Raw genomic sequence first — 72,089 nt, 5'->3', positions numbered from 1 at the left:
GATGGGGCCAAAAACGATACATAGCAGGATATCTCAAAAAGTTATGGACGAGTTATGACTAAACTTGGTCGGTTAGGTGAGAAGAACAAGATGATTAGATTTTGGTTCAGGTCCGAATCCAGATCCGGCCTATCAGTGGATACAAAACATAGACTGTTCAGCCTGGCGGAGGTGTGCGCTCTTCCAAGTGCCCTTGTAGTTTGAAACTGTTGTTGAATAACTTTTTGGAGTAATTTTTTTGCCTCAATTTTTTTTTTACATTTTAAAAATATATGTATATGTTGTTTATAATCCCCAGCACTATTTATGGTAAACATTTCAAAATACCTTTTGCACATTTTCCTTGTGTGGCGTCCAGCTTTGATGTATTCAGCATATGCTTCAAATAAGCCCTTCAAAATGTTCTTCAAAATTCAACACATTCTTCAAATTATCCGTTGGCCAGTTCAGCATTCTCATCTGAACCAACGGCTCATGATGCTCAGATTATCTCAGGTTCAAATCCTAAGTAGATAAAACAGACTCGTCCGTCGTGAACTTATTTCACATGAAAATCTCTCAAAGTTTTTGTCCTGCTTCACCATGAGCCACTTCACCTTCACCAAAAACAAACTGCACGAGCCGCAATTTCTTCAGGTTCTGTGCTGCACTCATGAATATGCACCACACTCACAACTGCACATGTTTTTTGTGCAATCACATCCCTTTCGCACAAGGCCTACCCTTTTTTGTAGCTACTGTACTTTTTAAGGAAAGATAGCAATTTTCCTCAGCTGTCCCACTTCCATCCTCACCTGGGCCGAAAGAGATGCGCTTAACCTCCTGGGAGGACAGCGAGGCTCAAACTCAACATGTCCTTTTGAAAAGAGCCCGCGCTTTCATGGAGCCCTTTCAATGTGATGAATTAAACGCCATTCTCGGCAGTGAAATCACATCACTTTCCCTTGAACCAGCACTTTGCTGCTTTTGAGAGGCTATGTGGTTAGGGGCATTAAACAAGGCTTCTTATATTTTATTTAGCGGTTTCAACGTGTCCATGGGGTAACACACCAGCGCGTAACAGCACCGTGCTGCTGCTATGCCTGTCCTGACACTTGAAATCTCTTGTTGGTTCAAATCTGCTTTAAATTATAGGAGCTGATGTGTTGTGCTGGTGCTTGGAGATAACGAGGGTAGAACGTTGCGGCACTGCAGGGAAGTAGGAAAACAATTGTGGTGGAGTGTCGTGTTAAGCCGGCAGCACAATCTACTACCTTGTGGCAAAAAGTTAACCACACCTATAATCTAGGGCATTTCCAGTTTTCCTGACCAATTTCGAATCAACTTCTCAACCCCCCCCCCCCCTCCCCCTTCCGACGCCAACTCCCCCAAGCCCTCTCCCTCCCACAGATCTTCCAATGTCCCTGCTCTCTATCTTTTTCTCCCGCTCCCTTTATCATATGTTTTGTGTTTTATGTGTCAGTTTGTCTCTTTATGATCAATGTTAGCTCTTACACGAGCCTCGATCTTGTATACAAAAAAAGAAGAAGACATTCCTCGTGCCTAAACCTAACCCTAACCATAACCATAACCCTAACCCTAACCCTAACCCTAACCCTAACCCTAACCCTAACCATAACCCTAACCCTAACCATAACCCTAACCCTAACCCTAACCATAACCCTAACCCTAACCCTAACCATAACCCTAACCCTAACCATAACCCTAACCCTAACCCTAACCATAACCCTAACCCTAACCATAACCCTAACCCTAACCCTAACGACTAACCCTCACAACCCTAACCCTAACCCTAACCATAACGACTAACCCTCACAACCCTAACCCTAACCCTAACCCTAACCCTAACCATAACCCTAACTCTAACCCTAACCCTAACCATAACCCTAACCCTAACCATAACCCTAACCCTAACCATAACCCTAACCCTAACCATAACCATAACCCTAACCATAACCCTAACCCTAACCCTAACCATAACCCTAACCCTAACCATAACCCTAACAACCCTAACCCTAACCCAACCCTAACGATTAACCCTCACAACCCTAACCCTAACCCTAACCCTAACCCTAACCATAACCCTAACTCTAACCCTAACCCTAACCCTAACCCTAACCCTAACCATAACCCTAACCCTAACCCTAACCATAACCCTAACCCTAACCCTAACCATAACCCTAACTCTAACCCTAACCCTAACCATAACCCTAACCCTAACCCTAACCCTAACCATAACCCTAACCCTAACCATAACCCTAACCCTAACCCAACCCTAACGACTAACCCTCACAACCCTAACCCTAACCCTAACCCTAACTCTAACCCTAACCCTAACCATAACCCTAACCCTAACCATAACCCTAACCCTAACAAATGGATGTGATCGAGTTCTAAAATCATTATTTGAAGAACTGCCCTTTGTTCTGGTTCTTCTCTTCGTCTGATACAGGATACCTTGCGAAAGGATACTTTGATCCTCTGCAGGACCCTTTGATATGTCTTTAGAAAATGTAACGGCCATCTTCACGAAATTCCCAGCCTAATACTCAATGCCAGTGAAAGAATTCAAAATGAAAATGTCTGTATATCTGAAGAGACCTGGCAGGATGGCCTAAAGGTACGCACACTCACCTGTCTAAAGCTGTCTATTGCTTCGGCAGCAGCGATACTCTGTACCAGTGTATATTGCACACCAGAATCAAAATATCTGAAGATATTCAACCATTTGGTAACTTGTACCATCACCAGCTGCTGTGGTGTTCACTTGGGTTGATGTAAGTTGGAAATTCCACTTCCATTGCAAAACCATAAAACAAGGTTCTTAACAGAAAAAAAAAGAGGAAGGCATTAAAGCTGAGATGTTAAAGTTCCGAAAAATTATACTTCTCTCTGAACCTCTTTGACAGGGTCTTGCACCTGGCTGCACATGATCAAATTGGGTCTGTATATGCAGTCTTGACTTTCTCCGGATCCTTTACGTTCTGACGTTTCATTGCAAACGATTTCCGTATGCTGCAAAGTGTCTTAAGATTTCTGTGATCTGCACCTGGTGGAACTCTTGTCTGTGCAACTCCACAGCCGAACTCTGAAACAAATCTTCCTTCATCTTTAACTTGAACTCAAAATGGCAAAGCTTGACCAAGCATACTCTGCCAAGCCAAGATTTCCTTTTTTCTGGCCCAAAGCCTCTGCAGTTCAACTTGATGTGGTGCAGAAGTCTCGTCTCTGCCATCACTGAGATCAATCATTTCGATTCAAAGACAGAGGGTTCGCTGCCTTTTCACGACAAAGATTGATGGTTTCAGTCTTCTCTCATCTTTCCTCTGGTCCAGCCACACAGTCACGTGCTTTCACAGCCCATTGTACGTTTCCTAAGGATATGAGGGCCCATCTGTTAACTAACAACCAGACTCGGTGGTATAACGGTTATGGTGTCCACTCTTGAGTCTGGGAGGTTGTGGTTTGATTCCTGGCTGAATCATATCAAAAATAAAAAAGGCGAGAACACGGACAAAACAACCTTAGGTTGGCAACCATTGGGCAGGGTTGATGGGCCTCATGGCCCAAAACAAGGAAACCTTTATACCCTGTCCTCTAACCACCTCTAACCACTTCTAACCACCTCTAACCCCCTCTAACCTCCTTTAACCACCTCTAACCACCTCTACCCCCTCTAACCACCTCTAACCTCATTTAGCCACCTCTAACCCCCTCTAACCATCTCTAACCCCCTCTAACCCCCCTAACCACCTCTAATCCCCTCTAACCAACTCTAACCACCTCGAGCCCCCTCTAACCACCTCTAACCCCCTCTAAGCACCTCTAGCCCCCTCTAACCCCCTCTAACCACCTCTAGCCCCCTCTAACCACCTCTAGCCCCATCTAACCACCTCTAACCCCCTCTAACCACCTCTAGCCCCCTCTAACCACCTCTATCCCCATCTAACCACCTCTAACTCCTCTAACCACTTCTAACCACCTCTAACCTCCTTTAACCACCTCTAACCCCCTCTAACCCCCTCTAACCACCTCTAACCCCCTCTAACCCCCCTAACCACCTCTAATCCCCTCTAACCAACTCTAACCACCTCGAGCCCCCTCTAACCACCTCTAACCCCCTCTAAGCACCTCTAGCCCCCTCTAACCACCTCTAACCCCCTCTAACCACCTCTAGCCCCCTCTAACCACCTCTAGCCCCATCTAACCACCTCGAGCCCCCTATAACCACCTCTAACCCCCTCTAAGCACCTCTAGCCCCCTCTAACCCCCTCTAACCACCTATAGCCCCCTCTAACCACCTCTAGCCCCATCTAACCACCTCTAAACCCCCTCTAACCACCTCTATCCCCATCTAACCACCTCTAACTCCTCTAACCACCTCTAGCCCCCTCTAACCACCTCTAACCCCCTCTAGCCCCCTCTAACCACCTTTAACCCCCTCTAACCACCTTTAACCCCCTCTATCCCCATCTAACCACCTCTAACTACCTCTAGCCCCCTCTAACCACCTCTATCCCCATCTAACCACCTCGAACACCCTCTAACCCCCTCTAACCACCTCTAGCCCCCTCTAACCACCTCTAACCACCTCTAGCCCCATCTAACCACCTCTAACGCCCTCTAACCACCTCTATCCACCTCTAACCCCCAACATACACACACTTTCGGATCCATTTCCCTTCACTTCTCACCCTTTTCTTTTCCCTCTCTATTGTAAACATCACTGTCCTGGGTTGTTGTTAAAGTGAACGTGTAAAAAACCACATGACCATTACACATTGCCTCTTCATGTGATGGTCGACATGAATGTTCTGTGGATATCTCTCTCCATCCTTTTTACACTTCCTTGCATTCTCTTTCTCATTCTCTGCCACTTCCTGGTCTCAGTTTTTATTTTCCTCATTTTCGGCTTCCTAAATCCCACCTTGCCATTATGCTCACGTTATAAATGGATGTGGTTGTAAGCTCCGACCTTGAAGGGCTGATGGAAGGAGCGGTTCTAGATGGATACAGGGAGGTGATTCCACAGATTGGAGACATAGGATCGGAGATTGGACAGTTTGGATTTAAGAATTGCGACATGGAGATTAGCAGATTTAGGTGTCCAATCAACTGGGGCTTGGATGGGCCAGGTGTTTGACAGGATAGAGGTACATACTACGTAAAGAATGATAGATGACAGTATCAGGCTTTAAGCCTCAGACGTTTGATACGGTCCAAAGTTTTTGCCTCCACTTTTCTGTGTATAATAGGAGGAGAGACCAACATGGGAGTAGAAGAGACCAATATGGGAGTAGAAGAGATCAATATGGGAGTAGAAGAGATCAATATGGGATTAAAGGAGATCAACATGGGGGTAGAAGAGATGAACATGGGAGTAGAAGAGATCAATATGGGAGTGGATGAGATCAATATGGGAGTAGAAGAGATCAATATGGGATTAAAGGAGATCAACATGGGAGTAGAAGAGATCAATATGGGAGTAGAAGAGATCAATATGGGATTAAAGGAGATCAACATGGGAGTAGAAGAGATCAACATGGGAGTAGAAGAGATCAATATGGGAGTGGAAGAGATCAATATGGGAGTAGAAGAGACCAACATTGGAGTCGAAGAGATCAATATGGGAGTATAAGAGACCAACATGAGAGTAGAAAAGACCAACAGTAGCTACATTGGACACGCTTCTGCTCTCCCAACAATGGATGGAGGTCCTTCATGGTAGACATGAGATCAGGGCCATCTCTCTGGACATATCTCGAGTTTTTTTTTTAATACAGTTTGGCATCCCGCCTTACTCTCCAAACTCTGCCAATGGCATGCAGAGCTTACTCCACATATGGTTAACTGACTTCCACTACTCTCGTAGCCAATGTGTGATTCTCAACGGAATCCTTTCATCTTCTCTCCCTGTCAAGGGTGGGGTTCCCCAAGGCAGTGTTCTGGACCCAGTCCGATTTCTGATCCTCATAAATCATCTCTTTGACTCTGGAAAATCACCTTTATCTATTTGCTAACGACTCCATCCTCTCTCATGACAACCCTCATCCTTCAGACAGGCACACAGTAGTCTCTTCGCACACTTCAGACATCGATAGAATCACAAGCTGGTTGAACACTTGCAATATGTCTTTCAATCCTGACAAAACTCACACACACACTCTCTCTCTCTCTCTCTCTCTCTCTCCCTCTCTCCCTCTCTCCCTCTCTCCCTCTCTCTCTCTCTCCCCTTCTCTCTCTCCCCCCCCTCTCTTTCCCTTTCTCAATTTTTCACTTAATTTAATCAAACGCTTAATTTGCTCTTGATGTGTTCATAGCTCTTGCGTGAGCATTTCCTTTAAAATTGTTTGTGGTTTCTGTTTGTGTCCTCACCTTTGGTTGGTAAAATTTTTATACTTGCTGATTTCTTTTGAATATCCTTTGTTCTTTTTTGGTGTGTTTATGATCCTTATACAATGTTTCTTTGAACTCGTTGCTTGGTTTAACACTGCTTTGTGGAATGGTTTTATACTTTTATAATAAAAGGATACAAAAGTCTCTCTCTCTCTCTCTTTCTCTCTCTCTCTCTCTATCTCTCTATCTCTCTCTCTCTCTCTCTCTCTCTCCGAAAGGAGCATCTGGCAAACCCTCCTGTCTACTTTCTTAACAATCCTGTTGAGCATGTTCAGTCATTGAAAGTCCTGCGTCTTCACTATGAGCCATGATCTTTCTTGGGCAAATCAAATTTCAAAGTTGGCCTCCAAAGCCAGTCGCCAACTGGGCATCCTTCATCATACAACGTCGTTCTTTGACACACCTGAACTCCTATCCACCTATAAGGCGTTCATCCGCAGCTTGATGAAGTACTGCTCTCCCCTTGATGAAGTACTGGTCTTCCACGAGCTTTGATGTCATATGTAAAAAAAAAGAAAAAAGAGAAAACCTGCACCCTGCACACCAAGGGATGACAACTCAGTAATCACACATACCTGTTCAGGAAGGAAAAGGGGAATACAAGAAACAGACTGACTGAGAAAGCCAAAGTGCCATAATCGCAAAGTTATATAAAAAAGTGTTTGCATTAGTGTTCAGGGGGTCATTTGACTTCATTTGGGACAGGATTCATTCATTCATTCATTTTGTTCACATGCTGTCCTTGCAGGGGAATCCTGATCTTCATGAAGAGATCACAAAAGATGTCTCTCAACCACGAAGCTTCCTTTTTCTCATCATCCTTGAACCCATGCCCTTGCTGAAGTTCTGTCGCGCTATTCTGACATCCGGAACATCAAGATATCTACCTGGTCTCATCCATTCTCAGTTTTGAGATCTTTTCAACAATCTATATAGTTGCGTGACCTTTCCTGTTGGCACTAGTTATCTCTTATATCAACTTGTTGATTATACATATTTTATTCACCATTCTCGACCCCTTAATGGTTTGTGATGCACAAGCTCAAAGCTCATTTTATTTGAATGTCTCCACCAGGTGACTTAGTCAAAATGCAACTTCCGTAATTAGGTTGAGCAACGACCTCCATTTTAATGACATTCCACAAAGCGAGCCGATTTTCCTTGAAATTCCAATGTAATGTGCTTTTTAGCTCATTTTTATTTGTTAAAGGTGAGAAGGAAAACCACAGGGTGTGTGGTTTGCAGGAGAGAATCCGCTTGTTCATGAAGCCACGCAACAGCTCAGGGACTGCGGTAACCTGTGAAAAAGCGTTTTAATAACATACAGAACACGGACATCGATCTTTATTGTAGAAAGGACCCAGGCAGGGAAGAAAAAGAAAGAGAAAAAAAAGAGCTTTTCTTAAGGAGACAGGACGAAGGTGTGGGGGATTAACTTCCTCGAAGGACACTGCTATTTTGTTGAATTTGAAAAACAACCATACACACACTCCTTTGACCATGATAATTCATCTAAAAACATTGGAACACGTTTCCTTTGGAGGATTAATGTTTTTGTAGGCTTCGAAGGAATTTGTCCTTACAGTCTACCTGCATGTTGTATCGAAGGCCTAAAATTTAGATTGTGTCTAAAATTTTCAATGCCAGCATGTGAGTTTATACTCCTCCCAGGTATGCTCATGAGAGGGCATGTAGACATCAGAAGTGTTATTGTTTCTCAACCTTCATGATGATGATGTTTTATACAGAAATCTCAGGATTACGGTTACAATTTGGGTTGGAGATAAAAAAATAGATGACCACACATGATCTGCTTTCTTCCATGTATTTGAAATTATTTTTCTCTTTTGAAACTTTGTTTAAGCTTTTATTACCTCTGCCAACGAAGGTGGATGGAGGTTGTGTTTTCACCTTTGTACAGTCGTGGCCAAAAATATTGGCGCTCTTGCACTTTTTTCAAATTATGCACCATTTCTTCCAGAAAATTGTTGAAATTTAAAAAATATTTTGGTATCCACATATGTATTTCTTTGGTTTGCAGTGGAATAAAACAAAAAAGCTGAAAAAAATACGAAATCCTAGCTTATTCCACAAAGAAATCCTAAAATGACCAGGACAATATTATTGGCACTTTTTAGAAGTTGTTAGAAATAATTCGATTTCAAGTAGGTGATTCTCCTTTACTTTGGAATTGAACTCACCTGAGGTGAGTTGCAGGTGCCTGCAATATAAAAATCACTCATTCAACCAGTTTGAATAGAGAAAAGGAGTCATTCTGCTGTTTTGTGTCACTGTGTGTACCTCTATGAGAATGGAGAAAACAAAGTAAACCAGAGAATTGTCTGATGAGGTCAGACACAAAACTGTACCAAGCATGGACAATCTCAAGGCTACAGGTCCGTCTGCAGAGACCTTAATGTTCCTGTGTCCACCATACGCAATGTTATCAGGAACTTTAAGGCTCATGGCACTGCAACCAACCTCCCTGGACTTGGCCGCAAGAGAAAACTTGATCGAAGATTGCAGTGAAGGATTGTTCGAATGGTGGAGAAAGCACCTCGATCAACTGCCAAACAGATTGAAGCTGATCTTCAGACACAAGTTACGACAGTTTTAACTGGCACCATCCGTCGCCAACTCATTGATAAGGGGTTCTATGGTAGGAGACCCAGTAGGACCCACTGCTGAGAAAGCCCGACTGGAGTTTTCCAAAACACATCTGCCTGAGCAAGCCAAAATCCTTCTCGGAGAATGTCCTGTGGACAGATGAGACCAAATTAGAGCTTTTTGGTAAAGCACATCGTCTCTATGTTTACAGTTTGTGGAACTCGGTGAGGTTCACAAACGCTGTGAACGGGCGGGCTTCCAACAGGTAACGGAAGTGTCGGACAGCTAGGTAGAGGCCTAGGAGCTCACGATCGAAGGTACTGTACTTTCGTTCGTTAGGGCGGAGCTGTCAGCTAAAAAAAAGCAAGCGGCTGCCATGCCCCGTTGACCCACTGCTCGTGCATGGCGCCAACCGCGTAGTCCGAAGCGTCCATGGTGAGAGCAATCGGTGCATCGGGCGACGGATGCACCAGCATGGTTGCGCTGGCGAGGGCCAGTTTAGCATCCATGAAAGCCTTGGCCATCTCCTCGGTCCAGTCGATGGCGCGTTTGGTAGGCTTGCCCTTGAGGGCCTCATAAAGGGGCCGCATCAGCTGGGCCGCCCGGGGCACGAAACAATGGTAAAAGTTCACCATGCCCAAAAACTCCTGCAGGGCCTTGACGGTGAGGGGGTGCGGAAAACCCTTCACACCCTCCACTTTAGATGGCAGTGGGATGGCCCCCTCCCTTGTGATGCGGTGGCCGAGAAAGTTAATTGAAGCCACCCCGAACAAGCACTTGGCCGGGTTAATGATAAGGCCGTGCTGACTGAGGCGTTCAAAGAGCGCTCGGAGGTGAAGTATGTGCTCCATCCTGGAAGCGCTGGCGATGAGGATATCGTCCAGGTCGACGAAAAGAAACGGCAAATCCCGCAACACGCTGTCCATCAGGCGCTGGAAAGCCTGGGCTGCGTTCTTGAGCCCAAAAGGCATATGGAGGAATTCGAAAAGCCCGAACGGTGTAATCACCGCGGTCTTAGGAACGTCCTGTGGCCGGACGGGGACCTGGTGGTAACCACGAACGAGGTCCACCTTAGAAAAAAAAACTTTACCGGCCAAGCGGGCAGAAAAATCCTGGATGTGTGGGATTGGGTAGCGGTCAGGGGTAGTGGCGTCGTTAAGGTGGCGATAATCCCCGCACGGGCGCCATCCACCACCCAGCTTCGGCGCAATGTGGAGAGGCGAGGCCCACGGGCTGTCGGACCGTCACACGATGCCAAGACGCTCCAACGTGTCGAACTCCGCCTTTGCGATAGCGAGTTTCACCGGGTCGAGGCGTCGAGCCCGGGCATAGACAGGCGGGCCGGTGGTCGGAATGTAATGCTCAACCCCGTGCTTGACGGCAATGGCCGAAAAGGTGGGCTGTGTAAGGGCCGGGAACTCGGTGATGAGGCGGGCGAACTCATTGGAGGTCGAGAGCGTGCACGCCAGCCTCGTTGAAGCAGACCCGCTCAGCGAGCATGGAAGAGAACTGAATGTCTCCGCATTAATGAGCCGCGGATTTTTAACATCCACCAATAGGCCGTTGGTGCAGAGGAAATCAGTGCCCAGCAAGGGGGTGGACACCCTCGCCGTGACAAAATCCCATGTAAACCGCTGCCCGCCCAAGCACAGTGACACCGTCCGTTTTCCAAAAGTCTGATTAGCACTGCCGTTGGCGGCTTCCAGGGCGGGGCCGTGACTCCCGGCCTCCCGGTCCGATGCCAACGCAGGTAGAATGCTCACCTGGGCCCCTGTGTCGCAGAGGAAACGACGTCCGGAGTCAGTGTCCGAAATGAACAACAAACTGCCCGAACGGCCGACGCTCATGGCAGTTAACGAGCGCCGGCCATCCCATTTCCCGACTCGCTGAAGCTGCAGGATGGCCGGCATGCCTTGGCCTTGGGCCCAAACCTTGCATGGTAAAAGCACAAGCCTGGGACCTTCCGCCACTGGGCCGTAATGGCGGCTGCGACGGTGTCCGCCAGCGGCGCAGGCTCGACGGGGCCGGGGTCCCATGCAGCCGCACTACATTGCTGTCTGGCAGAGAAATACTTGTCTGCTTCCCTGGCCATGGTGCGGAAATCCTTAACAGACGAATTGGCCAGGGCTGTCTATACCTGACCTGGCAGCTGTTGCAGGAACAGTTCTTTGAAGAGGAAACATGGTCGGTGGCTGCCCAGGAGAGACAACATGTGGTCCATAAGCTCCGACGGCTTGGAGTCGCCCAGCCCGGGTAGAGAAAGTAGCTGGCGGGCGCGCTCGGCCTCAGTGAGCTCGAAGGTTACGAGCAGCAGCGCCTTTAGCGTCTCGTACTTGCGGCCCTTCGGAGGATCCTGGAGAAGGCTCACCACTCTGGTCGCAGTGGAGCCGCTGAGCGCAGACACGACATAATAATACTTCGTGTCGTCCGCAGAAATGCTCCGAATGGCGAATTGGGCCACAGCTTGTGCGAACCAAACGGCAGCTTGTCGTTCCCAAAACTCCGGCAGTTTAATCGAAACTGCGCTTGTCGCCATGTTCGATTGAAGCTCCGAAAACGTTTGAGAGCAAGACGGGGTCACCAATGTAGGAGTTGCGGAAAACGAGAGGGCGAGACATTTCGTAGCTTGATCAAAGCTCCTTTATTCCAACAGAACTCCACTCATCCCGGAACTCACGCATCTTTTATAACACAACTCACTCTTAAGGGGGCGTGGCTCCAACAACCGAGCGCACGCCACGCCCATACAATCAATAGCCCCGCTGGTCCCGTGCCTGTGGATTATGTCCCAATGGGGTAACCCCTACAGGCCAATATTTTTGGCCACGACTGTATGTCTGTCTTTTTGGCTGTGAGCAGGAGATCTCAAAAAGTTATGCACATATTTGTATGAAATTTGGTGGACAGCTTGGATGAGTGACAAGAACGAATTGATTCCATTTTGGGGATGAGATGGAGATGAAAATTTTTAAGTGATTCTTCACTATTGAGAGAAACGTCCAAAAACGATCATATATAACACAATATCTTGAGAAGTTATGGCCGGATATGGAAGAAACTTGGTGAATAGGTTGGGTGGACGACAAAGACGAATTCATTTGATTTTGGTGAAGATCCAGATTTGACAATTTTTAAGTAATTCTTCACCAAAGAGATACGTCTCGAAACGATCCCATACGAGTATAACACAATATCTCGCAAAGTTATTGCCGGATCCGGAAGAAACTTGGTGATTAGTTTTGATGGACGACAAGGAGGAATTGATTTGATTTTGGTGAAGATCTGAATCTGGATCCGGGTACAATATTTTTTTTAAACATTTTAAGTGATTCTTCATATGAAAGAGCCATAAACGATAAACGGTACAGCACAATATTTCAAAAAGTTGTGGACGGATTATAAAAAAATTGGTGGATGAGTTGGTTTGGTGACAAGAACAAGCCGGATAGATTTTGGTTCAGGTCTGGATCCAAATCCGGTCTATCAGTGAGATACAAAACAAAAACTGTTCAGGCTGGTGGAGGTACGCTCTCTTCCAAGTGCCATTCTCGTTCCATAATAAGACTCTCAATGTGTTATGCTTCAAAACATGCCATAAATATGTCTTTTGAGGAGAGGACATTTTATAATTGCAAAAAGCCTTTGTCCAGTTTTTAATGTCCACCAATTCTCGACATAAGGCAACACAAATTTTGTGTTTTTTTTTTTTTTTAACAAAAGTTATTGACGGCCTTTTAAACATAGTCAGTGTAAATAGTGGTGATCTGAATATACTCATCTTCAGAGTAAGAATGAGACAAAATTTCAAGTTCTCAATGCTGACAAAGCTCTATTGTTTGTTTCCATTACCAGACTTCTCTCTAAAGAACATTCTTCTTCAATGAATGTTTCCCTGCGAGCTAACCAGGTATTCTCTGAGATAACAGGTGCTTGCGTTGTGTTGGCATGAATCTTTTCACCCGTTGCTATACATCCGTGTCGGTGGTACAGAACGTATAACAGCTCTTGTGCCACTTTAATGTTGGCAGCAACAATTTTTTTTGTTGCAATTTTACTTTAGGAAACTCATCCTTTGTTCAAAGTCAGTGAACTCCCCCCACTTATTTACTGCTGCATCGAAGCATAAATTCTCACTTGTTGGTTTTTGACAAATTAAAGTGTGACGTCACTAAGCTGGCATCTCAGAGCAGGATTTAGGTGATTATTCAAAGAATGTGGGCTTGAAATATCCTTTTTGCATAAATAGTCAAGGTTCGTGGAAAAGCTAGTACCGGTACGCTGAACGGATCAGGACGTAACAGACAAAAACAGGACACAAACACGCACGCATGGGGTGGACAAGATGGACACAGAAGGAAACTCCAAGGAGGGAAAATTGGAAAATTCGAAGGAGGAAGTTCTTGTGTGGGGTTAACAAGAGTAGAAAAGATCATGGTTTTGGATTGGGGACCATCTGATCGATGGTGGTGAACAGCTGTCTTTTTTTTCTTTTCTTTTTTTGTATACAAGATCGAGGCTCGTGAAAGAGCTAACATTAATCACACAGAAAGACAAACCGACACATAAAACATATAACATGGGGAGCGGTAGATAAGATGGGGCGAGAGGGGGAGGAACACAAACACAACATCTGAGAGCAGGGACATCGAGAGATCTGTGGGAGGGAGGGGGCTTTGGGGGGGGGGTGGGAGAGGTATAAAACATATGGACATTGCCGGGACTTCCAGGAAAGAAGTTGGAATTTCAAACAAGGTGGATCTGGGGTGAATTAGTGGGGGTAGAAAAGATCAAGGTTTTGGATGGGGAAAGATAAGAGATGGTGGTGAACAGCTGTTTTAAAGACCTGGAGGGAGGAGTGGGATTGAAGGGAGTGTGGGAGTTTGTTCCAGAGGTGGGAGAAAAGAGGAATGAAAAAGTGAAGGTGAGCAGAGAGCCGAGATTTCGGCAGTTTAACCATAAGAGGGTTTTAACCATAAGAGGGTTGCAGGCAGATCTTGTGCGACCTGTAGGAATATTTGGGGGACAAAGCACAGAGAGAGCTGGGGGAGCAAGGTGGGAGAGGAGTCGGTAAAAGACAGAAAGACCACCTACCTGTCTGCGGTGAGTGAGTGAAAGGCCCTCGGAGATAGCTTCATCACGGGAGATTTCAATGATTCTGAAAGCTTTGGTTTCAACAGCGTGAAGCCGAGCTAGGTGTGAGGCAGGAGCACCGGCCCATAGGGGAGAACAGTATTCCATTGAGCTGCGGATGAAAGCCTTGTATGTGGTGAGGAGCTCAGGTGTGCCGAGGACGGACTTCGCACGACGGAGGATGCCCAGTCGGCGACTGGATTTGGAGGCCAGTTTGGAAATGTGGTTTTCCCAAGAAAGATCATGGCAGATAATGAGACCTAAAAGCTTGAGCGACAGAACTTCTTGGAGAGGATTGTTGAGAAAGTAGATGGGAGGGTTGTCCAGTCGATCTTTTCGGAGAGACATGACATCTCAGAGGTCTTGAAGACCTGGAGGGAGGAATGAGATTGAAGAGGATGTGGAAGTTGTTTACACAGGTGGAAATTGTTCTGGTAAGAGGAGAAGAGATACAACAACAACACAACAGGCATTTTAAGCCCATTTTCCCTGCGAGAGCGGGGGTTAGCCTTGCGGTCCCCATGACAATCTTCTCCATCTTGCCCTATTTTCTGCATCTCTCCTTGTTTAACCCCCTTGCCCGCATTTCTTCTTCCACCATCTTTAGCCAAGTCTTTCTCGGTCTTCCCCGTCCTCTACCTCCTTCTACATTCATTTCCATCACTCTTCTCAACCAGCCACTTTCATCCTTCCTCAACACATGACCAAACCATCTCAACCTGTTCCTCTTCACAGCATCAATCACAGGCTCTATTCCCATCATTTTTCGCAATTTATCATTTGTCTTCCTCCCTGCCAATGATACTCCGCACATCCATCGAACCATTCGCATTTCCACCCTTTCCAACCTTCGTTGCTGCTCTGCATTCATTACCCATGTCTCCTGTCAGAAGAAGAGATACACATGTAAGAGGAGAAGAGATACACATTAAATATTGATATCTGTTGAGTTGCTATGTTAATGAATTTAAGTAAATTACCATAAAGGTGAGCTATTTCATATGAGCAAAATTAGATAAAACATTGCAAATGAAAAGATAACTGATGGTAAGTGATGTGTAGTCCTCAATGACATCCTACCTCCTCACGCTAACCGAGACTCGTGTCCCTCAAGGTCGTGTTCTGCGACCTATTCTGTTCTTGGTTTCTATTAATGACCTCTCGGCCTCTTTGGAAAATCTTCGACATCACTTTGCAGAACACTACTCTGTGTCGCAAGTTCCCTCACATCAGTTATACGAAGGCCGCAGCTGCATCCTTGTCCACTGATCTGGAGGAAATAAGAAAGTGGTCAATGAAGTGGAATATGTCATGTCGTACCTCCATGTCTCACACATTCACTGTCTCTACATAAAGACCGCAATCACTCGTGCTACAATTTACTTCTGCAATCAACCTCGCTGGAAGAGATGCAGTCTTTTGAAGTCTGAGGCCAAACAGTTTGCCATGTCCTTTCCATGCCTGATCGCATATCCAAGATGGCCTCCATGGTAGGGAGGTGTTTGTAACACTCCACAGAGCTAAGTCATTTATTGGTAATTTTCAGCTGTGAACAGTGTGCAAAGGCCTTAATCTGCAGTGCCATGGACTGTGGCTCTCCCCTGTGGGATAATGCCAGCAAATGTCACTCTGTGACCCTGGAGGTAGTGGAATCCAGAGCCCTGAGGATAATTGGAGTGACTCAGCAAGAGGCGGTGGGGAAGGAGAGCTGCTTCTCCCCCTGAGACAGGTTGATGGCCAAGCAGTTTACTACCTCCTCATATCTGTACTTGACCTCTCAGTCATTCATCTCTCTCAAGCCCCACCAGGTCACACTCGCCTCAGTCAGCAATCCATATCTTCTTGCCCTCCCCAATTCTCGGCTGATTTCTCACCTCCACTCTTTTGCCCGCCTCCTCTTCCATCCGTTGAATCACCTCGTTTAGTCTGTTCAGTAATTTCCTTCTCTCCACTCCATTAAAATGGTGAGCTATCGCCATCTCTTGACATCACCTATTTCCAATCCCTTATTGTCTTTGTGACTGTCTTGTGTCACTCACATGCACCTTTTCAAATTTACCCACTTTCTTAGTTTTTCCTGTCTGCGCACATGTTCTTTGTCGACGTATCCCTTCTGTTCCCATGTCACATCCGTCTATCCATAATTATTATGTTTCCTGTCGGTAAAAAATTCTCCCCTCCTTGTCTGCCAGTTCCCTTCTGCTCCAACATTGATGTGTTACCTCTCACCCATTTGTTGGCATTTCTTTCGTGAATTCCATCGCAATATAAAAATCTACATCTCCCCTTATCGATTATATATATATATATATATAAATACAGTATGTTTTTTAAAACAATTAAGATTTTCTCACGATTCCTAAGAAAAACAAAAGCTTCATTAACAATTAAGAAAAAATATCCTTAATAATAATAGAATTCGTGTTTCTTAAATTGAAAAAGAAAAATGAACTTTGTGTTCCTCGGATTATTTTATCTCATTCTGAGGAATCTTTTTGAACCATTTTGAGCATGGACATTTTAACATTCCACTGAACAATTGTTGGGCAACTTCATATTTGGCTCATCACACATAAATATACAAGTTGGGTCAGCTGATCAAGATGGGGTTATTCAAACTTTAGCAAAATATCAAGAAGATTGATGTTTAGAGCTGCAGCAAAAATTAACCCGGGAGCGCAACACGGCACTGAGGGGCCAAAATATTATATCTGCTTTGGAAGTCAGCGAACATCACCTTCATCAACCATCATATTTAAAATGCTTTTTTATTTTTTGTATACAAGATCGAGGCTCGTGTAAGAGCTAACATTAATCACAAAAAACATAAATGGACATATAAAACATGTAATGAAGGGAGCGGGAGACACGATGGGGAGAGAGAGGGAAGCACACAAGTACAAGAGTAGAGAACAGGGACAACGAGAGATCTGTGGGAGGGAGAGGGCTTGGGGCAGGAGGGAGGAGGTAAGGGAAGGGGAGGGTAGGAGAGGTATAAAACACATGGACACTGCTACGACTTCCAGGAAAGAAGTCGGAATTTCAGAACAGTGGATCTGGGGTGAATTAACGGGGGTAGAAAAGAACAAGGTTTTGGATGGGGGAAGATAAGAGATGGTGGTGAACAGCTGTTTTAAAGACCTGGAGAGAGGTGTGGGATTGAAGAGAGTGAGGGAGTTTGTCCCAGAGGTGAGAGAAAAGAGGAATGAAGGAGTGAAGGTTAACAGAGAGTCTTGATTTTGGCAATTTCACCATAAGAGGGTTGCTGGCAGATCTTGTACGACCTGTAGGAATATTTGGGGGACAGAGCACAGACAAAGCTGGGGGAGCAAGGCCGGAGAGGAGTTGGTAGAAGACAGAAAGACCACCAACCTGCCTGCGGTGAGTAAGTGAAAGGCCCTCGGAGTTAGCTTAATCGCGGGAGATTCCAATGATTGTGAAAGCTTTAGTTTCAACAGCGTGAAGACGAGCTAGGTGTGAGGCAGGAGCACCGGCCCAGAGGGGAGAGCAGTATTCCATTGAGCTGCGGATGAAAGCCTTGTATGTGGTGAGGAGCTCAGCTGTGCCAAGGAAGGACTTCGCACGACGGAGGATGCCCAGTCGGCGACTGGCTTTGGAGGCCAGATTTGAAATGTGGTTTTACCAGAAAAGATCATGGCAGATAGTGAGACCCAAAAGCTTGGGCGACAGAACTTCTTGGAGAGGATTGTTGAGAAAGTAGATGGGAGGGTTATCCAGTCGGTCTTTTCGGAGAGACAAAGTAAGAGTGTGAGATTTGTCAGGATTGAAAGACATGTTCCACTTGTTTGCCCAGTCAGTGATTTTGTCCAGGTCTGTGGAGAGTGAGGAGGCTGCAGACTGCCGATCTGAGGGGTGAGGTATGGAGCGGCAGAGAGTGGAGTCATCAGCAAAGAGATAGAGAGGATTTTCCAGAGAGTTGGAGGGATCATTGATGAAGATCAGAAAAAGCACAAATCAACCATCATTGCTCCTTATATATGGTGTGGGTAAAAATGACTTCTGCTTAGCTGTGAACCTCAGTGTTGAATGTTATGGTTTGAACCTCCGCTTAAAATGGGTGGAATGAAACATTTTTAAAATTCTGAATTATTCTCACTCAGATTACAACATCACTGTAATGCGTCCAGGTATTATTTAGTTGTTTAAACTTTCTTTTATATAACTAGATGATTTGTAATATCGAAAACCATCAGGATGTGCTTTATACAATACACATTTACATAGAGAGAATTGGGATCTTCCCCTTCCCCAGAACCCCCTCCACCAGATATGCTACCCAGACAGAAATCACACTTGGGGTACCCTTAGGCAACATGCAAAATTTGGTTGGATTTGGTTCAGATTTTTTTTTTTTTTTAGCTTTGTGATGGCTGTGAGTGCGGGGCAGACTTTGTGCACCCTCTGTGCAGGCAAAAGCCCAAACACATAAATATTAGTGAGTTATTTCCTTAGTATTCTGTTTATAAGGTAGGTAAATCGTATTTATGTGACAAATATGCATTGTGCATGTGAGAAGATAGGGGTTTGCTGAAAAATCGGTTTGCGATCTGCCCTTTCTATCTCCCTTCTTCTCTATTTTTCCTTTCACCTCCAACTCTTATTTCTTTATTTCTCTCTCTTTATTTCCATCATTCCCCCTTACACTTCACTTCATTCCCCCTTACACTTCCCTTACACTTCACGCCATTCTTTTCCATTCACTTCCATAACACACCATTTGCTTTCTTTGTCTTTCATGCTGGACGTGGTACGACAGATATGATGTTCGCTGCTCATCAACTTCAGGAAAAGAGCAACAAATGTAAATGCAACAACAGAACAACATCGCGATCTATACATGGTCTTTGTCGACCTTACGAAAGCATTTGATCTGGTCAGTAGAAAAGACCTATGGAAGCGATTGCACAAAGTCAGCTGTCCCACTAAGTTGATCAACATCATCAGGTCCTTCCACGATGGCATGGTTGCTCATGTGAGGGACAGTGGATGCATTTCTGAGTCATTTCCTGTTGACAACGGTACAAAGCAAGGCTGTGTCCTAGCTCCTCTATTATTTAGCATTGTGTGTTTCCTCTATGCTTCATGATGCCTTTAAAGATTGCACCCAGGGAATAATGATCCAGTTTTGCACCGACGGTCGTGTCTTTAATTTGCAGCGTCTGAAGGCCAAGTCCAGAATTATGGAAATGTTGCTCCATGATCTACTTTTCACCGGTGACTGCACACTCTTCAGTCATAATCTCGAAGATATGCAATTTATCGTCACCTCCTTTGCGCAATCTGCTCGTCGCTATGGCCTTATGACCAGCCTCAAGAAGACCGAGGCTATGCTTCAGCCGAGACCAGAAGGTGCGTATACCTTCCCATCCATTACCATCAAAGACATGCCACTCAAAGTTGTAGATAAGTTCTGCTACCTTGCAGGTGTCCTCTCTCAAAATGCAATGATTGATGACGAAGTGACATCAAGAATCGGTAAAGCATGTGTGTCCTTTGGAAGATTGACGCATCACCTTTGGCATGAACGGGGCATTCACCTGGACACCAAGATCAGTATCTATCATGCCATTGTCTTGCCGACACTCCTGTATGGATGCGAATCTTGGACCCCTATCATCGCCATATCAAACACCTTGACCAATTCCGTATGCGATGCCTTTGTAAGATTCTTCGCATCACCTGGTGAGACAGGATACCTAACACCTCAAACCTAGACCGCTGTTGTACCCAAGGAATTGAGTATTTCCTGATGCAAACACAGCTTCGCTGGTCAGGACAACCTCACACGCATGGAAGACTATGGAATCTCAAGAACGCTTTTCTATGAACAACTCAAATCTGGTAAACGGTCACGTGGTGGACAAAGGAAGTGCTATAAGGACGATCTTAAGCATGCACTCAAGTCTTGTGCCATTCCAGTTGTCACCTGAGAACAAAAGGCCATAAACAGGTCAGATTGGCATAACATTTGCTGCAAAGGCCTGGACCACTTTGAATATGGGAGACTGGCTATCGAGAGATAGCGGAGGCAAGAAAGGAAAACCTGCCAACGTCCATCTCCACAAGGACCAGTCTATACTTGCGGTGTTTGTGATAGACGCTGTGGGTCCCGTATTGGACTATACAGTCATCACACAATGCTTAGCACACCAATGAAGGGGAGAGATTCTTCGGAAGCGACGACTCACACCAAGTTGTCATCATATACACAGTTTCAGCATTGTTCAATAAATTGGTCTTCGAGTTTTCTTCCTTTCTCGCACTGGAAATCTCCTGGGCCCATCAACCCGATGAGGTGTTTGTCCAGATGATGGAGAAGGCATGTGTTCATCAACAAACAGGTCAGGGGGCCCAGATTGATACACTGGTGGAGAAGGCATCGGGTCATTAAATGCTGATCGAAGGGAACAATTCGTTCAACAGGTGGTGTAAGTTGGATAGGTATTGCCTGTCTCCCACTTCCAGCAGAATTACTTGGAGAGAGGAGGGATCCAGAAAGCGATGCCGGTAACTGATCAGGTGAAGCCATCTCACCATCAGGTTGTAAGTAAGAAAGAGTGGTCAAGACCTGTGGACAGAGTTGCTCTGGTCAAAAGAAAGAAGGCCTGCCAGGTCTAAATGAAGAGGGCCTGCAAGGTCTAAATGAAGAGGGCCTGCCAGGTCTAAATGAAGAGGGCCTGCAAGGTCTAAATGAAGAGGGCCTGCCAGGTCTAAATGAAGAGGGCCCGCAAGGTCTAAATGAAGAGGGCCTGCCAGGTCTAAATGAAGAGGGCCAGCAAAGTCTAAATGAAGAGGGTCCACAAGGTCTAAATTAAGCTGTTTCCAGGGACCAGCAGGCAGTGAGTTAGTAGTGAGGAGCAATGTTCTTTGAAACAGATGTAGAGTTAATATGCATTAAATACACCGTATTCGGCTCGTTCTCAAACTCATCACTCAAATCCGTAACGTGATGGGTTTGTTTCAAAGGACGTTTCACGTTTTGTTGTTTCTTCAAACATACCTTAGCCAAGTGGTCCTCACCTTGGCAGTATCCACAAATGGTACGAGCATGTTTACATGTACCAGCCAGGCATTCTGTAGACCCACATCTGCAGAAATGTTTTCCTTCTGAAAACGGCAGTCGCTTTTTCCAATAGTCTTTGTAAAGGAGAACACAAACACGTGCATCGCTTTGGTTTTTCGTGCTCATCATAAAATCCACAGAGCCCGACACTCCCAACTCTCCACCCTAAAATTGTTTTACTTCCTTTTTCAGCTGTTTCATCTGTCATGGCAACTACAAAAGCTTGTTCGAATGTTCTGTCCTCAGAAACCAACAATTTCCTGGTGGACTGACTGTATACACCATTCCTGGTGGACCTCCTGTACAATGGTGGACATTTCCTGGTGGACCAACAAGCTGGTCCTATAATGAACGTGGGAGCTGGGTCCCAAATTTGCAAGTGACGGCTAAACGTTAGAGCTTGTTTGCATAGTCTGCGACCTTCCAGTTTTCACTCTGGGTAGTCCGATGAAAACGATAAGTTTCTGCTGATTCTAACACTCGTGGTTTGAAATGATTGTGTAGAATTCCACACAACTGCTCGTATGTTTTAGCAGAATGTATTTCCGGGAGCCAAGTCTTTCAAGGGAGAGCAAGTACTCTTACCGATCAGGGAAATCATCGTAGCCACTTTCTTCCTGCCGGCCACTTGGGGAACGGCAGCAATGGCGCCCACCTCAGCGTGTCCGGTATTGTTTGGAGAAAATAGGCCTCCAAACGTTCTTGGTATGCCTCAAAATTGTCGCCATCAAAAGCCTCCAATGAACCTACTGCCATCGTGTTGGTAGAAGCGTTTATCCTCTTCACCAATTGTTTTGTCCGTAGACTCAGTAATCAGCACAAATGTACGAGAACCAAACAGGTTTATTCCCATCATGCCAGACTCTCGATCTACTGCGCATGCGCTCCACTTCCAAACCACCCCCAATACGACTGTAATCTAGACGGCTTTGCCCATCAACTTCAGGACAAAGAAGATCACATGATGCCAAAGTAAACAACAGACACAGCAAACTCCCCAAATCCAGATTCACTGCTCACGTCCACTCACTGGTTCCTCTTTTCTCTCACCTGTGGAAGGAACTTCCACAGTCTGTTCAGTCCCATTCTTCCCTCCAGGGTTTCAGGGCAGCTGTTTAATACTACCTCAAGTAATCCCCAATCTATACTCATGATCTCTTCCACTCCAAATGACCCCCATTCCCAAGCACTCTCTTTTTCCAGGTTATTGTGACCCCCCCTCCCCCCCCCCCTCGCTCTCATCACGTTTTGTTTGTTAGTTGTCGGTTCGATTTTTTTTCCTTGTCTATTTCATCCCTGCTTTTCCCTTCCTCTTGCTGTATTTCATCTTATGTGCAGCTTGTTCATCCCCATGTGTCATTTATCTCACCTTCACCCTGACTTATACTCTGGTGTTGGTGTTTCCCCCTTTCCATTTTGTTCCCTTCCATTCTGCTCCAGATCCGAGGGAAGGTGTGCAGATTGATGCCAAAGCCCTGTCTGTGAAACACCATTCCAACAGTTTGTTGTTGGGGTGAGAATCCAACACAGACGAAACAACTCAAAGGTAAGCGCACTACGTATGCAACATCCTGTCAGACCCCTTCCCAAATGTCAGACTCCCCTCTCCCCCAAATATACAGTATGTTCCATTATGTTTGTTGGACACGAGTTGAATCTTACTATAATTCACCAAATGTCCGTCCGTCTGTCTGTCTGTCCGTTCGAAGGTACCGCAAAAACGGCTGAACCGATCGCAACGATATTTTGGGTGGGTAATCCTAGGACCCCCTGCAGTAAAATAGGCTGTATTGTTTTTCGAATTTCAGCTTTGGTCTCCAGCATTTTTAGGTTTGGACTCCCGCATAACGTTATTTTCCCGGGTGCCACACAAACAGCTGCACCGATCGCTGCATGGCTGCACTGATCGGCTCCACCGATCGGACTCGGTGACCTCAGACAAAGACCTTTTATAAGGACATGAGTTGAATCCCTGCTTGAGAGAATGCCAACCCCCTCCCCGCAATCACGGTCATCTCTCCAACTCACAATCCCACGAGATATGCAGAAAGGACGACCCAAAACCAATTATCTTCTTTTTGATCTGAATATAAACATCATTAAAAGTAAATAATGACCTCGGCCAAAGTTCAAACGACGTGAGTTTAATCTCTACATGAGAGAATTCCACATAGCTATTTGGGCGGTGTATAAGCTAACAGATCGCTGTATCCATCGATCTTGCCAAGGCCGTAACACCTATCGGCTAAAAATCCTTTTAACTGTTGACTTGGTAGTTTTTACAATGAAGGAAACATTAACAATGTTGTTAAAAGTTTATTTTGGGATTAATTTGTGATTGGAGTTATGTTGTTTGGAATGAAAAAAGATATCGAGTTCAAGTGAATGACGACATGCTGTGATGGTTTCTACTTTCTGAACGTGAATTTCGCGGATCACCATATGCAGATTCGCCACGGACCCACGATCGATGTTTCTATACGTGAACGTACCCGTTTGTTTGCGAACGGGTACGTTTTTCATGGAAGTCCTTCACGAACTTGCTGTCCATGTCTGATGTGCGACTGAAGGTGCTACAGGAATGTGGAATTTATTGGTTTCATGCTTTAGCATTCGCCGTGTCTGCATTGCCTGTTTGCCTCTGGCCTCCCACCCGTGCGTAGCATGGGTATCTCACTAGTTCTGTATAATTTGGTCCTTCCGAGAGTGTTTCTATTTATTGTATATTTTTAAGACATTAAATTTAGCCCGTGTTGTTTCGCCTTGTTTTGTGTATCCTCATTATAAATGCATGTTTAAGTGAGGGCTGATGGGATGGCCGAGAGGTACACACAAATCGCCTCTAAGCTGTCTAACCTGGCTTTGAATCTTGGCCCACTTCTATGTATCAGGCAGGGTGATCCATCAATGTTTGTGCCATCCCTTAGATGGATGTTATACTGGGCGTCTCTTCCACCGGTATCAGTTGGTGGATGTTAAAGATCCCAAAGTGTACTTTGCAAAGAGTAGGAGAGCCATCACCGGCACCATGGACAAATTCCAAATTCCTGCCCTGACTTCCTGAGTCAGGGTGGCAAACTGACCAGGACTGTAGCCGAGCAACTGCTTCGGCAGCACTAACAGGCTTCATGGGGCAAGGTACCTTGAGGATGATGATGCTCTGCTGCTCCTGCTCATCCTCTTTCTGCTCCGTTCACTCGATCATTCTCTCTGGGGCTGTTTCCTGTACATGATGGTGCATGATGATGATGATTTTTGATGTTGAACATAGTTCAGGTGAGCTTATTAGACTGGTCGGATATTTCCAAAAGTTGCCAATCAATGAACCCATGGGCGTTTCTTTGAGAAAGTCGGCAACATGTCTTTTTCTATGTGTTTTTGTATGTTGAATCCAAAAAACAATGTTGCCAAGCTGAAGTTTGAAGTTAACATGCCCAAAATGACAAAATTCAAAATAGCCGCCAATTCACACTAAAAAGCTTATATTTCAGCTACTAAACAATGTAGAAAGTTGATTTTGGTGGCTATACCCACATTTTTGGGGACAAGAAAGTTGTAGTAGTAGTGTTATGTATTTTCTTTTCCAGACTGTCATGGATGGCTGCAACATGGAGCAAGATAGAAGCCTGAAAAGAAAACGGACTTCTTCCACACAAGCCACTGCATGCCTTATCTGTCACGTCTCTGAAAATAAAGATGTATTGCATGCTGGAACAGAAAAAGGATTGCAAACTTTAGAACTTGCGGCACAAAACCGTAGGAAAGTAAAAGATGTGAAAAATCCGGATGCAATTGACCGTATTGAAGAATACATTCAATCAGATGAAAAACATCCAGTTGTGTGGCACAGAAATTGCTATGCTGAGTTCACCCATGAAGGCAAAATTGAGAGACTTAAAAAATCACTGCCAAGTACATCCAGTACCTCCAGTGAGCCACTTTGCCATCCATCTCATTGCAATTTTGGGGATTCAGTTGGAAAGGACTACACATTGACAAGGACTGCTGTTGCTGCTATGAACTGGAAGTTGTGTATGTTTTGCCAGAAACATAACTCTAAGCAAAATCTCATATCAGTAACATATTTTAATGTTAGCAATAGTATACTTGGAGTAGCACACCTAGACAATAAGATGAGGCTTCGCCTATCTGGTGTCAGTGACATTATGGCAGCTGAAGGCAAATGCCATAAGCCATGCCTAAGTGCATACAACTACATCACAATGAAGACTGAAAATGAATCAAGATCAAGAGAAAACAATTGTTGTTGCTGGAGGCTTCTCTGATGAGGAAGGGGTCATAAGCTCAAATCAAGGTCTCAATTTGACCAATCTCACAGCCAACCATGAAGAAGGGGATACTACACTCATTTTGAATGCCATTCACATGAGCAAAGAGATGGCTATGGACAACATGTTCTTGTTTCAAAGGATGTTGATGTCCTTATTATTCTGCTGGCTCATCTACATGAAATTTCCTGCATGTGCAAAGTGTGGTTGATGGCTGGGACAGCGAGAAAACCAAAATACATACCCCTGCGTGAAGTGTTTGAGAAGCTGCCTGAAGGATCAGAGAAAGCCATTCTTCAATTCCATGCTTTGACCGGCACAGACACTACTTCATTTGTATATGGCCATTCAAAAAAAACCGCATGGGAAATCTTTAAGCATCACTTTGACCTTCTTTTGAATGTTGGATTGGGTGAACTGACAAGTGATGCTATAAAACAAGCAGAGTGTTTCATGTGCAAGATTTACAAGGTTGCAGTGGATTCACTTGAATGAGGCCCGCCATATGCTCTTTGCTCGCACTGACAGTCCAGAAAAGTTGCCACCAACAAATGATGCCTTCAGTTTCCATATGCAAAGAGTGCACTTTCAGGTGATGGTGTGGCGACAGGCAAATATTGCCATACAAAGACTGCCCAAAGCAGAAGATATGGGATTGCAAATTGAACAGAATGATCTTGTACCCATCCTTATGTCTTTGAAGCCAATTCCCCAAGCTTGTTTGGAAATTATTCATTGCCAATGCAAAACTGGCTGCAGAAATCTCCGGTGCAAGTGCAGGAAAGCAAAACTTCCTTGTACTGGACTATGTACCTGTGCTAATGTTAACCAATACCGCACATGCATAAACCAAACTTAAATCTGAAGACTTGCATACAACAACAACAACAACAACAGGCATTTAAGGCGATTTTCCCTGCAAGAGCGGGGGTTAGCCTTGCGATCCCCATGACAATCTTCTCCATTTTGCCCTATTTTCTGCATCTCTCCTTGTTAACCCCCTTGCCCGCATTTCTTCTTCCACCATCTTTAGCCAAGTCTTTCTCGGTCTTCCCTCTACTTCCTTCTACATTCATTTCCATCACTCTTCTCAACCAGTCACTTTCATCCTTCCTCAACACATGACCAAACCATCTCAACCTGTTTCTCTTCACAGCATCAATCACAGGCTCTATTCCCATCATCTTTCGCAATTCATCATTTGTCTTCCTCTCTCTCAATGATACTCCGCACATCCACCGAACCATTCGCATTTCCACCCTTTCCAACCTTCGTTGCTGCTCTACGTTCATTACCCATGTCTCGCTCCCATAAATCATAACACTTCTCACACATGCAGCATACACCTTTCCCTTCAGCTTCAACGACACTCCCCTCATCATCAGCACGCCACTCAGTTCCCGAAACTTCTTCAATGCACATCTCACTCGAGCAACCGTTGCCGAGTCTGATCCACCTTCTCCATTCTGCATGTCTCCTAGGTAACAAAATGTTTTCACACCTTCCAGCTTCACGCCGTCTCCAAGATCTAACTCAACATTTCCTCCATCTGCAGCTCCCCCTGTGCACACCTTACACTTGAATGTAGCTGCCACACTGTTTAATGACCCTCTCAAACCACTACATTTTTGATGAACCTACTCAGCGCACATTGTACATTGAATGGAATTCACTCTGACACCCTTCCTGCACACAGCACACGGCCACTTCCCAGTTCTTTCCACCTCACCACATGCTTTGCCACTTGCCATCACGTTCGTCTTTCCTATATTCACCTTCAGACCTTTTGTCTCCATACATTCCTTCCACTTGTTCATCTTCTCCTTCAGTCCATCTTTCTGTAATCAACACCAGATCATTTGCGTTCAACAACTCCCACGGTAAACCCTCCTTTACGTTCCGAGCCAGCACCTCCATCACAGCTACAAATAGTAGTTGACTTAGTACCGACCCCTGATGCACTCCCACCTTCACCTTAAACTCACCACTGTTCCCGTCCTTCGTCCTTACAGCGGTGCGCGCTCTTTTGTACATTGCCATCACCACTCTGATCAACCATTACTCCAGAGATCTCGCGAGATCTTGGAGACGGCGGCAGGGATTTTCGAAGCTCCACACGGTCTCCACGTTTTTCGAAGTTAAGTCTGTTCACAATTGTATTTTGTCGAAACTGTATTTATCTTTCGGTGTGTGAAGTTATTGTGTGCAACTTTGGTTGTTTCTCGGTGTTTATCTTTCATAAATTGATCGTCTGTTTGCCGTGTCGCGAGCAAGGCCTTGTACAGTGTGCACTGTACAACCTTGAGGCTTTGTTTTTCTCTCAGTGGTCCGTCGTTTGTGATCCAATAACTTTCGTTCTCTGTATTCCAAGTCTTTTCACCCATAGCCTACTTCCTTGTGTAAATCTCAACTCAAAAAAAAAAAAAAAAAAAAACATTTCCTTCTCTGTTCTCATTCGTTTATTCATTCTTATTCGTTCGTTCGTTCTTCGACCACGTGTTTCTCCCCCATTTCCCCAGATAGTTTTCACTCATTAACCTTCAATGTTTACACTTTACCCTCAAGTTATGTATTCCGTCATATTTTATAACACCTTTTTCTTCTTCTTCTTTAAAAGGCTGCTTTCAACTTGCTCACCAAATCAATTCATCCCAAAAAAAATATCCATCTCCTATAGTGCCTTTGTTCTACATTCCCTAAACTCTCCTGCACTCCATCCTCCATCCAGCGTCCTTAAACGTATTTTTAACTCGAAGGTCACAAGAAACTCATTTTGCAATAAATGTTCGTTTCCCATAAATCGTACACTTTCAAAAATCCAATCTCACCCCTCCCCTCCAAATCTTCCCCATAACCCCTCCCCTCCAAATCTTCCCCATCACCCCTCCCCTCCAAATCTTCCCCATCACCCATCCCTTTCAAATCTCCCCCCTTGCCCCCTCCCTCCTAAACTACTCCCTCACCCCTCCCCGCCAAGACGCCCCCTCGCCCCTCCCCTCCTAGACTCCTGCCTCACCCCTCCCCTCCAAATCTCCCCCATATCCCATCCCTTTCAAATCCCTCCCCTTGTCCCTTCCCTCCCAAACTCCCCCCTCACCCCTCCCCTTCAAATCTCCCCACCCTCATTGCTTCTCAATTTCCCCCCGCTCACTCCCCCTCCTCAAAGCGTCCTCCCCGCTTCTTCCCCCTTCAAACTCTCACCTCCATCTCCCCCAACCTTCTGCCTCGCTCTTCCCCCTCCTCAAATAACACCTCATTGTGGCTCACCCAATCACCATCAAACCTTTTGTCCGCCCCATCCTTCCCTTTCTCCGAGCTATTCTGAAATCTCTGACACACCTTCAACAGCTCTCCCTACCTCTTCCACCTCTTCCACATCTTACCCTACCCCTCCTCCCCCCTGTTCTGTATCTGATGCTCCCCCTTCCTCTTCATTAACGGTATGGACCTCAAACATCCGGGGCCTTCGTTCAAACTTAACTGATCTCTCCATACAGGTTGCTTCTGTCAAACCAGACGTGATCTGCTTAACAGAAACTTTCCTCCTTTATGATGTCTCTGATTCCATAGTATCTCTCCCGGGCTACTCCCTCCTCCGGTATGATAGACCTGAGCCTCGTCCTGGAGGCGGGGTTGCTATCTTTATCAAAAACTCTCTTCCTCACTCGCCCTGCACTGCACTCTCTCCACCTCACCCCCAGGAATACCTCTGGCTACGGCTTCCCCTTCGCTCCCACCTCTTGTTCATATGCGTGTTGTACCGTCCACCAAACAGTGATGACTCCATCTACATCTCGCTGTCTGATGATATGGACCAACTTCTATCTACTCATCCCAACTCTCTCTTCCTCATATGTGGTGATTTCAACTGTCATCATGCCAGTTGGCTGGGTGTGGGTACCTCTCTCACCAGCCATGGCTCCTCAGCAAAGGACTTCTGCGACTCACTGGGACTGACACAATCTGTCAATTTCCCGACCCGGATCTCAGTCAACGGAACATCTTCTCTTCTGGACTTGGTTATGACTAACTTCCCTGAAAATGTCTGCTGCTCTTCTTCTGCTCCGATCGGATCATCTGATCATGTCCTTGTTAAAGTGGACATCTCTCTGACCATCCTCAGGGAGCCTGCTCAGCGTCGACGAGTCTGGCATTTCACTCAGGCCAACTGGCACGGTCTTCAAGCAGCCATCAATCATCTGGACTGGTCTCCCATCTCTACCACCTCTGACATCAACTCATCCTGGGAATTCTTCCAAAGTAAATTGCTCTCTCTCATGCACAGATTTATCCCATCTCGTCTTCAGTTGTCATACCCTTCCTCCCGTCCATGGTACACGGAATCTTGTGGTGAGGCTGTTGCCCAGAAACAACTTGCCTTCGTCTCCTGGAAAGCAAATCCAACGGAAGGAAATCTCATTTCCTTTCACAAAGCCCGAAACAAGTGTGTGTCCACCCTCAGGAGAGCCAGGAAACAATATCTCTCCGTTCTCAAGACCGAACTCTCTTATCTGTCTCCCTCTTCCAAATCCTGGTGGCGTCTGGTCAAATCCGTTTCTGGTGTTTGTTCCCCCTCCATCCCCTCCCTTACCTCAAACGGCTACACAGCTGACTCCACACATGAAAAGGCTGAATGCCTCAACTCTGTGTTTGCCTCTAAATCTTGTGTCCCAAACCCATCCCTCTCTGTACCCACCATACCCAGTCGTACCCTGCTGCTCCTGGACTCCGTGTCCTTTCCTCCTGACAAGGTGGAAAAGTTTCTGTCAACCCTCGACTCTGATTCTGCAACTGGACCCGACGGCATCAGCCCACGGGTCCTAAAATCCTGCTCTGCTGCTCTATCTCACCCTCTCTCTGTTCTCTTCACCCTCTCTTTTGCTCAAGGTCAACTGCCATCTGCTTGGAAATCAGCCAACATCACCGCTTTGCACAAAAAAGGTGCAAAAACAGATCCTAGCAACTACAGACCAATCAGCCTTCTCCCAATTATCAGCAAAGTCATGGAATCCATCATTGCTTCTGATATGAAATCTTTCCTCTTCTCCAATGGCTTGATCTCTGATCATCAATTTGGTTTCAGACCAGGTCACTCTACTCTGGACATGCTGCTTCTGCTGTCTCAACAATGGATGGAGGTCCTCAATGCCAAACAGGAAATTAGAGCTGTCTCCCTCGACATATCACGTGCCTTCGACACGGTCTGGCACCCCGCTCTGCTCACCAAACTCTCCTCCTTTGGTATCCATGGAAATCTCCACGCATGGCTGGCGGACTTCCTCTCTAGTCGTCGTCAACGTGTGGCCCTGAATGGGTTTCTCTCATCTCCTCTTCCTGTTCAGGCTGGAGTTCCCCAAGGCAGTGTTCTGGGCCCCGTGCTTTTTCTGGTCTTCATCAATGATCTCTCTGACTCTCTCGAAAATCCTCTCTATCTCTTTGCTGATGACTCCACTCTCTGCCGCTCCATTCCTCTTCCCTCAGATCGGCAGTCTGCTGCCTCCTCACTCTCTGAAGACCTGGACAAAATCACAGACTGGTCAAACAAGTGGAACATGTCTTTCAATCCTGACAAATCTCACACTCTTACTATGTCTCTCCGAAAAGATCGACTGGACAACCCTCCCATCTACTTTCTCAACAATCCTCTCCAAGAAGTTCTGTCGCTCAAGATTTTGGGTCTCACTATCTGCCATGATCTTTCTTGGGAAAACCACATTTCCAAGCTGGCCTCCAAAGCCAGTCGCCGACTGGGCATCCTCCGTCGTGCGAAGTCCTTCCTCGGCACACCTGAGCTCCTCACCACATACAAGGCTTTCATCCGCAGCTCAATGGAATACTGTTCTCCCCTATGGGCCGGTGCTCCTGCCTCACACCTAGCTCGGCTTCACGCTGTTGAAACCAAAGCTTTCAGAATTATTGGAATCTCCCGCGATGAAGCTATCTCTGAGGGCCTTTCACTCACTCACCGCAGGCAGGTAGGTGGTCTTTCTGTCTTCTACCGACTCCTCTCCGGCCTTGCACCCCCAGCTCTCTCTGTGCTCTGTCCCCCAAATATTCCTACAGGTCGCACAAGATCTGCCAGCAACCCTCTGATGGTTAAACTGCCGAAATCTCGGCTCTCCGCTCACCTTCACTCTTTCATTCCTCTTTTCTCCCGCCTCTGGAACAAACTCCCTCACTCCCTTCAATCCCACTCCTCCCTCCAGGTCTTTAAAACAGCTGTTCACCACCATCTCTTATCTTCCCCCATCCAAAACCTTGATCTTTTCTACCCCCGCTAATTCACCCCAGATCCACCTTGTTTGAAATTCCAACTTCTTTCCTGGAAGTCCTGGCAGTGTCCATATGTTTTATACCTCTCCCACTGCCCCCTTCCCACGCCCCCCCCCCCAAAGCCCTCGCCCTCTCTCAGATCTCTCGATGTCTCCATGTCTCTCGGTCCCTGCTCTCAAATGTTGTGTTTGTGTCCTTCCCCCTCTCTCCCCATCTTGTCTACCGCTCCCTATGTTATATGTTTTATGTGTCGGTTTGTCTTTCTGTGTGTTCATGTGATTAATGTTCGCTCTTTCACGAGCCTCGATATTGTATACAAAAAAAAACAAAAACAAAAAAAAAAAAAAAAAAAAAAACTCCTAACTTCCTCAATGCCCATGTCACAACTTCACGTGGAACCCTAGCGAATGCTTTCTCCAGATCAACAAACCCAAGAAACAACTTCTTCCTCTTCTCCATATACTTCTCCTGCAACTGCCTCACAATAAAAAGCACGCCTGTCGTTCCTCTTACTGGCATAAATCCAAACTGCATTTCGTCAATCTTCACTTTCTTCCTTATCCTCCTCTCCAACACCCTTTCCAATAACTTCATTCCATGCTCCAATAACTTTATCGCTCGATACGAGCCACAGTCCAGAGGGTCACCTTTCCCCTTGTATAGAGGGGATCCACTGGAATGCGACCTTCTTTCACCACCAGATTGCAGATTTCTGTCATTTTCTTCACACCCCAATTTCCCGCTGCCTTCAACATATCTCCCACAACTCCCGTCCGCCCTCCCGCTTTTCTACTCTTCATTGCTTTTATCGCTTCCTCAACTTCCTTCTCGGTTATCTTCTCTGCTGGTCCTAAAACTGGGTTACTCTCCATGTTGCCATCCCATTCATTCTCTGCATTCAACAGTATTTCCATATATCTTTTCCATCTTCCTTTAATTCCATCTGGGTCCACAAGTATTTGTCCCACTTCATCCTTCAAGCAACTCACCCCCATCACATCACACCACTCTTTTGCTATCTGCTTTGCAATCCTGAATACCGCTCTCTGACCCTCTTCCAAATCCAAGTGTTCTCCGAACATTTTCGTGCATGCCTCCTGCACCTTTGCTACCTCTTTCTTTGCAGCCTTCTTGGCTCCCTTATAACTTTCATGCTCTGCCTTTTCTGTCCCCATACCCTTCGCCTTCTGCCACTCCTTTAAATTCTTCCTCTTCTCATCAATCTTCTTTCCAACTTCATCGTCCCACCACCATGTTTCCGAGTGCCTCAGAGGTCCTTTTGTCCATCCACATACCTCACCAACGGCTCCCAACAGACTATCTTTCATTGACATCCAACCACTTTCAAGCTCAACCACATCATCCTCTACCATGCTCAGCCTCTCTTTTAATGCCTCCCTTACTGTCACCTCTTTCAACCTCCACACCTTCATTCTCGGTTGGTACTTCACCCGCCGAGCTCTCCTCGCACCTTTCACCCTTCTGTCGCAGACAACCAAGTGGTGCTGTGAAACAGCCTCCTCCCCCGGGATCACCTTTGTGTCCCGGAGGTGCCCCCTATCTCGCCTGCGCACCAGCAGGTAGTCAACGGTTGTCGTCGATCCACCTGACGTATATGTAACCAGCTTACTATCCTCTTTCTGGAACTGAGTATTACAAATCAACAAATCAGCTCCATCAGCAAACTCCAAAATCCTTTCACCTTCTCCATTTCTCACACCATATCCGTAACTCCCATGAACTCCCTCAAAACCGTCCATACTCCTTCCCACATGTCCATTTAGGTCTCCTCCTACCGCAACAACTTCCTCATCTTTCACGTTTTCCATCAGCTTCTCCATCGCACACCATAACTTGTCCTTCTCTTCGTCGCTCCGACCAATCTGCGGAGCATATCCCGAGATGACGTTCACCAAGAGCTTTCCAATCATCATTTTCACCATCATCAACCTATCACTCACTCTAGTCACACTCACCACACTGTCTACAAACTACTCAGAAAACAAGACACCAACACCATTCACGCCCTCTGGGCACCCTTGCCACACAAACTTGTATTTCTGTCCCTGCCTACCCTTCACCATTCTCACACCACTTCCCTTCCATCTCGTCTCTTGCACACAACATATGTCCACTCTTCTTTTGACCAATACTTTCACCACTTCTCCTGATCTCCCTGTCATTGTCCCTACATTCCATGTCCCAAATCTCAGAAGCCGATCTCCACTTCGGGCATCAGACGTTTCGTCGTCATAAATGGAGTGATTTCCACCCTTGCTTCAATCGGGTTCCCCACCTTTAATTTTGACGAGAGGGAGTGGGGTCCCCCACGGGGTACTTCGGGCTGTACCCTGCCCATATGTAGTTGTAATTGTCATGGTTCTCTTTTTGAGGCAATGTTTTTATGGCCGGATGCCCTTCCTGATGCTAACCCTTTTAGTCGCCTCTTACGACACGCAGGGATGCGGTGTACCTATTCTAAACCGGGGTAAACACCTTGCATAAACGTCTTGAATTGCATATGTATAGTAAAATAACTACACAACTATTGAATGAAATGTGAAAAGTTATCATCATGGCCAGATTTTTTGGCAGAATAAAAGTGGATGTATTATTACAAGAATTAATCTTTTGATGGCTTACAAGTTCTGATATATTAGAAATCATACATGTTTGACCATGGTGGCCATCTTGAAATCCAAGATGGTGGTCATAATAAGAATTTATTTTGGCTTAATCAACTTTCTTGTCCCCAAAAATGTGGGTATAGCCACCAAAATCAACTTTCTACATTATTTAGTCGCTGAAATATAAGCTTCTTAGCGTGAATTGGCGGCCATTTAGAATTTTGTCATTTTTGGCATGTTAACTTCAAAATTCAGCTTGGCAACATTGTTTTTTGGATTCAACATACAAAAACACATAGAAAAAAAAATGTTGCCGACTTTCTCAAAGAAACGCCCGTGGGTTTACAATTATGAGACTACCGACCAGTCTATATGGGATGGCGTGTCATCCGGCTAACCGTCCATCTGTAAACACTTTGCAACTGCTAAATTAAAACAATGAGAAACTGCTAATCTAATAGGATTGTGACAAAGCTTGGCTAAAATAATTTTGGTGTGGTAGAATTCAAGTTTGTTCATGGCATCCGAATCATCATCCTCCACCTGGGTAGGTCATTGTAAGGTTTAAAGGTCCCAAAGGTACTTTAATTTCGATCTCGTTTGGCCGCCATTTTGGATTACAGGAAAACCTTTAAAATCCTTAATCTCTAAAACCGCTTAACTGATCGATGCGAAATTTAAAATTTGTGATCAACTACAAGTAGGAACTAGAAAGAGCAATCAGAGATTGCAGACCCTCGCCAGGATGTGGTTTCAGTGGTTTTTAAGGCTTTTGTGTTAAAAAAAATTATGGCGACCGAACCACGTGACCTATGACGTCATAATTATCATTAAAAATTCTACAGGTGGAGGTGCACCTATGGTGAAAATTTCCTGTCAATCGGACCTATGTTTGAAGAGAAAATCATATTTATTCTGTGCGGACAAACAAACAAACAGACAGACAAACAGACTCGATGCAATACCCTCTCCTCTGCTGAGGGTTCATATAATTTGATACCAATGACGTCATTGGTCACGTAGTCTAGCAGCCATATTGGATCAAAGAAAAACCTTTAAAATTAACTTTCTTTGAAACCTCTTAACCAATCAATGTGATATTTTAAATATTATAAATATTAAGATCCGAAACACAATATGGCCTCCTGTGACGTCATAATATAGAAAGTGGTCAATATCCTGAAAAAAAAACTGGACAATTTGGAGTTGCACCTCATCAAAGAGGACTAATTTTGACACAACAGGAAATGACATCATCATACCGGAAGTGGGTAATATCTCAAAAACTAAGGCTCACAGGCAGCAGGAAGTTGCACTACTGTGAACATCTTGTCATACCTTACGTAAGATGTGTATTCTAAATCCAGCTCTTATTTTTACCCTGAACCATCCATCACTCCACTTTTTGGCAACCAGCCAGGTGATCTACAGGACTATTGGTCCTTTATTTAAATGATGCTTTGACAAAGACGTGTGTTTTAAAACAATTAGATAAGTAATATAATCACCCTTTGAAACCCAAAACAATAATTATATACCGGTATCCAACCAAATTTAAAACGTTGATATATCGTTTTCGAGATATTTCCCCAACTTACTGCAACTTCAAACTGAAAAGCTCAGATAATTCATATTCAGGGTGGCCCAGGAGATGACGCCGGTTTCAATTGTAAATGTGTAATTTTGATGTCCACGCTGTTTTTTTATATGTTTTTTTTTTACATTTTCTCATAACTGCTTACTGATATGTCCATATCACGTATTGCATTTTTACCCTTGCCAGAGGAGATGGTATTATATTTGGGTCCGTTTGTCTGCCTGTTTGTCCACACATCAATTGCCAATGTAGAGTACAATTTTTACATGTTGTATTTTTTCAAGTACCTCCATCAAGTATGTACAATTAGAATGTGAGTACGTCTATAAAATACATACTATAAAACCACACAAAACAAATCAGGGTGCGATCTTTGATTGCTCGTTGTAGTTCTGTTTGTTTTTGTTGGGGTGAAGCACAAGTGTGCAAAAGTTCAGCTTCGTTTGGCTATGTGCTGTGCAGTTGGTTGTCACGTGGACAAATTGACTCAAATGAGCAACTAGTGAAAGTTTCCATTGGGGATGTGGCACGACATCGTGCAATTTGCATGCACAGCACGAGCATGTGGAAGTTTAACGCATCGCTCGCTTCAATTATGTTTAACCAAGGATGCCCTTCTTCGACAGTGGCAAAGGCTTGTGAAGAAGGTTGTACATATATTGCATACAGGATAAGGACATTAGGAGACGATGGATAAATCAACAGAGTAAATGGTATTTGAGCCCAGGATCCTAACATCATGAGCTATGTGCTTCGATGGAAACATTAAACAAGAAAATGCACATTTGCTGTTTTGTGCACAAGAAAGTACTTCTACGAGATGAATGTGTTGTCAATTTTCACGGCACTCGTTCGCAGAGTGGGGGGGTGGGGGGGGGGGGTGGGAGGAAAAAAAAAACCTTGAGTGATCAGAGGCCCTATCCAGAAGATAGCGGTGAAGTTTCTTGCCTTTCTACCGATCAGAAATCGCGCTCTGCTTTAAAGCAAAGAATGATAGAAAGGGAAATGACCAAGCTTCTTCACAACCCCAGTTGAGTAGGGAGGAGGAGCAAATCAGAAGTGAAGATTTGAAAGCACTTTGTGAGCATCTGGAGAAGATTGGTTTTGTTGGGGAAAAAAAGTTTTCCCCGAAAATCCAGAAGTGGTCTTTTTTTTTTTTTTCAGTCGGGTTTAATTCCATCCATAGAACCAAAGAAGAGCTCTTTTATTGGATTTCATTTCTCATGGAAATATCAGACTCATCAAAGTGGCAAACATTTGTACAAAAAGGACAAGATTTTCCTTCGCAAAAAAAACAAACAATTCCCCATAAACTCACCGAGGCACATGGTGAAGCTGCAGTGCAAAGCTAAATTAATCGGAAAATATCGGTGAAACATTTTACAGCGGTGGTTAAGAAATCCTCTTATTGTTTCCGCAACTGCATCGATTCGATTTGGAACACCCCCACTCTAAAGGTGATTAACGCCCGGGAACGTGCAGTGTTTCGTTGGAGTCCGCATCCGCACGTGGGCCAAGGAAAAGCACGGAGGGAGATGCAGGAGCAGGAAAATAAATTTTGCAACGGAGGAAATTAATAAGGATTTGGGACTCAAACTTGTTTTCTACTTTCGAGGCAATAACATTCAACACTCAGCCACGATGTCCCACGGGGTTGCTATTATTTACTGAAGACACTCAAAGCAGAGCCAGCAAACCACTTTCCATTGTGCGAATCTGAACAACGGAACATTCAAATGTAAAGGTTTGTCACCGAATGGAGGGAGGGAGGACCTTGGGTAAGGGTGGGGGGTAAAGCATTTTGTGACTTCATTCTGTCTTTGCCCAACCGCGGACATTTTTGTCTCCATTTTGGTCGCAAAACAAATGGAGTTTTTCAAAGGACAAATCTGAGCACCTTAAAGATTTCAGGTAACTGAATGGGTCGAGATGCAGAAGAAGGGTGTGTCGGTGTCAAATGGTTTGCTGCGGTGGAAACTGGTAAGCAGGGATGTTCAGAGCTGAGATTGAAGGATGCAGGTTGTGGGGATTTGTTTGATCAGGGGCGATACGGTGCCCGGTGTGAAGATATTCTTGTACGCGAGCACAGTGGAGCCACAAGCTATAATGTCACTTGCGTAGATGGCATCAGTCTGGTTGTTGATGGGACAACGTGAGAAGATACATTGGGAGCAGTGAAGATCGTCGGCATGGCACAGCTCACGGAGGTGTGTGGTTGGCTTAAGGGTCTGCAGAGCTGGTCACGCCGACCCTGTACGTATGAGTATTGGTACCAGTCAAATGGGACTTGATGGAAATGAAAAACGTGTGACGTGAAGTTCATCTCGTTCCTGCTGCTGTATGTACAGAGCCAGCAGCAGAATGGCTTGCTTTCTGATAAGGGAAAACAGGAATGACCAAAGTCCATTAAGAGAGATTTTATACTTCTCCTACCCCCCCACCCCCTTCCCATGCCTCCACCCCCCAATCCCTCTCCCTCCCACAGATCTCCCGATGTCCCTGCTCTCAAATGTTGTGTTTGTGTGCTTCCTCCTCTCTCCCCATCTTGTCTACCGCTCCCTTTATTATATGTTTTATGTGTCTGTTTGACTTTTTGTGTGATTAATGTTAGCTCTTTCACGAGCCTCGATCTTGTATACAAAAAGAGAAAAAGGGCAAAGGAACGTTCTGCAATGAGTACATAAGGTTTACCTGCGATGCACTAAATGTGCAACTCTTACCTTTCTCAACCTGCAGTACTGTGTAAGAAAACATGACTTTTCTGCAGTAAAGTGGCTCTCGGAGGAAGGTGTGTTAAAGTAAGACGACTCACCCAAGCACAAACCAACTTCCATTCTCTTATACACTTACAACCTATCATTATTCATTTATTTTGCTTTCCCGGGCAAACATTTTTCAGCATACGGCGAGTAAACTCATTTTTGCTCAGTTGGTGTTCGTCTGGCTGTGCTACTCAGTACCCCCCCAGTAAGCTGGTACTCCTTTTGCCTACCTTGGAAGGATAACAGGCTGAGTCAACACACCTGGTTTTATTTAACAGCAGGACAAAGGCTCAAACTCAAGACCCTAAGATCTTAAGCCAGCCACCTTAACCGATAAGCCAACACCAGGCTTTTTACATAAATTAAAAGGATGTTAGTGGACAATGTACAGGTGAACACAATCTATGCGATTTGAACCGACGATACCATATCATAGGTTGTGTGCTCAGATGGGAATACCAAACAGGCTAACCCACTTAAACTCTTTCAAGTCATTCCTCAGCGACCAAAAATAAATAAATAAACCCGTCAAAAGTTGCCGTGTAGCAGACTCGTACTAACATCAAAATAATGTTTTGAACATCAGCTTCCTGTCTCCTTCCCAATTTGTCAGCAGCTACATCCAGCCTGAAAAATCCATACATAAGGCGTCAGCGGCTACGTCTGCATTAGCTACATCGCGGGAGTGCATCTCAGCAGGCTACAAGCTTCCCAAGACTCCAACAAACATATTACATATACACAACCCCATTAAGATAAAACTGTCATGGCTCAAAACGTGGCACCTTAGCTTCACCGGCTTTCCTTAGCTTTCCTTGAAGCCGTACGGCTTGCCAACGGACTCCGTGATAGCGCAATGTCACTCACAACTCTCATCCGGGGTGGTTATGGTGGTTTGCCTGCTTAATCGTCGTGTCCTCCGTGAATCGAATGCCTCCAAACGTGTTCACAACCAGAGAAACTCGAATAATAGGCTTTTTTTTGTCAATTACATCCAAACAAAGAACAAGCTTAGATGGAGAGCGAATGTGGCAAACACCTGCAGCATTATGTCATTGGTCAATTTCAGCTGGAGTACCTTGAAAATCCTTTTTGGGTGGCATTCATATAAACACTGCATTTATACAGTACTAGCAGAAGTACCTGGCGTTGCCGGGCGGGGGGGAGGGGGAGACGGTGGGGGAGGGATGGAGGGGGGAAGGTCGGGCGAGGGGGAGAAGGGGAGGGGAGGCAGGAGAGGAAGGGGGTTCATATATATGCTGGTGGGTGAATGTGGCGTTCATCACGTTTCTGAGTTAAGTGTGATGCCGATCAGGAAGAAGAAGAAGCCGTACTACCAACTTCGTACACTTCCGGAATTGTTTGGTTTATTCGTATTCAAATGTCTGGTGATTGTTTTGTATTTATTTATGCGAATGTATACTTGTATATAACTGTCATTAATTTTAAAAGGTTTATGCACTATCGAGCTTCTTTTTTTTTTTAACTCCAAAAAAACGAACTAAAAAAAAAAATTGTACCTAAAACACTCCCAGGCACTCACTGATGAACCTCTGAAAGTTTGACGAAGATCCGTTCAGCCATCTCTGAGAAAAATGGTGACACAGACAGACACACACACACAGACAGACATCTCTCTTATATAGTAGATACCAGCAACGGTACCCACCCTAAGGGCGGGGCTTCAATTGGGAGGCCCAAATGAAAAGGTAAAATATCAGAAATTGAAGGCCTTTTGTATTTTAAACGATTCATATTCATATTCATATTAGTAAGATATACTTCCAAAAATAGTTTAGATTTTGATTATTTGCGTGTGATATTTAACGGATGCTTATATAAATCGCGCCTCCAAATTGAAGCCCCGCCCTTAGGGCGGGTACCGTCATATATAATGGCGATACAACATAACTTCGCATCACAGTGACGGTGACCACCAATATGGCGGTTGTAAGACCCTGCTATGTATCGTTAGGGTTGGCGGCTGCTATAATCCAAGGGAATGATTCCTAGTGAGATACCCGTGCTACGCACAGGTGGGAGGCCAGAATCAAACAGGCAATGCAGATACGGCGAATGCTAAAGCATGAAACCAACAAATTCCACATTCCTGAAGCACCTTCAGTCGCACGTCAGACATGGACAGCAAGTTCGTGAAGGATGTGAAAAACGTACCCGTTCGCAAACAAACGGGTATGTTCATGTATAGAAACATTCGATCGTGGGTCCGTGGCGAATCTGCATATGGCGATCCGCGAAGTTCACGTTCAGAAAGTAGAAACCATCACGGCATGTCGTCATTCACTTGAGCTCGATATCTCTTTTTCATTCCAATCAACATAACTCCAATTAATCCCAAAATAAACTTTTAACAACATTGTTAATGTTTCCTTCATTGTAAAAACTACCAAATCAACAGTTAAAAGGATTTTGAGCCGATAGCTGTTACGACCTTGGCAAGGTCGATGGAGACAGCGATCCGTTAGCGTATTCACCGCCCATATAGCTATGTGGAATTCTCTCATGTAGAGATTAAATGTCGTTTGAACTTTGGCCGAGGTCATTATTTACTTTTAATGATGTTTATATACAAATGATGTTTAATGATTTTTATATTGGTTTTGGGTCGTCCTTTCCGCATATCTCGTGGGATTGTAAGTTGGAGAGACGGCCGTGGTGGTGGGGAGCGAGGGGGTTGGAATTCTCTCAAGCAGGGATTCAACCCGTGTCCTTATAAAAGGTCTTTGTCCGAGGTCACCGAGTTCGATCGCTGCAGCCGTGCAGCGATCGGTGCAGCCGTTTGTGCGACACCCGGGAAAACAACATCGTCACAATGAAAACATCATCACAATGAAAGTTATGTGATCGCAAACGTTATGCGGGAGTCCAAACCTGAGAATGCTGGAGACCAAAGCTGAAATTGGGAAAACTAAATAGCCTATTTTACTCCTGGAGATCCCAGGATTATCCACCGAAAATATCGTTGCGATCGGTTCAGCAGTTTTTACGGTACGCGAACGGACAGACAGACAGACAGACGCATGGACATTTGGTGAATTATAGTAAGATGTACACATTTGACTGTCTGTCTGTCTATCTTGCCCATCATGGCCGTAACTTTTTTTTTTCCAATTGAGCTTTGTCATCAAATTTTCAACAAAGCTTTATTTTGACAAAATGGAGAAGGCAAAATTAGTAATTTGGGCAAAAGGTCAACGTCACATAAAATCGTCAATTTTCATCCGATTGACTTGAAATTTTAAGAATTTGCATATTGGGTCACTGAATTGGTTCATTAATCAAAAGCTAGAAGCCGATTGTTTTTTTTACATCACAAGGTTAAAGGTCTAGGTCACATAAAATCGTCTTTTCATCCAAAGGACTTGAAATTTGAGCAGGGTTTGCATATTGGGCCAATGAAGCCTATTGGTTTTTAGGTCTAAAGGTCAAGGTCGTCTAAAATCTTTTTTTTTTGTATTTTTACCTTCGCAAAAGCGGAAGGTTATGTTTTGATCGCTGTGTATTTATTTGTATGTCTGTGTGTGTGTGTGTATGTTATTCGCATAACTCAAAAAGTATTCAACCGAATTGCATGAAATTTGGTGGGATGATTGGTTATTATACGGGACACATTTGATTAGATTTTGGGAGCAATCGGGTCAAAGGTCAAGGTCAAGGTCACGAAAAGGTCAAAATCGTATTTTTACCAAGTACAGAACAGTAGCTGCGGCGAAGGTATGCGCTCTACCGAGTGCCCGTTCTAGTTTTAATCAGCTTTCATCATATTTAGCATACGGAAGAAGAAGAAGAAGAAGTCTACTTACAAACTGGTCGCAGACAGGCTTTCCATTTTCAGATGCTTTCTAGTTTTAATTTAAATTGTTCCTGCCAACCCCCAGAGCTGGTTTGTGTCCCACATCCAGGCTTATGTGTGGCAGGAATTTCCTGTTGGTCAGAATGGATGCAGCAATAGCTGGTGTGGCACTTGCTTCCTGGTACCTACTGCACTACTGCAGTAATGGGGTCTGATCTCGACTTAATGTATTGTAGGCTTTGACCAGTTCACTCCGGGGAGTAGTTTCTGCCCCTTGCTCTAATGGGGACCTACTCCTATTGAAGAGTGGTCCCGCTGTATGACCATGCAATCCGACCCTTCGGGGTTAGGAAGTGTGTGTGTGTTTTGATTGACCATGTGCTTCAGCCTTCGGGCTGAGGTGCATGTGTATGCTCATGGGACAGTGTACTTTGGCCATGGGGTCATTGTGCATGTCCCAAGCTGTTTAAATGTTATGGATTTTTTTCCTGTTTTGTATTCTAAAATCGGGCCTTCCTCATAAGGCGAGGGCCAACAAGCCGAAATCACGTGTCCGTGGATGTTCCCTCTCCGGGGTGGACAGGTGTATAAAATTGAGAATTAAATTCTCTTCCCTGCATTGGCTGCAGTAAAATCCTATGGAGATGTCGGGGCCTGGATCTCAGCTGGCTCATGCCTTATAAGCGGAGTATATGCAACTGTTTAGCCAAAAGAGACTTTATATATATATATATAGTTGTTACCCACTACTATTACTCTTCAGTATTCATTATGAGTATAGGTGCAAAGTGTTATTCGCAAGGATTTCTCACGGTTTCCACTCCCCGTGAAATTTTCTTGCCATCGTCTCAAAAGACGTTTATTTTCAGTGCTTCATCTTCATTCTCTCCAGACTTAAAGTAACGTTACTACTAGCCGTAATTTATTTCCATATTCTAATTTAAATTGGGAAAACCTTCAGAATGAATCATCACCCAATAGGTCAGCCCATCTATCTATAGTCGTCTTTATCTCTGGAGCATATTTTGTTCACCCCCCATGTAATTCAGCAAGCACAATCACACACAACTCACAATTCCACCTACCCTCTTGCCTTACGCTCACCATTCCAGCTCTCTTCAATTTTTTCTCCTGTGGGTTTCTCCAAGCGCTGTTCTCCACCTGTGGGTTTTAACTGCACAAACGCCACTCATTATAATAGGCAGCCAAACTCATTGACAAACAATCCCATTGTATGTTCAAGTCTTTTGAATGGTACACCTTTCTTCCTTTCAAAATGTAGGTTTAAGCAATTCTGCAATATGTTGTCAATGTAAACATTAATTATGGAACTGCTCTACTATGCCAACATTGAACTTTTTTATGCCTTAATCATCCCTGTCGCCAGGGTTGGGGGTGGAGGGGTGGGGGGTCCGTTGGGTGCAGACGCATCCCACCCCCCTTTTGCTGGTGAAAATGTTTTTTAAATAAAATTACTTATTGGAAAATGAAATATAAATTCAACTGAAAACTCCCCCTTTAGCATGGAATGCTTTTAGCGTGCGTGGAGGCAATGGATCTTCAACAGTTTACGCTTTTAGATTCACACCCTCCCTTTGAAAATCTTGGCGACCGCCACATAATGACCACTGCACACTGCCCATTTTGGGTGGCAGTTTACAGCACCGGCCTGGAGATCTCTCTCTCTCCTATACATTTACCCAAATCTCAGCATTTTATCTTCTTCACTGCATCTCCTCTTTTCGCATCCAATCCCTCCATGTTCTGCCCTCTCGGTATTCACCACTCACCCTACCACTCTTCCCCTCCCAACCAAGCATCTCCTCGGCTCTGTCTTTTTCATCCATTGTGCAAACGCCCTGTGCCCGATTCAGTAAAAGCAATTCCACATCGTGAATTTGATTTCCCAAACAGCCTTTTCTTTGCAGCCTCATCACCCACACAGAAAAACAGTACGCAGGACAGAAAACAGGATTTCAATTTCATTTCCACTATACGCATGCATACCGTTAGCCATTCAAACCACCGTCGACTTCCATTGAGGCTGCCCCGCCACTACGTAACCCTCCACCAATCCGATTTGCTATGGATTGCCCTGAACTTGCCCAACACTTAGCCCCATTAACTGCCATCGCCCCTATCCTGGCTGCCCATTCCCATTACCGGCGATATTCATCTGGCCAAGCTGTGATTTATCTCATACGGAGGGTCATGAAATTTCAGCCACGAATAATGGGTGACGGAGAGAAAATAAGTTTCATTTATCAACAACAATGCACTAATGCAAGTCATATTTCACAATTACACTGGGCGAGAGCGGCCGAGAGGCTATCAATCTCTCTTATGGTGTGCCACTGGCACATGTGCTGGGTTAGGACCCTAGGCCACGACGGTCAGACCACCCACACAACAGTTAAGAACAGAGGTAGCCCACGGGCACAGCCTGATGCCAAACTACACCAATGCACCCCTTTCCACAACCCCTCAATGCCTCTCCCAAAGTTGTTTCCAATTACCCCTCCCGCCTTGTTACACTCGCCCTAAGTTGATTTCCCACCCCCATTTTTGGAATATCACTTTAACAAAGCAAATGCTGAACATAACAATTTCAAAACCAAATTTTGAAGAATAAAGACCACAACTCGGATTAATCACATTGGTTATACTCTTAAGTGGCATGTTATCTATTGTTGTGATAAATTACATTGTAATAGGATTACAAAATAAGCTACTGGGTGCGATAAAGCATATTTGAATGCACATAATGAAAAGTGTTCAATCATTTCACATTGCAAGATTGATCGCCGACTCTCGTGATTTCTTTGCCATTTTCACCCCCTTGAAGGACCCGGAGGACGTCCATAATCATCTAATAATCCACTTCTGTCGAAGATTTCCACCTGCATTCCTTTGTCCACCTTTTCTCTCCATCTGTAGAACTCTATCTCGATGCCCCTCTAGCGTTACTTTTACATTTCCTGTCAATTGGAGATCGTAATCGATTGATGGTTGAAGCCGCTTATTAACGACATTGGTTATTTCATATCCGATCATCGATGGCGTATATCACTTGATTGTTGAGAATAACTGACTTTTCACGTGCATCCACTTCATATACAAATTGGGGAAACAGGAAGGCAAAGTAGAAAGTAGTTTTGATCATTTGTATTCCTTCGTACTAACTTTCCAAAATAGATTCTCGTCCAAACATTACAAAACTAGAGATTTCATAGAACACCTTACCCCATGCAGTCTTGAGAAAAAAAAGACATGGGCGGAGTCTGCGAGCAGCATATTTGATTGGTCGTGATGATGTAAAATGCCATAATATTTTGTACAAGTACTATTAAACGGAAGGGTGCCAATAAGGTGATTTGTGTGTGCAATTGAAATTATAATTGTAATTATGTGTGATTGAAAGTGCCAATAAGGCGATTTGTGTTCTGCAGTGTTTAACTATATAAATCAATTGAAATAAAATAAAAAAAATTATATTTATTTAATAATAAATAATATTTTAAATAATATTTTAATAAATAAATAATAAAATATTTTAAATATTGTAGAAAAAAAGTATTTTCGGAAGTTTACCGCCGTTGATGCAGCATCTTTTACACCACCTAATCTAACGCGTTATATAAATCAATTGAAATAAAAGAAAGATTTTAAAGATTCTCGAAAAAAAGTATTTTCGGAAGTTTACCGCCGTTGATGCAGCATCTTTTACACCACCTAATCTAACGCGTTATATAAATCAATTGAAATAAAATAAAGATTTTAAAGATTCTAGAAAAAAAGTATTTTCGGAAGTTTACCGCCGTTGATGCAACGTCTTTTACACCACCTTATCTAATGTGTGACATTAGTACTTCATGCCTATTTATTTCTGTCCTTTATGATGACCTTAAAAACAGCAAGTTTCCTGTTTAGAATGATTTTCAATTTTATTTGATTGCTAGACAGGAAGACAGAGTAAAAAAAAAAAAGATCTCATTCGTCTCTGTGAATGCATGATCGGGACGATTTGAGAATAGAACGGCAAATCGGTGAAATATTTTGGAGAATTGTGCCTTTGATGATACAAGCACGAGAGTTGGCACACAGTTGGAGTATGCCCTAAGGAAGATATTTGGCTCTAGGGCCATCGCAGATTTGTCCTGTGACAACAATGGCGGCCATTTTTCAAAAAAGGACAAATCTGCGATGGCCCTATAGCCAAATATCTTTCTTAGGACATATTCTGACTGTGTGCCAAATGCCATGCTTGTATCATCAATTGTACAATTCCTGCACCTATCTGCCATACTAGAACCAACGTATTGTTAAATGACAAGTTCGTTTTCCGATTCATGTTCAGGTTCCGGTTCAAAATATAACATTCAATTGAAATTAAGTTGTTCCTCGATCATAAACTGACTTGGGTAGACAGACCGATAAAGTGAACCAATTGCTTAACCCCACTTTTGATTTGTGCATGTGAGGTAAATATCATTGTAGACACTACTGTTAAGCAAAATACATTCATCTCAATGGATGAAATCAACAGGACGTTGATCGGGGTGTGCTAATCGCCATGGAGATAAGAAGCTGATGTTTTGGGCATTAACCCTTCGTTAAGGCGTTAACGCAAAACAACTCCCAAAATCTCGTCAGGTTATCAATGCTTTCCACGGCAATTAGCATACCTCAATCAACGTCCTGTTGATTACATTATTGGTCTACCTGACCGCCGACGTATATCGACACTAGCCTTCACCATCAAAACTAGTTCTTCATGCTACATTAATCTCAGCTATGGATTGGATCAATTACAAATTACAAATATTACAATTACAAAGCAATTACAAATAAACAATATCACCGATATTACAAATAAATTTGTACAAAAGAGATGTTTGTATTATGATTGGTGTAAATCATGACAACACAACAACTCAACAGCTCAGTCAGATTATTGGCAGTTAAATCCAATGTAGAAAGTAGGGAAAAATCAGAGAAAAATGAAAGGAGAAAAATGTGCTGCATAAGACAAAAGAAAACACTTGTAGACACCCATCAGACAATACAGAAATCAATATATTTCACTCACCTGCTGAACCTGGAGGAATGTTGTCACTGTCTTTGGCACCAAGCCGATGACGTGGGAAAGCACGATTGCTGGTGTCAATCTGGTCATCTCCTGCATCTAGGTCTGAGGGAGCAAAACCATCGAGAAGTTCAAAGCTGAACTCTGGAGTCAGTGAGTGGGCTTCACCACCGGATGCCTGGGCACCACTTGGATCAATATTTTTGTCCAAACCGGAGTCTATAGACATTGGTAGGGAGTCCTGGAAGGATTCAATGTTCACCAAATCGATTCCCAGCTTCTCCCAAAACTCCCCCATAGCTTTTGTAGAGGTTTCCGCTTCATGCTTATCATCTACTACCCTTATTGACATTTTCTCCTTTACATTTTGGGAAGACGCCTCTTGTTCATTTCTCATGTCAGAAAAGGGGCTACACGTGCCAGATATTCCAGAACTTCCGGAATGGAAATCTGGATCCTTGAACTCAATCGTATCTGCCTCCAGGGCCTGCTGAAAATCAATTTGCTGCACCAGATTATCAGCTGGAGACATGCTTGCAGTGCACATCACAGATGTCAAGTGGCTTTGCCAATCTCCAAAATGTTTGCTTTCCTTAATGGGCTGAACCAGAACTGGCCCTGGTCTACCCACTGCAGCCTCTTCAAAGGGTGGGTGACTTGAACAGATAGTTGTTGTTTTTTGCGCACTGTCCTTCGTTGCAAGCATTCCCCAAAAATCAGTGTCATCTAAAACACATCCCTGCTGGATGAGTGGTGACAAACCTCGACGGTTCCTTTCGTTCGATGTCGCTCCGCATGGGGTCCGGCGGTGTGTTGCCGATGATAATGACTTTTGAAGTGGCTGTAACTCTTGTACTCTGACATCCTGCTCATTTGAGTAAGTGACATTGTCCCTCTTCGATGGCATAGAAAGGTCAAGTGGTTCAGTTTGCTCATCTGCATCCATTTTACAGTTAGGCTGTGATACCAAGATGTACTTGTTCGTCCACAGATTTTGTGACAATGGCATGATGTCAGCTACACTACATCGTTGATTATATGACACAATTCCTGAATGGCCAGGTACAACACACGAGGAAGTGTCAATCAATTCTGTATGACCTCGGAGACTGCTTTGCACATCTGCTTGTTTTTGAGGTTTTACCATTGCCTCGTTGGCTCCTATCTTATGGAACTGCCTCATGGCAAGCTCCCGTGAAACTATGTTTCCTGAAAAAGCAGCGCTTCCTTGACTGACCATCTCAGGGTAGATCTCACATACTCCTTGGTGATCTAAGGTACGAGAGATAACGACTGTATGGTCTTGATCAAAATATCCAAGGTTTGTTGAGGGAATTGCATCAGCTCTCCCCAAAATATGGTGACTGGCCTGTGTTGAATTTGAGGAGTCTGCGTTTTCAGGACAATCCAGTGAAGTCACCATTTTGGTATCAAGTTTACTCTCTCGTGCATAGACAAAGAATGGCACCATATTTTCTCTTTGTGGATTCAATGTTGGTCGAGGACAAGGTTCTGATTTGAGGTTGCCATGGTTGAAAATGCTTTCTCTGCCCTCTATTGAACTTCCATAGTAACTTGTTGTTGGCTTTGCAACACATTCTCTGCTATTGGCAAATGTCTTTCCACAGTTGTTCTCATCCAATTCGGAATGTTTCCTAAAACCACCCTCGTTACCTGCACAATCCTTTGCTTCTATCCTCTCCGTGCACACATTATTTCCACTCTTTCGTTTGATAATGTTGTCCTTCTCCTTGCTTGGTAAAGCAGGGTGACACTTACGACCACTCCTTGTACAGACGTGACTTTGACCAAATTGTGAACATCCTTTCTCACTTTCTTGCGGTCTGCACTTCTCAATCTTTCCCAAGTGACAATAAGTCTTGCTACGATATTTTGCTTTATTTACTCTGGTACTGAGCATGGAGTCAAGAGAAGAGACTTTTCCATCATTTGAAGGTTTTTGTACCATTTGGGAGCGAGGCATGATGTTCAGATATTGCAAGAACATGCTCTGAGATACATTTTTGTTTTCTGGTTCACTGTTTACAGGTGCATTTTGGGCCATCTTATCCATCTTACTGTTCACAGGTGTATCTTTGGCCACTTCATGGATTTTTGAGTGTTGCTCAAGGTGGTAATTTTCCACAAAGAAAAATCCACATAGAGTACAAATAGGGTAGGGAATAGCTGGCTCTGACACCATTGAAGAAAGTAGGCCATCATTGACCATGGCAGGAACATCACTCGCCTCCAGCTGAATCTTCGAAACCTTTGGTTTTCTCTTTTTCTCATGAACTCTCATGTGATTTGCGAGGTTCCATGGCTCTTTGAACCTGCGCTTGCACAAACTGCAAGCAAAGTCCATGGTCTCTTTGTGTCGGCGCATGTGAGACTTCAAGTACCAGGTTTTCTTAAACGTACGACTGCACACATGACACCTGAAAGCATGGTTGGGAGATGGACTAGGTTCTTCAGCATTTTCCACCATGACTTCAAGCAAAGCCCGTTTAATGACTTGGTCCTCTCCATATCCAGCTATTTTTCTCTGGCCATTCTGCTTCGATTGCAAATACCTTTTTACACCTTCGGCTGTATCAGAAAACTTCTCTGTCTCTTTGTCCTTCATAATTGTCATTTTTTGGCTTAAGAAAGGCTGACTATTCACATCAAAATGGTTGCTTTTGTCACCTCCTACAGAATCATTGACACTCTTGCATGTAACAGCCTGGTCCATTAATTGGTGTGAAGTAAACAACGCATTTGCAGAGTCCCACCAGTTGCCTATTGCTGCTTGTTGCTTTGATGTCACAGAAGTACTTTGCTCCTCAGAAAGCGCAAGATTCTTTGATCTGCAAGATGCATTGAAGATGGCAGCCATGTCAAAAGCCAGCTCATCGTCCGATTCGAAGCAGTCGTCAGATTGCGGCATGTTGAGGCATTGCAAGGAGCCGAGGTAGTCCCCATCTTTTATTGAAGTAGGTGCTGATTCATTCATGTTGAGACGAAACGATCGGTTGCAATCACTCAGGGATCATCAGCCTAAAGCTTAAAAGACTTGTTCATACCTCTAGCTTCACCTAACGACAATGTGTGCAATTGGACCCGGGGTATAGTCATGACCCTATATGAAAGGCCTTTGGTGAACTGGTGCAACAGCAATGCAAAGTATCCACCCGCATGTACTCTTCCAACCATCAAAGAAGACCTGCAGGAAGGAAAAAAGAAAAGAAAAAAAAAGGAGTTACACCCTGCACGATATTTTGCCCATTGCACAGCTTAGCACAGCCATCACTACGGACGTCACAGAGAATTAATGCTCTCAAAATGGCGACTCACTTTGGGAACATGCACAAATGCTTTATGTGACGGTGAACGTAATTTGTCGCTGCACGTGCAGAGCGCACAAATTGCCATTGTAAACATGCTAGCATCGACACTTCACTACATCTTAACGGAATCACACCTAAAAGTAATGGAATGTCCATTAGTTAACTTGCGTAAAATATTATGATGCAAGCTCGGGGCAGAATTTTTAATTAACGTAATGCAGTGCACCTCACAGCAAGGCACAAGCAAACTTATGGCCGGCAATATTTAACGGTTTGACATGGTGCTGGACACTGGCCTTTTTAGCAAAATTATAGACTGCATGCCAGAGTTGACTCCCCAGAGGCACACGAGCCCCACTCCTAACCTGGCTTTTGATCCATGTTAAATGTGAAATTGCCAAAAGCAAAAGCCTGCTAGTCAATGGAATACTTGTGACATAAAGAACTGATTATACAAGCATATTGTGTTTTAATTGTAGATCGAGTTCATTGTAAGATAAAATGTCAAGAATTGATGGATGATCAGCCAAAGGAATCGTATACAAATTTCATTTGAGAAATATGGCAGATCTCCGGGCTGCTGACCCCCACTCACCACGCTGGAAATCTCTTCCCATCTCCCCTCCTCCTGAAAAAAAAAATGAAAAATGAAGATTGCACTGAATTATGGAAGTAACAAGTAAGTTTTTCTTTATTCTGAAATAGGTACCGTAAATTACATTAAACACAATGTATATATATGTATGTATGTGTATATATATATATATATATATATATATATATATATATATATATATATATGTATGTATATATATATATATATATACAGTATATATATGTATGAGCATTCTGCTGTGACCATGATGAAAGGAGATGTGCTCGTTTACTATATCGAGTATCACTTTCTGCACCGACGATTAACCAACTGTGTGACACAGGATGATGTGTTTGCGTGTGCGTGTAACTACGTTTCCTCAAGGCAGGGGCGGATCCAGGAATTTTTTGACGGGGGGTGCATGAAACCATAGCGCTGGGGGGGGGGGATAAAGGAGGGTCTGGGAGTCCTCCCCCAGGAAATTTAAAAAAATTGATCGTCAGAAACGGCATTTCGTGCGTTCTTGGAAGTTTCTGCAGTTCCTTGTGTTCTTCCCTGGTCCAACAGTTCAGCAGATTCGCACCGCTTGCACCCTCATCCTGGATCGAAGGGGGGAGGCGCACCCCCTGCACCCCCCCCCCCCGGATCCACCCCTGCAAGGTATGTTGATATCTCCTAACAAAATTGTCCAACTGGCAGATGGAGGCTGTTTCAGGGTCAAGAATGTCTTTACTTGGTGCTGCCTCGAGGAAAAAAAAAACTGAGATTATTACCAATTGCTGGACAACTTCCCAGTGTTTCATTGACCATTTCCTATGATGTTTTTTTGTATCACAATAGGTTTTTACTCTTGTAAAATAAATGGCTCATGGTGTAAGGTTGACTGACTATGCGAGTGCACCTCAGTAAGATGGAAATCTAATACAGGCCTTAATGGTTTTGCACTTGGCCACCGGCATCCACATATAAAGTGAACGCGAAATTATAACAATAATAATTATTATATTAATTTTTGCAATATGAATTGCTAGACCAGTATACAACACCCTAGGCATTGAAATTCTCATTAAAGAATGCTTTTTAAGTGTGAGAGGAGATGGACATGGGTTCCGAAAGAGGGATACACCATTTATTTATTGAAAAAAGATTAAAGTTCTCCCAGCTTATACATTCTTATATTGCAGACACTTATTACAGGGTGCTTTTCTCAAAAGAAAGTTTCTACAGTCACAACAGCTCCCACAAACACCAGGTGCTACTGCTATTATAAGTATATCTCGCTTTACCTCCACCATCGAAGGTGGACGGAGGTTATGTTTTCACCCCTGTCTGCGAGCAGGATATCTCAAAAAAGTTGTGGATGGATTTAGAAGAAATTTGCTGGACAGGTTGGGTGTGAGACAAGGACGAATTGAATAGATGTTGATGAAGATCTGCATCCAGATCAGGATACTAGAATTTTAAGGTGATTCTTCTCCATTAAGATATAGGGTCAAAAACTATATATAGCATGATATCTCAAAAGGTTGTGGACGGATTCGGACGAACCGTGGTGGACAGGTTGGTTGTGCAACAAGGAAGAAAAGATTCCATTTTGGTGAAGATCCAGATCCTATAATTCTTTAAGTGATTCTTCACCATTGATTGATGGAGCGAAAACAATATACTGTATAGCACAATATCTCAAATAGTTTTGGATGGATTTGTACGAAACTTCGTGGGCAGCATGGGGTTGTGAAAAGGAAAAATGTATTCCATTTTGTTAAAGGTCCCATCTGGATATGAGAATTATTTAATTTCTAAAGTGATTCTTCACCATTGAGAGATGGCGCCAAAACGATATATCGTGTGATATCTCAAAAAGTTGTGGACAAGTTATGATCAAACTTGGTGGATGAGTTGGTTAGGTTACCAGAACACACCGATTAAATCAGCCTGGCAGAGGTGTGCGCTCTAACGAGTGCCCTTCTAGTTGATAATGCAATGGGGGAATCAGTCATTGAATCAAGTCACATGGCTTGCCATCTCAGGATGGCTATTTCAGCTTCTTATAGACTCATGAGCTTGAGATAGTGCCATCCATCTCATCGAAGAAAGACTGCATGCCAACTTGTCTATTGAGTCTGAATATCATCTCTTGTGCAACATTTGCATGAGCTTCTCTTTGAGCCTAAGACGATGGAGGGGAAAATATTTCAAAAAATCACACACAAGGACACCAGGCATACCTGATGGCAGAAACTATATATGCACCTGTCAGAGCTAGAGCGAGAGATTGGCTATTGTCCATTGTTGCAATAACTAAAAGTTATCTCGGCCCCAACATCTTGTTTTTTTTTTTGTTTTTTTTTTTGTTTTGGTATGTTGGAAGAGCTAACATGGAAGAGGCTCGTGGAAGAGCTAACATTTACTTCACAAACAAATCAACCAGACAAACAAAACACACAAAAGACACACAAACACACAAAAAGAGGGAGCGGAAAACAAGATGGGGAGAGAAGGGGAAGCACACAAGCACAACATTTGAGAGCAGGGAGATGTGTGGAAGGGAGAGGGCTTGGGAGGAGGAGGCGTGGGAAGGGGGGGGGGGGGGGACATCATTTGAGACATCTCCTTATTAATTATTTAAGAACGATTTTGACCGAATGTGGCTTCTTCTTCACCACTACCCTTACCCCCACCTCAACCCCCAGACACCTCCGACCCTCCTCCCCCACCACTCAAAATGGCTTAAGGCTAATATAGGAGTTTATACATAATATGCACTCATATAGAAATTGCAGGAACATGAAGAGATAATACACAAATCAACAAAGAATATGGGATTTTCTGTGGGACACATCTCACAAGATTGTGAATGGGGACTTGAAGGTAGCTTGGATAATTGTTCTCACGTGATATATCTCGCTGTTACCGAGGTTTGAATGGGGCGAAAGGAGAAGTTGGGAAGGGAAATCAGGTTATGAAGAGGTAGGACGAGGTGAAGATGGAAATGGCACAATAAATAAGGTACATATGGGAGGAGAAAGAGCTACATATTCCACCATTTAATGAGAAAATGAAGAAATAAAATGTGATGATGTAAGAAGGCCTCCTTGCTTTGAAGAATGTGAAGAAAGGGGTAAAAGGGGTGAGGGGAGGACAGAGTTGTGGTGAGGAGGGGGGAGGGGCAAATATTTGGGAGAGGGAGGTTGAGGCTTTTGGGAGAGGGGGAGTTGAGGTCTTGAGGGGTTGGGGGGCGGGGGGGAAGAGGGGAAGACTTGGAGTCACATTTTACATTACGTGGAATTTCCGGTTCCTGCTAGTTTTATACATTATTTTTAATCTGGATTATCCCTTTTGGTATACCCATCTAAACACTCAAGATGCTGTAACCCCAGATTATGATCCCATATTGTGTTCATCTACCCTTCATGTTGTTGTAATTCAAGCAAATGTACATTGCTCCGATTTTCATGTGCTCGTTTGTGTCATGCATGTACAAACGTCCTTTGAACCTCAGAAACTGAAAATTTCGTCGAATAATTTTTATTTTGCAGAACGTCAAGTGTATGTAATCATTCATGAAAACACCGCTCCTGCTGTTCTGTCTGCACTTTGGAAATGATAGTCTACAACGTAATTTTCCTTAACCTCACCTCACTGCAATTTTTTGCCACTACTCCTCCTCCCACTGTACCCTGTCTCTCCATTTTATAGCATCAACACAATAGTTAAATACACCTCTTCCATCACTTCACCTGCAAATCTTCAACATCTTACGAAATGTTTCAGAAGGCAACCATTGAACATAAAGTTTCAACTCCCTTTTTGTCCCCCGTCGCACCGCGGAGCGAAAGGGGGACTATGGTTTTCCCCTCCGTCCGTGTGTGCGTCCGTCCGTGCGTGCGTCCGTGCGTGCGTCCGTCCGTGCATGCGTGCGTGCATGCGTAAGCGAAGGACCGAATTCTAATTTGATGTGTGGGTGCAACCCACGTCAAAATCCAAGATGGCCGCCGCCATGTATGTCTGAACCTTGTGAGCGGAATATCTTGAAAAATAAGCGAAGTACCAACTTCTAATCCGGTGTGTGGGTGTATCTAGGCATAAGGAAGAACGCTATTGAAAATTGGGTCGCCACGTCAAAATTCAAGATGGCCGCCTGGCGTCTTCCACTTTGTCAACTCACATCACTTCACCAACGGGGGACCTAAGCGTAATGCTTGTTTATTTTAATTACATGCCTAACTACCAGAATATTACTTCACAGCGTCAAGATTTGCACGACCGATACTTGTAAACATACTCTCGTGTTGAGAGGATACTCTCGTGTTGAGAGGTACCGTATTTGTTAAATGAAGCTCTTGGCTAACACAAGGTGAATGCTCAGCAATTCAGTCACCTCACAATATATATATATATATATATATATATATATATATATATATATATATATATATATATATATATATATATATATATATACGTATACTGAAACGCAAAATAAACATACCACCTTTGAAACCTTTAAATATCAACAATAACACTGCGTGTAGTAAATGTGTGAACTTATTTGTGGACAATAGAGTCCTCACTGTCAGACAAAACGGTCACGGATGGTCACTTGAACCTTCAATGGTCACTTCATAGCAAGGCTGTTGAACAGCCGTTTTGACTGTCAGTGATTAGCCAAGGGGCACGGGATGATTTTAATGAGCTGCACGTGATGTCTTGATATTGGCTTTAAAAAGGCCAGTGCAAAATGGGCATTTCAATCAACATGCCACGATTGTCAAGGGATCAACGGCAGCGTGCCCTGGGCATGCTGCAAGGCGGACTGAGCTACCGTGAGGTGGCACGTCGCCTTGGCTGTTCACACCAGACGATATCGGCCCTGGTGGACAGAGACACCCTCCACAACTCTGCAGATGACAGACCTCGATCAGGGAGGCCAAGAGTCACCACTGCAAGGCAGGACAGGCAGATGGTCCGAAGTCACCTGCGGGATCGATTCCATCCAGCATCCCGCACTGCGGCAGAAACTCCGGGGCGTGCAAACCCACGGATCTCCAATGATACTGCACGAAGACGACTGCATGACCATGGTCTGACTGCCAGAAGACCATACAGAGGCCCCGTGATGACGGCTGCCCATTGCCGCAACCGACAGAGATGGTGCCAGCAGCATCAGCGGTGGACCTTGGCGCAGTGGAACGAGGTCGCTTTCAGCAATGAGTCAAGGTTCTGTGTGGACAGTCCTGATGGGCGTGAGCGTGTCTGGAGAAGAACTGGCGAGCGATATGCCGATTGTTGCGTGCGTCAAGCCAACAGGTGGGGTGGCCCAAGTGTATTGGTGTGGGCCGCCATATCAGGCTGGTACAGGACGCCACTGGTGGTTGTGGATGGGAATCTTAACGCCCAGCGGTATGTGGATAACATCCTGCGACCTCATCTGCTGCCATTCCTGCTAGACCACCCAGAACTGAGAACCTTTCAGCATGACAACGCTCGTCCCCATGCTGCTCGCTTTACCACTGCATTTCTCCAAGGCGAGAACATCAACACCATGCAGTGGCCTGCGCTCTCCCCTGACCTGAATCCCATAGAGCACCTGTGGGATGAGCTTGGGAGACGCGTAGTTGGCAGGGCCAGGACACGGGCAGAGCTGCTTCAGACATTGAGGACTGAGTGGGACAGAATCCAGCAGCAATCCATCCAAAGACTGGTAGGCAGTATACGCCGACGATGCACTACCTGTATCCAAAACAATGGTGGCCACACACGCTATTGAAAGGGGACTGACATTGCACCCTGCGCTGTTCTGTACTGTAGAACAAACTGATGAGATGGTGTATCTTGGTCAAAAACTTGACATGTCATCAATAAAATGCCAATGTTTCAATTAGCAATTGTTGGTTTGTTTTATTTTGAACTGTTACAATTTTATTACATTTCAAACAAGTGGTAAGTTTCTTGCATGACTGCAATAGTCATGCAGTCGTCTTCGTGCAGTATCATTGGAGATCCGTGGGTTTGCACGCCCCGGAGTTTCTGCCGCAGTGCGGGATGCTGGACGGAATCGATCCCGCAGGCGACTTCGGACCATCTGCCTGTCCTGCCTTGCAGTGGTGACTCTTGGCCTCCCTGATCGAGGTCTGTCATCTGCAGAGTTGTGGAGGGTGTCTCTGTCCACCAGGGCCGATATCGTCTGGTGTGAACAGCCAAGGCGATGTGCCACCTCACGGTAGCTCAGTCCGCCTTGCAGCATGCCCAGGGCACGCTGCCGTTGATCCCTTGACAATCGTGGCATGTTGATTGAAATGCCCATTTTGCACTGGCCTTTTTAAAGCCAATATCAAGACATCACGTGCAGCTCATTAAATCATCCCGTACCCCTTGGCTAATCACTGACAGTCAAAATGGCTGTTCAACAGCTGTGCTATGAAGTGACCATTGAAGGTTCAAGTGACCATCCGTGACCGTTTTGTCTGACAGTGAGGACACTATTGTCCACAAATAAGTTCACACATTTACTACACGCAGTGTTATTGTTGATATTTAAAGGTTTCAACGGTGGTAAGTTTCTTTTGCGTTTCAGTATATATATATATATATATATATATATATATATATATATATATATACAGTAATCCCTCGCTATATCGCGCTTCACTTTTCGCGGCTTCGGTACATCGCGGGTTTTTCTCGCTAGTATATGTAAAATTATATATCGGATTTTTCATTATATCGCGGGATTCTGCGGCCTATAGGTATTTTAATTTTTTTAGATTTTAATTATTTTTGCGGTAAAATAAGCATTTTCTAGCCTAAAAAATTAATAATAATATAAATAAAAATATAACACATTAATTAAAACCTATATTAAAAGAATATTACAGTAAATCGAAATAAAATACGCATTATAAATGAGTAGACAAAGAATCGCGCATTTTGAATGTCCCGTATTCTGGGGGTAATTAACTTGTCCATGATTCTTGTGGTAATTAACCCATCCGTAAGGAGGGTTCTTGGACGGTTCTTCGCTACTTTAAGTAATTTGCAAGGTTGATGCCAAACTGTGTCCTGCAGTTTAATGATCAATATGGTTTTAAGAGTCATCATACTTTGGGTAACCTCTAATTTACAATAACTTATGTTTACAACTTAGAGACACATGATCATGATGACGATTTCGATGATGTTGTCTAAAGCTGCAATTAAATTAAGTCGCTGAGTAACATGAATGACCGAGGTTGTGGAGGATGGGATTTTTCGGTCATTACCTTTTGATACAGATGAGATATCTGCTTCATCACTGCATCAGATCAGGAATAACCACCCTCACCTCCTCTCCACCCCCCACTGCTTCCTACAAATTAACCATCAGGAAGCTGCTGCATATGCAAGAGGAAGCTAATGCATTTCTTATTAATTTTCAAAATTAATCATCATCTCTATTTTGAATAGCTCATGAAGACTTCTTTATGCTTAGGCCTCAGGTTTGATTAAAGGCACTTTTGTCAATTATTGCCTTTTGCTTTCAAAAACACAATTTGCATCAATGTAAATACTTTGTTGTACTGTACTTGTGTAGTTCCATGATCATATGTGTATGTTTGTTTGTTAATTAATTGCAATTATAAAAGAACTTGCATCAATGTACTGTACAGCTATATATATACGTACAAATATTTTTCTAATACGTAAGGACTAAGGATGGGTCTCAAAAGTGTGTTTAAGAGTGTAGAAAGGGTTCATAAGAGCGTGGGAAAGGTTTATAAGAGTATGGGGAGGGTTTTTAAAGGCTTAAAATATATAAAAATAATAAAATTAATATATGGTTTCTACTTCGCGGATTTTCACCTATCGCGGGGGGTTCTGGAACGTAACCCCCGCGATAAACGAGGGATGACTGTATATATATATATATATATATATATATATCTATATATATATATATATATATATATATATATATATAAAGGAGGAGTGTCTGTGTGTGTGTGTGTGTGTGTGTGTGTGTCTGTCTGGATGTCCGCTTATAACTCAAGAACTACACATCGGAGAAACGTTTTAGACACAGATTCGGAATCAGCATAAAATCCTGGTGGTTATAGGGTACGTTTTATTTTTATATCAATGGTTTAAAAAACCGCGCCAGCTGCAATTCCATGGTGTAGTTTGTGGCGGCGCTATTGCCCCTTTCCGATCCCGCGGTTGCGCCCACGTACAGTATACGTACGTACATATTTATATTTTTTCGATGTGCTTTTTATTGTATTTTTAATTGTTTTTTAGCTTCTTTTATTGTTAATTTATTGTACTATTGTATTTATTTTAAATATATTTTTAAGGAAAACAAATGTTTTCACGTCCGTAGGAGTGACGTAAAGTCGCACATAATGACAAAATGCGCGCCATTTTTTCGCGCCAAGAACGAATAAACGGTAGTTGAGATTTTATTCGAATTCGAATTCCACTAAATTTCAACTGTTGGAAACAATAATTATTTCAACTGTTGGAAATTGAAATAATTATTGTTTCCAACAGTTGAAATTTAATGGAATTCGAATCCGAATAAAATCTCAACTAAAAAAAAAAACGTCGCGTTTTAAAATTATGATGTCATCAGCGTTTTTTCGGAACGTTAATTTTTCAACTTCATATTCGGAATCAGTACGTCCCAGAGCAACTACAGCACACCTTAAATGTTTAAAAAACCTTCGGGTTTTAAAATTATGACGTCATCAGCGTATTTCGTAACGTTAATTTTTCAACTTTGCCGACAATGACTTCCGACTACCGGGTTCGGAATGCGGGACCAATGCCATTTGACAGGGAATAAAAAATAAATGCGACATTCAATTGACGACAATGACTTCCGACTTGACTCCCCCCTCCCCCTCCCCCCTCCCCCCTCCCCCTCCCCCTCCCCCCTCTTCTCCCCGTTCCCCCCTCCCCCCTCCCCTTCCCCTACCCCTTCGCCCCTACCCCTTCCCCTCCCCCCTTTCTCCCCCTCCACTCCCCTCCCCCCCTACCCCTTCCCCCTCCCCCCTCCCCCTCCACTTCCCCCTCCCCCCTCCCCCTTCCCCCCTACCCCTTCCCCCTCCACTCCCCCCTACCTTCCCCCTCCCTTCCCCCCATGGCCCTCCCTTTCCCCCCTACCCCCCTCCCCTCCCCCTACCCCTTCCCCCTACCCTCTCCCCCCTACCCTCTCCCCTCTACACTCTCCCCCCCTACCCTCTCCCCCCCTACCCTCTCCCCCCTACCCTCTCCCCTCTACCCTCTCCCCTCCCCTCCCCCTACCCCTTCCCCCCTACCCTTCCCCCCTACCCTCTCCCCTCTCCCCTCCCCCATACCCCTCCCCCTCCACTCCCCCCTCCCCCCTCCCCCTCCACTCCCCCCTCCCCCTCCACTCCCCCTCCTTCCCCCCATGTCCCTCCCTTCCCCCCATGGCCTCCCTTTCCCCATACCCCCTCCCCTCCCTCCTCCCTCCCCCCTTCTCCCCTCCCCCTCCCCTCCCCCTTCTCCCCTCCCCCTCCCCTCCCCCCTTCTCCCCTCCCCCTCCCCCCTTCTCCCCTCCCCCTCCCCCCTTCTCCCCTCCCCCTCCCCTCCCCCCTTCTCCCCTCCCCTCCCCCTCCCCCATTCTCCCCTCCCCCCTCCCCTCCCCCTCCCACCTCCCCTCTCCCTCCCCTCCCCTCCCCTCCCCCCTCCTCCCCCCCTCCTCCCTCCCCCTCTTCTCTCCTCTCCTCCTCCCCCTCCCCCCTCCCCTCCCCCCCTCCCCCCTCCCTCTCCCCTCCCCCCTCGCTCCTCCCCCTCCCCCCTACTCCCTCCCCCTCCCCCTCCCCATCTCTCCCTCCCCCTCCCCATCTCCCCCTCTTCTCTACTCTCCTCCCCCCCCTCTTCTCCCCTCCCCCTCACCCCCTCCCCCTCCCCATCCCCCCCTCTTCTCTCCTCTCCTCCTCCCCCTCCCCTCCTCCCCCTCCCCCTCCCCCCTCTTCTCCCCTCCCCGCTCTTCTCCCCTCCCCCCCTCTTCTCCCCTCTCCCCCTCTTCTCCCCTCCCCACCCTCTCCTCCCCCCCCCGTTCCCCTCCCTCCCCTTCCCCCTCCCCTCCCCTTCCCCCTCCCCTCCCTTCCCCTCCCCTCCCTTCCCCCGTCCGGCAATGCCGGGTACTTCCCATGGCCAGCTGTACGTGGGCTGCTCGAGGGTTGGAAAACCAAGCAATCTTTATGTCTTGGCACCAAGTAAGAAAACAGAAATGTTGTATACCAAGAGGTTTTGAGAAATTGACAATTGACAAAACGTCATGTAGGAAATGTACTGTGATATTGCTCTAAAATATACATGTTCTTTTCATCATATATTTGTATTATTCTTATTCAACCCGGGCGAAGCCGGGTACCTCAGCTAGTATATATATATATATACAGTATATATATATATATATATATATATATATATATATATATATATATATATATATACATATACATATATATATATATATACACATATATATGTACATATATATATATATATATATAATATATATATATATATATATATATATATACATATATATATATATATATATATATATATATATATATATATATATATATATATATATATATTGTTGCGGTTTTGCGAATAAAGAATGACCCCCCTCGTAGGTAGACGCACCACAACATGTAGCCTCGCTGTAGTTCAGTTATTTCTTAGTAAATGTAAGCGTAGTCCTTTCCTGTGTTAGTTTTGTGTTGAGCAGGCAGTGAGTAGCCTCAATTGGGCTAGGATACCATGTGCTCGGCCTGGAACAAGTCTGGCAAGGCCGAAGGGAGGAGCTGCAGGGGGAGTGGCCGGTAAGCCGCGAGCAGCCAATCAGAGCTCGAGGGAGTGGCTCACAACGGCGGCGAGAGGAGGGGCATGGAACATTCGGGTAAGGCCGGGGCGGAGCCATAAAACCCTGCCCCGGACCCCCGCCTCAGTCAGAACGCCAGAGAGTTTGCCCCGACCAGTCAGACAAGAGAGAGAGTCGCCCAGCCCCTGAACGAGTCGGAGTGCTTGAATTGAGTTGCTTGTTACAGCCTCGCTGTACACGAACATTCCCCGTGCCCTGCGCCCTGCGCTCTGCGGCTGTATTAATCGCGCGTGTGGAGATGAACCATTCCGGAGCCACCTACGCCAACGATCCTCCTACCTGGGCTCCCTGCATACGTGCCGTGACCACCAGAGGGCCACGCCGGGCGAGCTGTCCGGAGTGGACGACGCCAGGACGCGTTTGGGAACGCGAACTTTTCCTTCCTCCTTTTTCCCGCGTGAGTGAGTGGGCCCTTTGTCTTGGTATTTGTTAAGACTGCTTAAGTGCCTGCTCTGTGTCTCTTCGGATCATTGTACATAAATAATAAACCCGTGTTCTTCCTCTGATTTGATCGTTCCCGTCATTTCACACTTGGCCTAGCATCGCACGAACAGAACCGCTCGAATCGGGTTCAATAAAAGGTAACGGCACGAGTCACGTGATACGCACACCGCCCGGGCGTACTCGATTAGCGTGGCTTGTGTGAGGTCCGGTCCCCGTTTCCGTGGCAGCATGGGTATCAAAGGTACGTGCGGCGTCGACCCGATACCCTTTTCCAGGCTCACTGCGGGAGTGGCGATTCGGCCTCATGGACACGAAGACCTGAGGGGGAAAAGGGGTTTAACCCCCCCTCTGTACGTCGACGGGCTTCGGGAGATCCGCAACAATATATACACAAAGAATTAAGTTAAGCACCCCTACACAACGAAGTAAGGTAAGCACCCCCTAATATATATTCTTTGTGTATATGTATACATTGGCATATATTCTAAGGTATGTGAGATCAAATAATGATTGGTATGACATTAGCAATTATCCATTGATGAAATGCAGATGAGTGCACTCATCTGTGACGCCCATCGCTCGTGCAGCACGTGTTATCATCCACGTGGTCGTGATTTTCTGTAAATGCACTATCATCACGGGTTATTGCAAGTCACGCCTGAGCTCGTGTGGGGGTTACATGGTCATTTTCCCGTAATGGTGGCTCGTAGACGGTTGTCGGACGGAGAACGATGGCGGATAATAGGCATGATCGAGTCCGGAATGTCCAGAAAAGCTGTAGCTCGAACGTTGGGTTACCACCATTCGGTGATCAGTCGGTTGGTGCAGAAACACCAGGAAACGGATGCGGTGAAGGACCGCTCAAGGTCTGGAAGACCTCGCGTGACAACAGTCCGCCAAGATAGAGCGCTTTTGAGACTGGTGCGACGATATCCCTTCGCCTCGAGCCATTTCCTGAAGGACAACTGGCTGCCCAACAGAAGGCTATGTCACCGTACCGTGAGGAACCGCCTGAAATCGGCCGGTTTAAGGTCAAGACGAGTGATCAAGCGTCCAAGGCTACTCGAACGACATCAGAGGGAGCGTTTGGCATGGTGCCTAGCGCGACGTGGATGGAACATCCGGTCTTGGAGGCGAGTTCATTGGTCAGATGAAAGCCGGTTCTTGCTGTACGTGACAGATGGGTGTGTTCGGGTGTGGCGCCACAAAAACACCGCGTATGCACCTAAAAACATTCAACCAACGGTACCCTTTGGTGGTGGCTCGATTATGGTCTGGGGATGCTTCTCCCATGACTGTAAGTTGGACCTGATAACTGTGCGAGGTAACCTCAACGGAGAGCGATATGCCAAGGAAATCCTGAATACCACCGTAATCCCGCACTTCGATGACCACACCCTCGCCAGCAGACCCATCTTCATGGATGACAACGCCAGGCCTCACCTTGCGAGATGCGTCCGAGCCTTGCTGGAGCAAGGTGCTGTGACAACCATCCCCTGGCCTGCGTACAGTCCTGACCTGAACCCCCTCGAGCACGTTTGGGACATGTTGGGACGACAAATTGCGAAGATGGTCCCTCCAATAGCCAATCTGGATGAATTGGAACGTGCATTACATCGGGAATGGAACAACCTGCCACAGCAACGCATACGACGGCTTACAGGGTCTATGAGACGTAGGGTTGAGTCAGTGATCCGATCACGTGGGTCCTACACACGTTATTGACGCAAAGATCGCTAGAGGTCCTCTCAGAACAATGACTGTACGTTAGAAAACATAAACGTCATCCACACTGTCCGTGATGGACCTATAGCTCCATACTTAAATTGAGGTGAAAATATGCCTAAAATTCCCAAAAAATTTCACCTTAAATTATTCAGAATAAAATATTGAAAACGGCATGATTGTTATGTTTTTATGTGACCATAATATCACTTCTCCAGAAAATATAGCAATATCATGGTTATATTACACTGTTTTGACGACAACAAACTTGTAATGTGCGAGGTTGTAAAAAAACGGGGGGGGTGCTTAACTTAATTCTTTGTGTATATATATATACACATATATATATACGCAGTGATATAGGTGAAAGAAGGCCGCATTCCAGTGGTTTGGGAACTGAGTACCCTCGTCCCTTTATACAAGGGGAAAGGTGACCCTCTGGACTGTGGCTCGTATCGAGCGAGAAAGTTATTGGAGCATGGAATGAAGGTATTGGAAAGGGCGTTGGAGAGGAGGATAAGGAAGAAAGTGAACACTGACGAAATGCAGTTTGGATTTATGCCAGGAAGAGGAACGACAGACGCGCTTTTTATTGTGAGGCAGTTGCAGGAGAAGTACATGGAGAAGAGGAAGAAGTTGTTTCTTGGGTTTGTTGATCTGGAGAAAGCATTCGATAGGGTTCCATGTGAAGTAGTGACATGGGCATTGAGGAAGTTAGGAGTGGAGGAATGGTTGATCAGAGTAGTGATGGCAATGTACAAAAGAGCGTGCACAGCTGTAAGGATGAAGGATGGGAACAGTGGTGAGTTTGAGGTGAAGGTGGGAGTGCATCAGGGGTCGGTACTAAGTCCACGACTATTTGTAGCTGTGATGGAGGTGCTGGCTCGGAACGTAAAGGAGGGTTTACCGTGGGAGTTGTTGTATGCAGATGATCTGGTGTTGATTGCAGAAAGTATGGATGGACTGAAGGAGAAGATGAACAAGTGGAAGGAATGTATGGAGGCAAAAGGTCTGAAGGTGAATATCGGAAAAACTAAGGTGATGGCAAGTGGTAAAGTATGTGGTGAGGTGGAAAGAACTGGGAAGTGGCCGTGTGCTGTGTGCAGGAAGGGTGTCGGAGTGGATTCCATTCAATGCACAATGTGCGCTGAGTGGGTTCATCAAAAATGTAGTGGTTTGAGAGGGTCATTAACCAGTGTGGCAGCTACATTCAAGTGTAAGGTGTGCACAGAGGGAGCTGCAGATGGAGGAAATGTTGAGTTGGATCTTGGAGACGGCATGAAGCTGGAAGGTGTGAAAACATTTTGTTACCTAGGAGACATGCTGAATGGAGAAGGTGGATCAGACTCGGCAACGGTTGCTGGGGTGAGATGTGCATGGAAGAAGTTTCGGGAATTGAGTGGCGTGCTGACGAGTAGGGGAGTGTCGTTGAAGCTGAAGGGAAAGGTGTATGCTGCATGTGTGAGAAGTGTTATAATTTATGGGAGCGAGACATGGGTAATGAACGTAGAGCAGCAACGAAAGCTGGAAAGGGTGGAAATGCGAATGGTTCGGTGGATGTGTGGAGTATCGTTGAGAGAGAGGAAGACAAATGATGAATTGCGAAAGATGATGGGAATAGAGCCTGTGATGGATGCTGTGAAGAGGTTAATGGGGAATGCCCACAGGTGAATGGGGAATGCTTACAGGTGAATGTGGAGTGCTCACAGGTAGATGGGGAATGCCAACAGGTAGAAGGGGAATGCCAACAGGTAGAAGGGGAATGCCAACAGGTGAGCGTGGAGTGCCAAAATTGCAGTAGGGAATGTTTCCCACGTCATGGCCTGGAGGTTTATCGGGACCGGGTGGATGCCACAACACCCCAACCGGGGGATGGAATTGAATCCTTGCTGTGCCAGGGCGGTGGTTCAGAGCAAGAGGGGGTAGAGGTATTGGGGGTCCGGGCAATGGAGCCGGACCGGGTATTTATTGATCAAGGCCTGTCGGGGCCAGAAATGATTTGGGGTAATGATGATGATGATGATGAGGATGATGTGATTCAGCGGCTGGAGACCTGGGACAGTCCCATGGAGGTGGGGTTTGACCAGGCCCAAAGGAGTTTTGGGGAGGAGGTGAGTCGGTCCGAGGAGGAGGTTGGAATGACCGAGGGGACCCTCACCGTGCACACTGATTGGGAACAGGAGGCTCCGAAAGTGAATGACCAGTTGGGGGAGTGTGTTGGCTCCGTGCTGGATTTGGACCTTGGGGAGTCGGGAGATCAAGCCTCTGGAAATTTGGTCCCCGTAGGGAATTTGGACCAGCTGCAGGGAGGGGCAGAACAACCTGAGGGAGTTGTTACCTGCAGCTGTGGTTTGGCACAGGTGGTAATGAAAATTTTTAAAAGGAGAAATAAATTTACATTTAAATGGGAGTTTGATTTGGAGCAGCCTTGGTTGGAGTTGGTCCCCGGGCTGCGGGATTTGGACGAGGGGAGGTCATTGGTGATGGCCTCTGGCAAAATTTGCCCCTTTCGAAATTTGGGGATGCCAGCCAGCTGGGGGGCTGTGCTGGCGAGATTTGGACGTGGGGTCCAGCCATGGGTGTCGTGGTACGACCTGGGCCCCACGGGGGGTCTGGTGGAGTGTGGTGTCCCTTGTCCTTCGGGGCGCCGTCCGGGCTGGTGGCTCGGGCCGGCAGGGTCACTGGACCCTGGTGGGGGTTAAGACCTCCAGGGGGTCCGAGGTGGTTTCTCAAGCCTGGGATGGCATTTATTGAGGACCATGAGGGGGAGGTGTTGTGGGTCGCGCTTTGGTGGTGGCACTGCGGACGGCCAACTTGGGCCTGATGTAGTGACCACCCGAGCATGCGGCCTGACACCCTCCTCCTGAGACTGGGACAACCGGCATCTGGTGACCTGCCATGCCATGCTGGTCTATGGACGCGGGTCGAACCGCATGGACAGGGATGAGATAGCCTGCCGGACAACCATTGGGGCATGTGTGGAACGTGATGGTGTGAGAATGACCTTCCACGGATGTTCCGTTATGATTTATGGACTCTCGGTTTGGGAAGAGAGCCATGGGGATTGTTGAATTTGGAATGTGTAACGTGCCAAGCATATGGGCCATGATTGGCTGGCATGTGTATGGCAAAGCATCTTTCTTTGGTGAGTTAGTAAAATGTGAAAAATGTTTGGCATGGGTAATCTGTGGGTTAGATGCAAATGTAAGGGTGAATTTTGAAATGTTATGGTGGATACTGACAGCAGTGTCACCATTATTGATCCAGGTGTGTCGACCAAAGTGTTGGAGGCTGTGATAAAATTGACAGGGTAGCAGGACACAGCCTTCAACTGGTTGCGGGGGCGACTGCGCCAATATTTGGGACGCGGGGTCATGGGGATGTAGTTGTGTGGTCTGAGGGTCAACGTGGTGCTGTGCATGTCCGAGGTGTGTGGACCATGTCTTCTGTGTGGGTTTCCTGGTGGAGCATGGCTGTCGACTGGACCTTGGTGTGGTCAAGTGTGGGTGGGCACTGGGGGCTGCGGTTCTGTGGACTGGGGGACGAGGGCGGCGTAGGTGACGTGAGGGGAATGCCACGCATTGCGACCGTCTCCCCCAGGGCCGAGGTTGTGCGTGCGGTAGTGTTTGTGGCAGCAGGTGCTCACCACATTGGCCAGCTGGGGCTAGTGCAGCTGTGTTCCTCCCAGGGGGGCCGAAGGATGGATGGTGGGTCGCACCCTTGTGGACACTCATGGGCCATGTTGGCGTTTTGACTGCTCACCTTGTCCCGATGACCCTTGCATGGTAGAGGTGCGGTGCTGTCGTGGCCATAGGTAGTTGTGTAGTGATAATCACCGTTGGATGCAGAGTCACATACCTGCCAGTGTCGTGAGGACAAAAGTGAAATTTGGAGAAATTTGATTGGCCCAATAGTAAAAAATTTGGGATTTTGAAGGGTGGATGGCACTTTGGACCTGACCAACCGGAAATTACCTGCACATCAAGGTAGGACTAAGGCTTTGATGGTTACTGTCCCAGGCTTCAGGACTTGCTTATGGAAATTTTGGGGACATGTAATTTGGAGTTGGAGGCGGGTGAGAGTGATGACATGGTCGGTGAGGGGGATTGGAATGTGTGCCACACAGAGTCTTGTGGGTGACGTTTGTGTTAGTGTTGTGGTTATGTGTTTTGATGTGGTCGTAAGAGTGGAAACTGAGGATGAGTGGTGATTATTGGAAATGTGCTTTTGGAAATGTGTAATGGCAAATGTGAATTAGGGATTTCACATGAGGCAGGCCATGGCAAAACTCTTGTAACATCTTCTTGTAACATCTGCTCGGAATTGTGCTGAGTTGCGTTGAAAATGGAATGGCAGTGGGGGAGGAAATGTGTTTTGGGATATTGTGGGTGGGGAAGGTGTGTGTGCCCGCAGGTACAGATCAAGCTCGAAGGAGCGATGCCTGCGACCCCCCCTCTGTGGCAATTACCCCTGGCAGCCAGTGGTATCTGAAATTGGAGCTCGTCGGTGGAGGGTCTGGTTGGGCGCCGTGGGGTAACGGAGATCCCCGGTGACCCGTGTAGCTGTGCAGAAGCAGGAGGCCATGGAGGAGCCTGGTGTGTGGAGACCCTCACTGGCGAGGTAACGGTGGAAAGGGGCTGTTGGGCTGTCACGGGGCCAGAGGTAAAGGGTGGGGGGGGGGGGGGCAATGAACTTGTAAGTCGGTTGAATTGTTTTGGGACTGTGGGCACCACAGCCTGAAGCGCCCCCACCATCTTACTTGTGCGGTACCTCCCCGCTGCCTAGTTGAGGAATGCACACATGTATATGACATCAATGCCATGGTTCTGCAGGGGGGGGGGGGTGAAAAATGTGCTTTGGAATGATGTTTGTGTCGTGTAATGATTTTTGGAATGAGTGAGTGGTTAAGGGGTTTGTGTTGTACGAATGAGGGCGAAAACCACCGAGCCATGTCACTCACCTGTAACACCTGGACAGGGCCCGCGGAAATTTATGGGCGCATTTGGGATGGCCCCGCAGGTAAGGTTGTGTCTTGTGGCATCCACCGGGGGATGCCGTCTGTAGACCGGGGTATGTATAAATGTTTGATAGAGCTTTGAATTTCTGGTTAAGAGTAAGTTTTGTGATTAAGGTAGATTTTTGTGTGTTGTTTATTCCTCCCTCTGCAGGAACGATGAATAGAAATGATTGTAAATATTTGATTGCATGGTTGTTAAGGGGATTAGAATGTTAAGGAGTATAGATAGGAAGTCCGACTCACTTCCCACAGCCCTCCTGATTTGTTTTGTAGGTTAATTAAGAGTGAGACAGTAAGTGTTAAGGCTGGGATGATAGCGCCTGCTGTGAACCTAGCAGGAGCTACGGTTCCAGTTGGGGGGCTGTGTTATGTCGGTGGGGCAGCAATATGTAGAGCCAGATAGATCTGTGTAGGTAGGTATTCGTCTGTCGCGGTAAGGAATCTGACCTGTAATAAGTTCTGTGTGTTTAGGCGTTTTGTCGGTCAAGAGTATACCTGTGAAAATACCAGGATGTTCGGGTGTTAAGTAGTATAGGGATTAAAAGATAAAGCCCCTGTGTGTCCACACCTGGTAGCCAAACCTTTGTCCCTTATGGCAATGCACACCTGTAGACATGTAGTTAGGTCCCTAGCGCAACATTAAATGATTCCCTTCCCTGACATGACTTTGTAAGACGGACAGGCAAGGGGGGCGGGGGGGGGGGGGGCTCGGGGCGCCGCCGCATGGACCACGGCCAGCTGCACCTACGAGCTATGATCACGCAACACGCTGCGTGCTATACCACGCCCAGGAGGGCTGTGATCATTTGGCGCAAATGGACGCGGAAGGCGCGAAGCGGGTCGACAAAGCGCGGGAAGTTACGAGGCTCTGGTTGGGTGCTGCGCCAAGGCTGACGTCACCGCCAGAGGTTATAAAAAGAGCGCGCAGAACTCTGCGCGCAGATTCCTGGCCCTGGAAGTCCCGGTGCGATCTCGAGTGGAGAGAGTTCTGTCCCTGGTTGCGTTGGCTCACAGTCTTGGCCCTGGTTGAGTTGGCTTGAGAGTTGGCTTATCGATCGTGTGTGAAGATCGACCTCGTGGTGCTTGGAGCGGTGCTTGTGCGGGAGCGAGGCACGGTGCTGTGAACGGGCCTAGCGACGAGTGCGAGGCGGGCGGAGGATTCCTCCACGCTGGAGATTGAAGACGACAAGACAGATAAGGCCGAGCGTCGCGTTCCCAATTACATAACGAACGTGTTATTTTGGTTGTTCACTCCCCCCGTCTGTATTTCATGTCAGTGTGTGGGATCCCAATCTAGGAACTTTATATAATATCGCGTTTTCCTGTCCCTACGTTTCTTTGCAATAGACCCTTGTATTATTTTCTATCCCCTGTGAAACCTGTGCCCGGTTGAATTAATTTCCCTGCAGGATCGAAGCTACGTCGGTTCGTTGAAGGTAAGCGCTTGCGCAGCCTTCCATTTTCCTTCTTCCTCCCGCGTTTTATAGCCGAATCCGTCTTTGGTCGTCGCCTCAATAAAACCGTTTAGGCCTATCCGCGGTCTCTGGTGTTAACCGGAGTCGCACGACAATATATATATCTATATACAGTATATCTATATATACAGCATATATGTATATATATATATATATATATATATATATATATATATATATATATATATATATATATGTATGTATGTATATATACATATACATATATATACATATATATACATATATATATATACATATATATATACATATATATATATACATATATATATACATATACATATATATATATACATATATGCTGTATATATAGATATTTATAGATATATATATTGTCGTGCGACTCCGGTCTTTGGTCGTCGCCTCCAATAAAACCGTTTAGGCCTATCCGCGGTCTCTGGTGTTAACCGGAGTCGCACGACAATATATATATCTATAAATATCTATATATACAGCATATATGTATATATATATATATATATATATATATATATATATATATATATATATATATATAAATATACATATATATATATATATATATATTATATATGTATATATACATATACATATATATACATATATATACATATATATACATATATATACATATATATATATATATATATATATATATACATATACATATATATATATACATATACATATATATACATATATATACATATATATATACATATATATATATACATATATATATACATATACATATATATATATATACATATATGCTGTATATATAGATATTTATAGATATATATATTGTCGTGCGACTCCGGTTAACACCAGAGACCGCGGATAGGCCTAAATGGTTTTATTGGAGGCGACGACCAAAGACGGATTCGGCTATAAAACGTGTATATATATGTATATATATATATGTATATGTATATATATGTA

Source organism: Myxine glutinosa, chromosome 6 (assembly GCF_964187855.1).
Source record: "Myxine glutinosa chromosome 6, kmMyxGlut1.1, whole genome shotgun sequence".
Lineage (NCBI taxonomy): Eukaryota > Metazoa > Chordata > Myxini > Myxiniformes > Myxinidae > Myxine > Myxine glutinosa.
This window is presented reverse-complemented; position numbering follows the sequence as displayed.